Here is a 72,089-nt window from a genome sequence, read left to right as displayed (position 1 = left end):
CCTGAGTAGCAGCACCATATCAGCTCGATTCATCGAAAATGTCCACATCTTTGAAAGTCCACAGACTCTGATTCTAACAAAGGCATTTGGTTCAACATTTGCAGTCGCCATTATGAGTCTATTGTCAGTGTAAAACTTCACTGCTGTGAAACACTACAACCAGCTGTGTTCAAGGTTCAAGACTATCAGTAAATCCGGCTTCAGTCTAGAGTGTTCTGTTGCTTTTTACTTGTTAATCTCTTCGCAGTTCCATCCTACTGGCTACCTGAAGTTGTGATACTAATCCTAGGACTAATGTGCTCGATGGTCCTGTCGCAAGGGAACACAATCCTTACCACTGGGGAGATTTGTCAATTCAAACATCAGCATCACTTAAAAAGCCTCACAATAAAGTCCTCAGTCGCTGTTTGTGTTGACTCAGTCACTCCATACCTGGTCGAAACATGAAGCGAATGTTCTCCATTTCTTACCCTCATCTGTATTTACCAGCATCCTGTGTCAGTGTTGTATTTCTCCAAAGTGTCACTGGGTGCCTATTTCTGTTTTAATGTCTCTCTGAAGGTTTCAGGGTATCAGCAGCACAGATGGTTATGTAGACAGAGCTGCTGAAAGCTTTAGGCCAAGGCTGTGAGCTTTAGCGTTTGCCTTTAGATGGAATATACCCAACTAAAATGGAACAGGAAAACAGGATGAAATGTAACATGTACTAAAATCATTGAGAAATGTATTAATCTTTGTGTATTAGCATCACTACAGTGCAATTCAAAAATATACCAGTTAGGCTTAAAGAATCACATATCAATGTTATGGATTATTATAGTTATTTAGTTCCATAGTCAGCCGTCTTTATGATCCTCATGGGATGTGTGTATAATTATACCCCTTAAGCTAAATTACCAGTTAAGGTTCTTGTGTTCCAGGAATTTCCTACAAATAAGAAGGTAGTTTAAAAAAGACTGGTGGCTGCAGTTACATATTTGAAACAAACAAGTGGATTTGTGTTGAAAACATGAGATGTAAGCCCCCACATTTAATGTCACTAAAGCTTCGTCTGGACAGAACATAGAGGAGGTAGTAGTGGGTTTTAATTATCTTCTGTTCCGGGATTTGAATACACTCTGGATAACTTTTCAGTTCATTAATCAAAGCTGAAAGTACTTCTTTCACCTATATTTACAGAGGCATCAGTAGAAAGACACGCTAACAAGATATCCCCAGTTATGAACAGTTATGGACCACCACCTTTGTACTGTTCCAGTCTTTTCAAATAGAAAGCGAAACATTGTCTTTTCATTTCTGATTTGATCAAAGTATGTTAAGGTGGCTATAAGTAGCTCTCCAGCTTGGTGAAAGCTGGATGGGGTTTCTTGATTTGTCAAGCTCAGTGACATTTGTGCTGATTGGCTCCTATTATCATGAAAGTAGCTGTTGTACACAATCCAATGACTGACTGTTAGCGGAAATGGTCACATACACAACCAGTCAAAAGTTTGGACACACCTTCTCATTCAATGCTTTTTATTTATTTGTATTATTTTCTACATTGTAGATTAATACTGAAGATAAACACTTTTTTTGTTTACATCATAATTCCATATGTATTCTTTAATAGTTTTTATGTCTTCAGTATTAATCTACAATGTATAAAATTATAAAATAAAAACTATTGAATGAGAAGGTGTGTCCAGACTTTTGACTGGTAGTGTATGCACCTATGTGTGTCTGCATTGGACTGGGTGTTGCTTAAACCACAACAATGGCTAAAAGAAAACACTAAATGAAGCTGAGTATTTATGGAATGCAGATTATGATCTGTCAGATCATCACTATGCATTACACCATTCACTTTACACATCGAAATCTGATTCATTTTTGATGGTAGTCTATAGAGTATATCAGCTTTAACCAAGTCAAGAAAATAAAAATATGTAAATAAAAGGTTCATAGTGTTATTGTTTTCTTTGTGCCTGCTTTTAACAGTATCACGAGTCTTTAAAAAGTAAGGCCATGTAGTTTTTAGTTAACAGACTGTTACAATGATTCACTCCACCATTTTTTCATATTTATTGCAAGTACAACAACAATGCTTAAGTGCCACTAAACAGTCTAAAATAATCAATTTACAAGGTAAAAACTCCATTTGGTTGAGACTGGCCTTTAATTTTACAATTCATCTACATGGCTTACCCTTATAAACAAACAAAAAAAACCTCACTATTTTGACTGAAAGCATTCCAAATTCCTATATACTACTTGTTCTGTCTGAATATTTATGGTCATGTTCAGCAGCGTTTGTACATTTCTGTTTTCTGTGCAGTCGTGTTGTTTTAACACTGATGTTCACCTCCAGTCATAAGTTGACAGACCTGATGCTGCAGTGAAATAAAGCCTCCTTTGTCTCGCTGCCTCAGACCTCGTCCAGCATCATGTTTCTAATGGCCTCTACTGGAAGTCAGAGTGTGTGGTTGACGTAACAAGCGAAATTAAATGTCTCGCCAAAGCAGATGTTGGACAGAGGCTGCCCGCAAGGACGTGTGTGTGTGTGTGTGTGAGACGGGAGAGAAAATGTGTGTTTCAGGTGATGTCTGGAAGTAAAAGTTTAAACAAGGAAACGTGCTGGTAGACAGTTTGTCTGACTATCCATTCATGTACCTTTGACCGCATGGAAACCAATCGGACATATTTGTCCGCTAGCTGCAGGGCTGAGGTGATGCTAGTCAGTTGGGACAATCTTCTTTACCTAAAGGCCTGTTACAGTAGCATGTTGCCCAAGGAAGTTGTCAGCAAAATAAAGAAAGACAGCAAGCTGATTGTGGGCATCAGACACCAGGATTGAGAGTAGCTGCAATTAAGCTAAGTTCAAACTGTATTTTTTGGGGAAAAGATTTAAGGCCAAGGCTTAGGTAAGACCTACATTTTACAATACGGCAATGAAAGTCCTACAGTGTGTGTGTGTGTGTGTGTGTGTGTATGTATGTGTGTGTGTAGTTTTGATCCCACCCTTACTAATGGTAACCAAGCGCACTTCATCATATTATGCAACAACGCACTGAAAGCGACAAAATGGCGATAGTGGAAAAATCTTGCCATTTTACTGCAATTCTATTGACGTCACATGACACAAATAATATTATAGTGCATCCAAATGATCTATCAGGTCTAACTGTGATGTGGGAAAATCATCTGAGAGGGACAAGGCCAGACCCCAGGAGTGAATCAACATAATTCTCCATAAAAAAGTGCTCCACTGTTTTTGGAAGCCAAGTTTCTGCATGTGTGTGTGTGTGAGCAGTGAACACACCTTGAGCATGTGGCAGGCATTAGGTGTTAACTCCTAGATCAAAGCCGCTGGACAGCAACACATCCATCTGCATTTTGTCATTGTTTCCGTCCAGACGGCGGAGTACATAAAGCTGCAGGTTAGGCCTGTCTGAGCTGGGGACTCTTCCAAAGGCAACCAAAGGCTGGGTAATCCAGGAGGCAGGCAGCTGTTTTCCATCTTTAACGTATGGACACGGTGGAAAGCAGGGAGACTGAACTGTGGAAATACTAAATCAGACAGAATGAGAGGTGTGAGGCCAGGAAGGTAGAAAGAGTCCAAGCAGGCATCTGATGGAAACAATAAGGAATTCATGACTCTATTTACTTTTAAGCAAGATGCGAGAAAAGGAGCACAAGCAGGAAAATCAGGAGTGTCTCAAAGAGCTGCAGAGCTGTTTTAAAGCTGACTTTTAAACCAGCGTTGTGTTCAATAACTGTTCTATAATAAGAAACAGTGGTGCATTCAATGTCCTATTTGCCCAAGTGTAGGCAGCCATTTGGAACAATTTGTTATCACACTGGTGAGTTCAGAACTTCCTCTTCAAATAATTCTTGAAAGAAAACTGATAGTGGAGGTTTGGGTACATTTAGTAAAGAAAAATGCACTTTGGAATACTTACAGTAGCTGTGCAGAAATCAATTTGCACTCACAGTCTGCATGTAATTAGTGGTTGATTTATGAAGTAACAGCTCATTACACAGAGCCTGGATTCAGCCTGCAGGAATACTGCTGCCATAATGTTCCCATCCTCCTCCAAACTCATTAAATCCTGGTGAAGGGTTTATATAGCCAATGTGGTTTCTAAAGCCAAAGCTACCTGTGTTTTTCAGGTTTCTCTTCTAGCTTCAGAAAGAGAATCAGTGTACAAAGGACAACAACTAAGATTAATGTGACGTGCTGAGTGATGTGAAAAGATATTATCATTCCACAACTTCAGTGTACTAATATGTTGTTTTTGTTAGATGTCATTTAGCCCTCTGGAGATATTGTGGGTTCAGCGAAACACCAAGGATGAAGGATGCCTACCTAACAAGCTCAGTGAAGCATTTAGCCCTACTCTGACTTGAGGCCTATTTGCTTATTATAATACAGGATTTGAAAAACAACTCCTATGAGCTCAACTTAACTATCAAAAACAGCTTTTTTAATACCATAGAGAATTGTGTTAATACTGTTGATCTTAAAAACAAGGCATTTGATATTATTCATTGTGTTAATGTGCAATAGTGTAAGCACAGGTTGCTAACTTCCATAGCAGGGACTCGGGGCCGGCCTGAGGTGATGCTAATGTTTACAGGAACAGCACTGTAATCTGCTCTTTTAACCTTCCTGTTGTCATGGCGGTGTAGGATTCAAAAGTACTTTTTTCTTCCCAAACACAGACCGAAAAGAGGTTCTATCGGTGACGTTCTTGTGGTCAGAACAGGAACAATAGTTCAGACTGCCCTAACATGGCCCATTAGTTTCTGGAGAGGAAAACAACTTGTGCTTTCTTAAATGTCAAACAGGGATAGAATAAAACACTTTGATTTTCACCGCTAAAATGACACCTGTTGAGGAAGTAATGACTTTAATAAATGTAACCCCTTTTCAAGTAAAACATTACGCATATCCCCAGATTTGGAAGGAGTATTACAGAGCTGCTAATGTTAGCCAAAAATGCTAATGTAGTAACATCCAGGACCAGCAATCCCACAGTGGATATGTTACTGCTGACTAAGCGTGTTTCTAACATAAGCAATCTGTTAACTAATGATACTCTCTCTCATTGACCTTGAAAGTGAAATAATATTAGCTTTGCTACTCTAGGTGGGAAGCTAGTTAGCCAGAAATGCTAACCTTTGCAGAAAACAGAGTAGACAAACACACTCTTTAACCTACTCCTCACTTTTGCTGCTGTGTTATTAGTTTCAGAAAGGCCAAAAGAAGACTGTGCCTTCACTCTTTGTAGACTAAGACTATGTTAGTTTCTTAAAGAACATCCTTTCTGAGTGGCCCTGAAAGTTCATTAAAGATAAATGTAATTTTTTTCTGCATTCTAAAGTGTCCTCTCTAACATTTCCACCTTTAACTAAAATTCACCATATGGGCTTACAAAGCTTCTGTTGATCTATTAGCTGCATGCTCTTCCACTGGGAGTTATAGTCAGTATTTGTTGTTGTTTTGGTGCACTCAGAGTTAATGTTGCTGTCGACGTGGTTGGATTGGATTGCTATGAAAATAGATGGGCTGAAAGGACTGACTGCAAGCTGTTCCTATAAATAATCGTGCTACCTTGTGTTTGCCCAAAGTTCCTGCAGTGGAAAGCTGCCTAGTGATAACAATACCCAATATCGTTGCCTTAAAATATGACAAAATAGAAACACGCAAAGGAATAATGTTAAGATAAAGATATAAAATCAACTTTACCTCCTTCTCTTCAACTTGCTGTTCAAGAGAACCTACTCCTACAAAACCCGCACAGAAGTGTCCTGAGGAACATGGTACCCAAGGCCCATCACCTATTCAATCAAGTTGGGTCTTTTGTATTTTCAGCTAATTGTCTCTGTCTTATCTGCTGATGAACAGAGAACCTTCAGTGCCTTCAGACGCCTGAGGTTGTGGCTTCAAAAACCTGGCTCATTGTGGCTGATTATCACATTTACAGAGAGAAAATGGAAAACGTGATTAGCTGATGAATGACTAGGGATGTTAACGAGTAGCTTAGGATTGCTAGTTGTTAGCCTGGGGATGCTAGTGACCCTCCTAGGACTACTAGTCGCTATTCTAGGAACACTAGTGAACAACTTGGGAATGCTTGTCAGTAACCCAGGGGGTCCAGAGACAAGGCCAGAAATGCATAGGGATGCTAGTGATCAATGTTAGAATGACTAGGGACAGTAGTGACTGGCATAAGGACTGCTAGTTACTAACCTAAGGATGCTAGTGACTTACAAAGTCAGTTAAATTTCCAGTGGTTTGTCTAAGTAAGCACATGATTTACCTGGCTTGCTGAGACAAACTCACAGAATGGGTGGTTGGTCTTGTTTAGAAATGTAGCTAACTGTCACTGGCTTCAAAATAGACATATGCTTCTCATTAATCTTGCTTCTGCAATACACCTTGCACACCCAGCAACATGCAAAAGAACGTTTTTGTGAGGAAATCAATTCAGAAAAACTAACAACACAACACAAATGACGTCAGAGACACTGTGTAATAGTCACTTCACATGCGAAGGCAGTGATTATTAAATCACTGGATTAGGATATGGTTTGTTAAATGCTGCAAGAAACTCTTGAATAGGGGTGTGCAAAACCAAATGTTTAGAATTCTTTAAGTCCTAAATCGATTATACTTGATAATCTTAATCTGTTAAGGTTATCCAAAAATTCTATTTATATGGATATAATCTTATTCAGGCTTATAGTCCAAATAAAGCAATCCGTGTAAACACAGTTGGTGATTAAGCACAGGGCCGGTAATCTGTAAAGATAAATGCACATACACATTGTCAAAAATCTGGTAGACACACACACAGGAGTCAGAGCCAAGCTAGCAGACATTTGCTCTGTCATAGTGTCTGCAGAGGGATTATATAACCAATGTAACAAAAGATGGATGTGGCTGGCAGCAAAAAACCAAAGTCTGTCATTCCAGGAGAGGCGTAATCCAATCTCATCTCCTTTAAAAACCATTATGAGCACAAAACAGAGAGTGCGACCTCTCACTGCTGCCATGACATATCTGATCTGTGGTGGGTTTGTTACATAAGGTCAACCACATGTGGAAAAAATGGCTTTAATGTAAGATGGGAACAGGTTTGAACACTTACATGTATGTACCTAATTAAAGGAAAAACCCAACAGTAGATCCACTTAAATTGTCATATCATCAAAAGAGATGGCCTACATGCTTCGACGTACCTGTACATTATGTCCCAGTGTGTACCTTTGACCACTTCATCCCAGGAACAAAAAACCTGATCAACAGCAAAAAGGACCCACAAATGCCGAAAGCTATTTCAAGCCTCTTTGAAGTGTTTCCAGGTAGATTTCCATCCTAACATCACTTGACATCCTCAGTCTATTTCAGTTTGCAGCGGATGTCAGCAGCGCTAAGTTTGCAACTTTCTGACAAGCTGTCAAACGCCCTGTCACCGGCCTGCTTTGTAAGAATTTCACCTTTAACCTTGTGTTGCAGGGCCTGAAAGCCTCAGGACAGTGCACCGCCGCCCCCCGACACACACCTTCATTTAGAGGACAAACAATCACAGTGCCGCCAAAACATCTCGGTCAACAATTTCTTAGTGTGCAGACGAATTTCCCTGAAACTGATCTGCTTGAAGAACCCTGGAGAATTTTAACTGTCTTGTAAAATATTCATAGAGGGTTTTCCTTCAGAAAGCTGACACTCCCCAATAAACTCACAGAATGTTTCATAGTGCCAGCTGGCAAAATTTCCTCTCTCCCCTTTCTTTCTATATTCAGCCCTCTATCAGGCCACAGCTTTGCTACAGCGATACTCACCCCATCATGTGAGCATAAACATTTACACAGATGTATGTAGATTGTAGATAGTTATATTTCCTTTCTCGACACATCTGCAGACATTAGGGATGTCAAACCTTTAGCCCTTGCCATGAATATTTACACATTCAACCCATTCACGTTGGTTGTCATTTAAATATTTGTCTGCCATCAGCTCAAAAGTTTAATTAGAATTTTTCCTGGAAAAAAACATAATGACATTGCCATTACCATTTGAAGATATGAACATGTTTCAAAGCACTGCGAAGCCAAGGGCACCACCTCATAGGCCGATCGACTTTACAGAAAACTGGCGAAAGCAAACTCAGATTAATGTGCACTTCCATCTACTGCTGTTATGCAACCATCAGGAGTTTGGTGGATCAGAATAAACAGTCGGAGGCACTAAGTTGCTAGTTGGGTGCCAGTAAATCATTACACAAGATGAGGGTGAAGCAACCTACCAGGCTGAAAAATGAAGTCAAAACAGAAGTGCCAAAAGCACAGTTCCTTGAATGGCCACTTTACAGCAGAAATAAACATGTTCACAGCTTGGTACCGAAAATTGTTTGGTCTCTATAGCTAATTTCACTATTCATTACAACTATACAGGAGGTGAAATTTATATAACTCACCTGTTTAAATTGTATTAGGCTAAATGTCATGCATAATGAAGGACACTGCTTCAAGTGACAGGTGGCTGCCATCACAGGACAGTTCATGGTCCACAGACGGTCACAAGCTCCACTCACACTCCACCTCTTTGCTCATGTTTGGATTAGCTGAGGGCCTGAAGCCACCATACTGAGCTGCAAAACCTCTATTCAGGAAATCTATGGGTGATATGTGGAGGGCTTTTTCCATCTTTATGCAGAGTGTATGGAAACAGTAAAGTGGCACTGCAAGAGTGCCTGTCAATCTTCTGAATAAAAACTTCAAAAAAAGGGGGGTGACGCCAATTAATCAGTTGGACTTTAGAGATATCAGGCTCCTCTTCACTCAGCACAGAGCCGACTATTCTGTTTGATGAGAATTACCTACTACCACTGTCTGTGTCCATAAGAAGCAAGTAAATTGGTAGCTTGTCTCATGTTAATTCTGATTAATAATGTTTTCCACTGAACTTTGACATGTTTTGTTTTCATAAATACAGTAACATTTGGACTTCAGTTAAAGGCTAAAAACTGTTTTTGAAGTATTTTCATGTTGAAATTGAAAATCAGATAGTAATAGGTGGAAGTAGACAAACAGCTACTAGCATGGTCATGGACTATGAGCTAAACAAAAACAGCAACTCTGAGCTTCAGGGTTAGGGTTGGAGTGCTAATGTCTGCAGCATAATGCAAGGTGAGGAATTAAAGCAAAACAAATGCAGACAAGTCCATTTGAGGCACTGAACGGCTGAATGTTTGTGTGAAACTGATCATGCGTTATGATCTTTACAGTCATCAGTCTCAACCCAGCTGAAGATTTATAGGAGATTCTGTAGTGACATGTGAGACAAGAAATGAGGGGATATCTTTTGAAAGAATGTGTTTATCCCTGCAGTAGACTTCCACATGTTTGGAGAATCTAGAAGGAGCACTACACTCATTCAGTCTCTTATTACATACGTCTGCTTTCCGAGATTTCGGCCCCTGGTTGCAGACATTTTAGCACCCCACCTCTGATGGAAAACTGCACTCCATTCACATCATTAGTTCATATTTTGGCTGCGCCGGTCCCAATATCTTTCACCGCCGTGACAATTGCATTAGCAGACCGCCAGCGCGGAGCAGCATGGCCACAATGCAAGGAATCCAGACATTACCCAATATCCTGAAAGAGTCCGCGGGGATACGTGCTGCTCGTTTGCAGTCATGCCAATACACTGTGTGACCGCTCAACAGGTCTGCGGTTTAAAGTCACCAGGGAGATTTGTCAGCAGAGACATGAATGACACATGTAAAAGCCAAGTCGATATTTGTTTTGAAGAAAGGGGGAAAATTCCACAAGCGGTCATTTACTGTAACATGGCTTTAGTGACATTCAGCGCATGTCTAGTGCCATAGCTGCTTGCACTGTGGACTATTTCCTGCTACTGTAGGTCTAAAAACAACTAGTTTTCTGTTTGTTTTTTTAATAAAGGCCTCAAAACACAGGCCTTTCTTTTACACTAAGTGCCAAAGCCAAAGTGAACATGTAAAGTGTTTTAAAGTGTGTCTTCTTAAAGCAGCACTAATCGGTATTTTTATATAAACAGCTGATCAAATGACTGTTTGTGATGTTAAAAGGGTCACTCATAGTGACAAGCTAACACATCCTGCAGTTCTCCTGGGCTTTAGGAGACTCATGGCTTCTTTCAGGTTCACTGTTTTGGTTGATTCTCTTCGCTGTGCTCAACTGTGTTTCCAGCAGAGCAGGCAGCTGCAAAATATCTCACTGTATAGCACTTGCCCAGCAGCAAAACAGCAGACAAGCACAGTTAGTGACCAGTTGGTGACCACAGTGGAACATTTAGCTGCTAAAGGGACAGATGTTTCTTAGGACTTGGTAAAGCCCAATAACAGAGCTAGAAGAGAGTGAAATTTTAACTTTTGGACAACTATCCAGGTAAAAAAAAATAATCCTCCAAGCAAAGATAAAATCTGTACTAGCAGCTGCTTTTGAGACAGTATTTACATATAAGATGGTTCCGTTAATGCCTCCATTAAATACAACGTGAGAGAGAATCACTGTCAGACAGCTTGAAGTATAGAATGGAAAAGTCGCTGTAAGAAGTAACATTTAAAAGCCTTATTAGTGGATTTGCAGAGCTGCTGGAATCCAATGCTCTCGTGTTTCTGCTAATGCATACAAACAGTATGTGTAGAAATGTAGGAGCAGATGTCCCCCCACCGTCTCTCCTGATGTGTTATCCAGCTGCTTGACCTTCTCACTCCCTCCACCTCACACTGCTAACCTGGTGCCCTTTCACCTCCTCCACCTCTCACACACCTCACACACACTAAACACACTTCTCAGAGGATTCGTAGTACAACTGGGTCAGCAGCGCAGCAGGCGGCTGTGGTGGTGGTGGTGGCGTGGACAGTTTCCAGGAATCACACGCGTCCCCTTCCCTGCCCTCTTATCCTTCACCGATTTTCCAGTTTTCACAACGAGCCTGGAAAGTGTGAGTAAGCGTTTCCTGTGGAACACTGTATTTTCAACATAGTAATTTGGCTTCTGCAGCCGCTGCACTGCGAACAGACAGATGAGAAGCAGTGGGACAGTGGAGATGTGGGGAGAAGAAAAAGCTGAGTCAGTAGTGAGATGGTATGTCCACATTTAACTGTCCTCAGTGTGTTAATAGAAGGGGGCACGTGGAGATAGATGATGGGGGTCATGGTCTCTTCAGCTCAGGGTTAGAGGTCAATGTTTTGAGGACGCAGCACAAGGCCTGCACTATAAAAGTGATATTTATGGAGCCATTAGCCAGAGTGAGGCATTAGCTTACAACTTTGGCCCCGTTTACACAACAACGTTTCACCCGAAAACGCAAAACTATTTCCTTTGCTTTCTTGGGGTTAAACAGAGTTTAAAAACAATCTGCGTTTATATTGGAATGCTGGAAGGACTGAAAACGCTGTAGTATGCATGCCAGGCTGGTAGTCAGTGATGTAACTTTGTAGAGGCACATCCCACGTGACCACTACCTGTTCCTCCACAGACCAGGAGAAGTACAGCCTCCGATGTAGATGTGGGTTGGTTATCTGGCGTATAGAATGCGTCTTTGCTGATTGCAGTAATGGTGCAATGAATGCACACTTTGCTGAAGGAGATTCAATAAATTCAGTAGACTCAGCAGCACAAGCCCAACAAGGTAGTTCACCGTTGCTCCTGTTGTTGTCTGGTTTGCGCATGGCAACCAGAATAAAAGTGTAAAGTACATGCACAAAGCAGAGCATGATGTCAGCGATCACACTGAAAACTCTGGCTGCTCGTTCACACGGCAACGCCGGCTGATGCGTTTGAGAAAAATTCCACTGTGGAAGCTGTATTCAAAAGTTTCCGGACATCGTTTCTGTGTAAACAGGAGGCCGCAACACAACAAAACCTTTGCATTTCATCCTAAAAATGCTGTTGTGTAAATGACGCCTTAAGGTACAATAAGGGCACATAGGTAAGAACATTTGGATATCGTGAGGATGAAGGGTAAAGAACAGAACACACACATATGAACAGTGTTAACAGTTAAACCAAATCTGTAAAGACCTCGTATGTGTAGAAATTGTAGGGAATTATAATGTCCTTAAAATCCCAGTATCTAAATCTTCTAATATTCTTCAAGAATTTCTTTCGGGATTGATAGAGTTCTGTCTTTTTTTTTTGTTTTATCTTATCTTAAGTGATCTCGTCTTAGTCTTAATAGGTTGAACTGATCTAAACATATGAATCAGGTCTCTGCAAAGGGTAACTTCTGCTTGCTGTCAGTGACACACAAAACAGACTTTTAGGCTGTGTCACTGGATGTCTCTTAAAATAATACAACCTGGGAACTGACAGAGACCTTGGAGGAGTAGTGTTGGAATTCAAGGAACGCACACAAGCCCAGCCCCAACCTCCACTAAGCACTAAACCTTCAAAGACTTAGCCGACATCAAAGCTGTACTTCTTGAATGTGTGGATTCACAAGAGTGTGAAATGGTACAAAAAGTGTTTACACATTTTAAGTAAACGACCAAAAGCCAGGAGAGCCTTTAAAATTTGTAACTTCTACGCAGAGATTTTACTGAAAATACAAACAATTCCACAAACAGGTAATTATTAACTACAACAGCATGTTGACACTGGAACTTACAGATGAACTTTCCAAGTGTATTCTTTCGTTGCACCATCCATGCAAGCCTGCAGATATGCAGACTCACAAAAAGAGTGCATAATAGCATTGAAATGTCTGCATCAGAGTCCTCATGACAATATGACAGTGGGATGGTCCTGACAATCACATTTAGTGAGGATGTGACTCAACGTCTGTGTGTCTGTCAGTGTGGAGATTAGGATTCAATATAATCAAGTGCTTGTTGAAATTTAGACAGAAGGAATAACACCACTCTCGTAACTTTGTGCGAATAATTAAGCTGCAACCTGGAGATAATTGTTTAACTTAGCTTTGTATAAAGACAGGAAACAGGACAATAACTAGCCTGGAGTAGTCCAAAGGTAAAAACATACACCATAATCCATCAAAGTGTTCATCGAGGTTATGGTCTTAGGTTGCGAGAAAAGTTGCTTCCAAAACCACAGTTGTTTTTACACTTTTTTGGAGGCCCTCATAAAACACTATGCAACTTGGTATATGAGTGAATTGTAGAAGTCCTGGTAGATGGAGTTGGAGTTAGCCTAGCAGGCACCTCTTATTTACATTTGTTATGCTAAGCTAACCATCTGCTGGCTGTAGCTTTATATCAAATGAAAAGACATGAGAGCTCTCACCAGCAAAGTTTCCAAGTTTTCTTTAAGTTTCTATGTATGTATACAGTTAATACCTTTCACTTTTCATCAAGGAGTCTTATATCCTGACAGCTTTGACCTCCGACCATCCATTTTGTCCTACTTATCGAGAGTCAGGTCATGGCAGGAGCAGGCTAAGCAGGGTATTTCAGCAACACCACAAGGTGTTCCCAGGCCAGATGAGATATACAGGGTGGACCAAAAGTAGGCTTACAGTTGCATCACTATTTGTTTCATGTCGTAGATCTAATTTATCCAAACCATAATTCCAAACCACTCTTCCATATCCCTTATTCACAATTTGGAAATGATATTAAGCCATTTCTCCCAGTTTTGGTTTCGATTTTTATGTGTATTTTTTCAGGGATTGTGAGCAATGACAAGCAAATTAAATCAAGAGCAAAGAAAGTGGATCCTAAAGCAGTATTGGAAGAGTGAAAATGTCGAGCAGGTGCACAGATCATGGCAAGCAGCCTTTAACACTCCCCCACCTTCATGACAGGCAATTTATCACATAAGAAATATATCTGAAAGCACAGGTTCAGTGGTTGATAAGTGTAAGCCTACTTTTGACCCACCCTGTATAATCCATCCAGCTGGGCATCACAAAAGGAAGGTGACCAGGAAACATCCTGACTAGATGTCTAGATCACCTCAGCTGCTCCTTTCAACATGAAGGAGAAGTGACTCCCTCCAGATGTCCCAGCTCCTCTTAGGCTGAGCCCAGTCACCTTACAGAGGAAACTCATTTTGGCTGCTTGCGTCTGTCTCATTCTTTCGTCTCATCTGTCCATCTTATGCTCCATTTTACCATCATAAACAAGATCCTGAGACACTTAAATTCCTTCTCTTGAAGTAGCAAGTCTCCCCCAACCCAGAGGGATCAATCCACTAGCCTCCAGCAGAGAATCAGGGCCTCTTAAGCTCATCGTTTTAAAGACTGATTCAAAGATTTCATAATTCAAATGAACAGGACTCTCATTTATAAAGGACTGGACTCAAAAAAAACAGTAACTCCTCAGGCTAGGAAGATCAGAGGAAGGAGGAAGAGAAAGGGCATAAAATTACACCAAACACTTTAACCATTACCAGACGAATGAAGGCACACTTGACACTACAGCTGCCTGTGTGACTGCTGTTAGCTGCTGTCCAGATATTGAGATGAAAACAAGCTGCAAGAGTTTCATACTTCAGTATCTCCAGTTTCACTGCGCTGCCTCATCAGCAGCAGGTAAACACACGAGACAGTGAAATAAGCAGTCACTCTCCCCCACCAGCCCAAAATAAAGAGGCACGGGAGGTTGTAAAGCAGAGCAGGACTGCCACAGGTGTAAACTGTTTTCCTCTGCACCTCACAGGCGCCAGGCTGATATGTTCAGGCTAATCTCATCTTGCTATAAACTATTATTACAGTTTAAAGAGCAGGAGTAATTTAATACTGCAGGCAAAAACTTTGTTGAATGAACTGTGAATCTTTGTTCTATTGCTGTAGGCACATAATGCATTAAGACGTTCAGACACACCTACGGTAAATACAGCAAAACATACATATACACACACTCACGTTCAATCTTTCACCGCTGCACTATTTACCATCTATAGAAATGTTCTGAAAGCATGTTTGCTCACGTTCCTAACCTCAGTTACTCCAGTGTTCTCTTTGGTTGGTTTTTGGAACATGTTTCTATACAGGTGACACAATGTTTAGTCTGATGAATGGAGGACAAGCCAACAGTGTTGGCTCAGTTAGTATCTAAAAATCAACAAAAAACCAAGACGTTTTCCATCCTTACTGTGTGCCTTTAGAGTGTCACAGTAGTCCCTATATAAATGCAGGTCAACATCATTATCCTTGTTGTTATCATCAGCTTTAGCCACATTATATTACTCAGAGTATGTATGCTACCATATATGGATATGCAGTTTTGTCAAGCGGGTGAACCAACTCTTTATTTTACACATGCTAGGAAATCAGTTATTTTGACATCAGTGAATTTCACTACAATTTGTCTCATTCAAATTACACTACTGTTCAAAAGTTTGGGATCGCTTAGAAATGTCCTTTTTTTTAAAGAAAAGCATTTTTTTTCAATGGAGATAACATTAAATGAATGATAAATCCAGTGTAGACATTGTTAATGTGGTAAATGACTATTCTAGCTGGAAACAGCTGATTTTTAATGGAATATCTCCATAGGGGTACAGAGGAACATTTCCAGCAACCATCACTCCTGTGTTCTAATGCTACATTGTGTTAGCTAATGGTGTTGAAAGGCTAATTGATGATTAGAAAACCCTTGTGTAGTTATGTTAGTACATGAATAAATGTGTGAGTTTTCATGGAAAACATGAGATTGTCTGGGTGACCCCAAACTTTTGAACGATAGTGTACATTTAAGTACAGCTGAGCAGTTATAGCTAGTCAAGTTTAGGTGCACATAATCGCTGACTAGATTGAGAATACTTTTCATTTTTTGTTTTGTTTTGTTTTTTAACAAGTAAAGCACTACATTTATGAACTGCACCAGAGTTGGCTGGAGGTGGTCGGGGTGGATGGAGGGTGTACAAAGCACCACACTCTAATACTAGAGACTAGGTTTCATATTCTGAGGGCTTTTGGTCAAATATCAATAAATAAGTTGTGTGGCTCTGGAAGTGTTCTGCATTAAAGCAGCACCAATATCTTTTCCATACCTTCAGTGCTGTGAGTGCCTCAACATAACCACCAGGAAGTTTAATACTGCTGTAGTCATATGTGGATATTGTACTCCAAGACTTGATGCTGTGGCACAATAACTTGCAGCTGCTTCTATCAGGGATGAAAGTGAATTTAATAATACAGGGATTAAAACATTACTTACATGACAGAAGAAAAAATAAAAGATAAATGAGTAAGAAAAAATGATCAACCATTGGGCTGATTAGTTGGGATTATCCTATCAATGCACTGAGGTGAGATAGATCCAATATTTACTATATGTGTCAGAATTTTAGTAAAGGTAAAGTGTTATGTTTACGGATAGTAGATCAAGGCCAGTCACACCCTCCTTGTGAATAAAACAAATACTTATGCAAACTTTTATTTGTCACATTTACTACCGAATGAAAGATTCTGTGGAATGGGAACAAGGAATAGCATCAACTTCTACTGCATTTTGTCATGTCAGAAAGTAGGCGGCTTACAATGGGAGCCAACAAGTTAGATAACCTAATGCTTGTTTGTCAGAATCTTTTGATTAGCTGTTATTATAAGAGAATGAGGCCATCACGTGTTTTTTTTAGAACTGTTATGTAGCATTCAATAAATATCTAGCACTAATATAAAGCCATGTTTTACATAGCTCAGTGTACAACTAACCAATCACAAACAAAAACACAAGCAACATCCGAGGCCTTACACAAGTTAATGAACATGTTGTTCCTCAGCTGAAGCATTTACAGCCGATAAACTCCTCCCCCCTGGCTTTCCCACCACTAACACACTTCTCTGCTGGTATTGAGAGCAGTGTGAAAACATCCTCGACCTCAGCTACACTCCCAGTGTGTCAGTCCTGAGGTGAGAAAGGACTAATTAATAGTTGTCAGGGAGAGAGGTGCAATTTGGAAACACACCACTACCTTCGGCACATTCTGTACTTTAGCTGTGTTTTTCAGCCTGAGGAATGACCTTCATCATCCAGACAGACAGTACAACTCTGCCTTCAGAACCAGTGGAGGTCAAGAGTTAGAGTTGTGACTCAATAAATGGTAAATAGAGATGAAATACTTTTACAATTATTTTAATATACTGTGATTCCCATCCAGGTCCCATGTGGAAAGGTTGTGGAGTGTCTCAACCACTAGGTTTAAAAAAGGACACATATTGACATAGTTATGCAGGAGTAGAGGGGTTGAAATGATCTGCTTAAATGGATAAACAGTTCAAATAGGGATAAAACTGGTAACGTTTTTTCTTCTTTGTTGTTTTTTTACTCTGAGTAAAATATAAACTGATTAATTTGTTAAAAGAAAGTGAACATTTGGGCTCAAATAATGAATATACTGTTTAGATAGTCACTTAAATATACACTACGGTTCAAAAGTTTGGGATCATCCAGACAATTTCATGTTTTTCATGAAAACTCACACTTTTATTCATTTGCTATCATAATTGCGCAAGAGTTTTCTAAGCACCAAAACTGTCTTGTTTTTTTTCATCAGGCTTTAAACATGATTATTTCTGCTGTAAAGTTGGACATTTTAACATGGGGGTCTATAGAGATTCGCTTACTTTTGGAGTTAGCCTCAAGTGGACATTCAAGGAACTGCAGATGTTGGCACTTCTCAGTTAGCCTAATTTGTTGGGCTCAGAAGGACAAGGCTTGCAAGTCCACATTCTGAGGTTTGTTTATCTTTTTAGGATGAACAGAAATACAGGGTTCCACACAAATGACATGATGTTTACCAGAGGGTATTTTTGTAGGGATGTTCTTGGGCTACTTTATTGTTCAAGGTTTTTAGAAATGCATATTGCACCTAGAAACTGTTCATACCTAGTCTAGGATTAACCCTTAACCCCTAACCTTTAACTAGAACATTGCACCACATTTCAATAATAATTTTCTGGTTTTGACTGGCAGCAAGTTGTCTTTTGCATACCGTAGGTTGTATAACAGTTTCTCAGGTTGGTTATACAACAGATTTGCCTCGCCTTGACTTGCCATGTAAATACTTGGCTTTGATAGACTACAAAAGAGAGCTGCCAGTACAACAATAAATGTAAGCAGATGGATGTTATGCAGTCCGTTCAGATGCTTTGAGTTTGAATTCTCGCGGTGAGAGCATGCTGAATGATAATGAGATATAAACTTCACCTTCAGGTATTCAGTCCACACAGGTTTGACAGAAAACAGAGAGTGACAGCCAACTCATGTTTAGGAAGACTGCATTCCCTGCTGCTGCTTCCTCAGTGTTTGATGTTCCATTTAGCCAGAGGACTGAACGTCAGCTCATTCCCAGGCTTGTTTATCTGGTAAAGAATGACAGTGAGTTCAGTGAGTTTGAACTTTAGTTTAGTCATCACTTCTCCACGGAACACATTTTTATGAAGAAGTTGCCCACTAGCAGGCTGGTACTATAAGGTTGTCAGTTTGAACCCTGGACAAGTAGGTTCAATCTGGGCAGAAGAATTAAAAGGGCAGGGCTTGTCCTTCTGTCATGTTCCATTTATTCCAATTCCCGCCACCCGCTACATATTTAGGTCACGTGATTCGTTATCCGTGCATAACATACACATGCATAACACACGCCTGTGCTCAGTGCAAAGTCATTTTGTTTGTGGGTACATCTATATTAAATGGACACATTCTATGGTGCCATGATTTCTGCCACAATTTTTTACAAGATTTCATCAGTCGGAAATGAAACAACTGAGCAGCCTTGACAGAGTACTGCGCTCTCTGAGTGCTTTTCTTGTTTTTAATCTGCAGACAGTTTGATTCCTGGACAAGCAGGATAAATCTGGATAGAAAACAGCACTGATTGTTCCACTGTTGAGGCATCCTTGAGCAAGGCACTTAAACTCCTGTCGTATGCACTATCGCTGTATGGCAGGTCATTTGGGCACCAAGCATTTTACTTACTGTGTATCAACAATATTACCTTGTTTTTCGAGCTACCCTGCTCATGACTCTGGACTTAGCTGTTTGCATTGATCGTACTATCATGTGAAACTATAGCTGACTGATGAATCTCACTCCACCATGTTGCTCCAATTTCAGAGCTAAACAGTGGCCAAGCAATTAAACAGTTGGATGCTAGACACACCTTTAATGCTTCAAGAGATTTTACAGTGTGACTACCAGGTTTCTCAGCCACTATGGCTTGCTTAAGTGCCTGAATATTTTATGAGAGGTGTCCTAAATGGAACAAAGAATATATTTTAAAGGGATCACTCGTGAGAGTACACCCAGAAACATCACGGATACTGCAGGCATGATTTTCAAACAGCTATGACTCACATCTTGCTCTGCAGTGTGTTTGGGTGATATCATCACCAGTCAGACTAAGTTTAAACTATTTATGTGGAAGTTTTGGGTCAGTTTTCACAATCTAGTCATTCAAACAATATATATGAGTCATCATGAGTTCCAGAGGGAAAACTGTCAAATCTGAGATAATAATCCTGATGATGATATGACGATATCATCAGGGTCATTCTGTTATCTCCTGCTAGGCTCAGACACAAACTAAGAGCCTCCCTCACAAACTGGATGTGTGAGAATTTGATGAAAGCTGATGGAAGATCAAGCTCCATTTTGGTAAACAGCATCAGTGTTTTGGAACGTCACAACACCTCAGCTGCAGCTTTCAGTCTTAGGATTTTTTTTCAAAAAAGTCTGTCACCCACAATTTAATGGAGTTTTGAGACCAAAATCTCATCACAAGTAGTCAGAAGAGATGGATTTTACATGCAGTGTTAATCACAGACACAATCCCAGTATATAATTTCTGTGCTTTAAACAGATTGTTTAGTCTATGTTTAGACAAGTGGCTTCTTGAAGAGGAAAACTATCTTTAATATGTCCAGCGCTGCTCTAGTTGAAGCGGAGAAAGTCAAGTCATTCACTTTTCCCGTAAAGAAGACCATAGAAATGGTTCTCTAGAGACCAGCAGAAAGACGGCCAGTTCTTGTGGCTGTGAAGGCCATCTTGAACTTCTCTGGAACATGTGCTATAGGCATGCGTCAGCAGCTGAAAAACAAGGCTGAGAGGGAAAGCGTCTGGGATGGAAACTGCTGACTTCATTTGCACTGGAGCAACTACATTTGAGATTGGGCAACTGTGTGACGGGGGACTCCCTTCAGAAAATACAACCAGATGGCTCGGTCATCTCGCTGCTTTTGAAGTGTCCCTGTGAGTGTGTGTGTGAGTGAGAGTGTTCATAACCTCGGGCATTGTGATCCAGACACACGTGAATATTATTTTCTCAGACCAGAGCCGTCTGTTTGAGTCTAAGTGTGGGAGCAGACTTGAGGGTGGAGGCCAGACTGTGGAGCTGAAAACGATTACCTTCACTTTAGAAGTCTTTAATTTACCGCCGTGATCAATAAATGATTGTAATTAAAGTGTTGATCATCTAACTCTGCTTTCACCCACATCTTTGTGGGGGTTTTCTTCGCGTTATAATTTAGAAGATGTGTGTTCTCATGGCTCTGTGGGTGGTGCTGCTTCTTCTGTGGAATTTATGATGAAACAGAGTTTGGTTAGATCTCGGTGTCCACCCACAAACTCAGTCTGTGCGTAGTGTGTTCCTGATAAGAGGTCTACAAGAGGCTCAGAATTTAGCAGCAACTTTTTGAATGAGTCAGCTGTGTACAGTTTTGCTTACAGCATCGTAAAAGTTAAAACTGGGCTTCATATGAATCCTGTGGAAAACTGAATGTTCTTGACTTTTCTTTAGTTTTACAGCACTGTTTTGTTTATGTTCTAGAATGCTGAAAATGCTTTTGGGAAATGATTCATGTGGTTGGGAATTGGGAAAAACACACTTTAGGCTCACTGGTGTATTGTTCAATAAAACACTGTGTACTGTATTGTAGGCTTGTGCCAGTAACTGGACAATGGGAGATGAATTGTCATGAAAATACACCAGGATTTCATAATAAATAGGGAATAAAATCAGAAACGCTCCTCTCAACGACAAAGAGCACGTTTGCTGAAAGACAATTACTAATAGTTTTCAGAGAGCTGGAATACTTTATAATTTACCTGCTTCATCTTCGTATTTGTATTCAGAATTACATCAGAATCATCCACTGTCATTGGTTGAAATTTCAGTGGATCAGATAAAATGACTGAAATGTAGATCTAAAAGGAAATCAGGGTTTGTGGGGTGAATTCTCTTAGACGAACTGTGTAACAGATATTTAAATTAGTTCATTTTATCCTTATTATTCATCATACTTCCACATTCTTATCCTTTAAGATCTCTGTGTGAAGTGTTTCAACTGAATGCCTAAAGGTTAATGAAAAACGCTACACATAAAATATGTTGCAACCTTTTGTTATTTCAACATATTAGGAGGTTTGATAAATTAATCTTTAATTAAATATTTACAGTCAAGCCCAAAATTATTAATACCCCTAGCAAATTTTGACTTAAAGTTACTTTTTATTCAATCAACAAAATTTTTTTTTGATTGGAAATGACACAGGTGTTTCCCAAAAGATAGTAAGATGATGTGAAGAGGCATCATTGTGGAAAAAATTATTTCTCAGCTTTAATTTACATTTCAAAGTAACTTTAAGTTAAAATTGGCTCGGGGTATGAATAATTTTGGGCCTAACTGTGTATACACACACACACACACACACACACACACACACACACACACACACACACACACACACACACACACACACACACACACACACACACACACACACACACGAGATCTTGGTTAAATTTCTCCCATTAATGATACTAGAATTAGATTAGGGGCTGCAGAGGTGACCGCTGCTGCTACTCTGCTAAGCTAGGCTAGTTAGCTGTTTTTTTGTAATTGCTTGTTTTTGTTCATTATTCTGCCACTGCTTTATTTGTCTCTGAGCAGACTCGGATACTAACACAGGGGAGTGGTAAAGATGATTTTTCAAATATAAAAACCTGGAAAAAGTGGGTAAAGATCATTAGGTTTGGTACAGGCTACTTCAGCAGCTAGCTTCAGCAGCTAGCTGTAAGCAGCCAGTCATTGCTGTATTTATTACTATTTACACAAAAGAAACATTTATTTTTATGTTTTTGTGTTGACAGGAGCCAGCTGAAGTGGTTCAGGCCTTTTTTTGTAGATTTTCTGGCATGTCAAACTAGGAAGAGACCGTGGGTTCGAACCAGAACTCACTGAAGGGATAACATATCTTATCTGGCCTGGGAACGCCTTGAGATCCCAGGAGGATCAGGAAAATGCTGCTGGAGAGAATGAACGCCCTGTTTGCCCTGCTGCCACCATGACCTGACTCTGGATAAGCCGAAGAAAAAGAAAAGGAAAGGAGCAAAATATCTTCAACTCTGTACAGTTACAATCAACAACATATATGCTCCCTGTGTAGCCAAACATTACCACGAGGAAATACTGAATGTCCACACTTTGGAGTGTCCTGATGTTCATTATTTTAGTTATGAGACTTTTTGGAGTCCAGATATTATTCCTACTGTGCACTGTATTGCTAAATGATGAGTCACCCCTCAATCTCTAGAGACAGTAAAGCACGATCCGTTTTTTCTGACTACACCTAAGAAAATACTTTTGAAATGGAAACCTCCCTGTGGTTTGAAAATTGCCAACTAGTGGACGTCTTTCTTACATATTGACTACTTTTAAAAAGGCATTAAATGCTATCAAGATAGTTGCTGATTTGGTTCAGTCCTCCTATTTTGACTTACATATTGCCTTGTCCTGCATTTATATGTAAATTAGTCACATTGATATAAACTTGTATCGATCTATGTGAAGGGTGAGAAAACCAAAAAAAAGGAAATGAGTCGGTGAGTCACAGTGGATGATAAGGATGAAGACAATCTCTTTCTCTTTCTTTCTTTCCACATGGTTTCAGTTCTGCCATGGCTGTATGACAGAGCTACAACAGCTGCTGTGTCAGATACATCCGCTCATGGAGATCAGAGTCTGTCCGCTCACACTGGGGCTTTTTGTAGGAAAAGGCTGCGGAATAATCTAATCCCAGAGGTCACGGCAACAGGCTCTCTCAGCCAGGGCGTGAAAAATCAATATACAGGGAAAAAAGTCAAGATATACGACCGTATCAGTACAACCATTACATAGAAACAAAAAGGCCAGTAGACTTGCATGCTGTGTGCTTGATCTAGAAGCTTTAAGTTGATATTATGAGGTTTGGATTTAAGTCTATTTTTTGTACCCATGCTACTACTTGACTTGACTGATTCTCGTGCTGAAGGAATTTCAAAACCTAGATTTTTCTTCCCAGTTTTTTTTAAAGTTCTATGTGGTTCAGTAAAGAGGAATTCCCACTACTGATCAATAACAGAATGTCCTAATACCAATCCTGCAGACCAGCCCAGGGGAGATGATTATGACATCCAAAAACTGTTCTGTGAAATCCAGACTGATAACATGCTGCATGTTCAGTTTTATTTGAATGAATGACTCAACATGGGAATTGATTATTGGGAAATCAGTGCATTTGTTTATTTTCTGAGAGTCATATCAGAACATCAATAGCAGCCTCGTGTCAGTGAGTGAAGTTTGAACTTGGAGTCAGGTTGTAGATTGTTTAGCTAACAGCTTTGTTCAGGGCCACTTAGAGGTACGTACCCTGGAGTAGGTACTTTATTCTCCAATGAAGTGAAAGTTGTCCTAAAATGAGATCCTACAGCGGTGGTTCCTGTGGTGAGAATGCACAGAAAGGTTTGGGTTGCACGAGAACAGCTGACAAGTTCTGCAGTGAAAAACGGCCTATTGAGGTGTTGGCTGGAGTGTTTTTGAACTTTGGGTGGAGCCAGAGTACCTGTTTCAGTCTTTATGCTAAACTAGGCTAACCACAATCTCCCCAGAAAGTGTTAAGTCGTACACATAAAAAAAGGCCACAAAAACAAAGAAATAAATGAAAAAAGACACTTAAAAAGGAAGGAACACAATGCCCGATTTGTCCCTCAGCTCTACTGATCACAGTCAGATCGTCGGTTTTCAGAAAGTTCTAGATAAAGCTGACAGACACAGCATATGTGATGTCAGAAAGTGTTGGGAGGAAGGATGCTTCCAACAGTGTCAGTCTAATCTGACATGCAGTCAATCTTGCTGCAAGTACAAAACTGACAAGAGTTTGATGTCCCATTTCTCCGTAGCTGTCAATAATGGGAGTCATGGTTGACTGATATGCAATATTTAAATAAAAACAGATATGAGATCTGTGTATTACGACTCTTATCAGTCTTTCCAAGTGGTGAACCCACACAAGTTTCCACTTGTCCATCTCTTTGCAGACGTTGATCGTGTTTAAAGAACATGCTGTAGAAAACAGTTTATCAGGAACACATCTTTAAGCAGAATAAACTTGCGGTTCACTCACATATGTTTGGTTCTGTCTATCTTGTCTGTATGTACGTCTGTGGAAACCACTCTTTAAGGCAGCGTCTCACATCTGCAGCTCATTTCAGGCTGCTGATTTTCAGGCTGCACTGTGTGATTGGGAATCGTAGCACTGGACCATCACAGCATCCAGCTCTGTTTATCTCTGACTCTCAAACAAAAGCCTCCCAGTTCCTGTCTGCTTAACGCCTCAAATCCACAATCTGCTCTCCCAATCTGATTTGCTTTTCGTTATTTTCCTCTTTTGCTCTTTTACTGCCAGAATGAGATCCCCTTCTGTTTATGGCCTTATGACGAAGATCTATTTCTCAGGAAGCAGAGTGGGAGACGAGAGTAAACGAACAGGGCCGATTAATTAGCCATAAGCCGGAGAGTGAGCAGCTACAGAAGCCCTCTGTCCTGAACACATGCTGACTGGGAAAACACTGCTTGTTGTTGGCCCACCAACACTCAAGGCATCTAGCTGTCAAATGATTTCTTTATCCATAGCACAACCTAGTGGGAAATGAATGCAATTGAGCTAACTGTTGCATGTACTGTACTTTATACTTTATTTTTAAGGAAAAGCACATTCTACAGTTATGTTCATACTGTTTCTATGTATGTTTATGTTTTGAGATCATATTTTCCTACTTATGTTTCTATATTTTGTACTGTTTATGTTTCTGACTTACACTACCATTCAAAAGTTTGGGGTCACTTAGAAATGTCCGTATTTTTGAAAGAAAAGAATTTTCTTTTCAATGAAGATAACATTAAATGAATGATAAATCCAGTCTAGACATTGTTAATGTGGTAAATGACTATTCTAGCTGGAAATGTTTAATGGAATATCTACATAGGGGTACAGAGGAACATAGTGTGTGTTTATTTGTGACTTGTGAATGGGAGCAACTGTGTTATAAGATATTTCCCCCTCAAGGATCAATAAATTGATTCTGATTCTGATTACTCAGTCCTCAGTCTTTGTTTTAACTCAGCTGAAAGAACACAACTTTAGCTAAAACTACGTTTTATACATAAATTCTCACAGTGGAGTTCACTGACTTACCAATATTATTTAGTACTTAGAGTATGGCACTGAAACTTTACATGTCATGAAAGCAACAAGCTCCAGGGGCTGTCACATATTACAACCATTTATTTAGTCACTCTGAAATATTTCTGACAATATCTTGATGTTCACATTACAATATTTCAAAATGATTAAACTTAACATTAAAATTTTTTGATCCTGTTTATAAATCGGTTATAAATCTTAGTTTCCAACCTTAACTATTCTTAAATACTTCATTCACGATAAAATGCACACAATAAAAATTAAAGGCAACATTATCCTTCATATTGATCCATAAACAATCACACAACTGTCATCAGATTTTAAGTCAAATGTTGCTGAATGATGATTAACCCAAATTCTTCAAATCAGCAGAAACAAAACTACATATAAAGAATTTTCTCATGTGGAAAAAAAAAAATCTGAATTCTGCAAACTTGCAGAATATTTTGTGTCCATATATGATGTGACTGCTAATAAAAAGTTTGAATGATTTTCACGGCCTTTGGAACAGCCTTTAAGCTGTGTCAAGGTCAGGATAGAGTCGTGGGCATGCCAGTAAAATATTTCACATTAAATGTGAGTCCATTATTAATATTAGTTGTGTAGTGTGCTACTTTGTCTACCAGGACCTTAAAACCGATACAAACTGTCAATAAATACCCTAACACTAATTAGTGGAATGAAAAAAGGTGCGTAAAAAGACAGTGTAGGACCAGATTGTCCGCTTACTTTACAAAACATTAAAGCTACAACATTTTTTATATTTTTATTAACAATGTTAATATATAATTAATACATATGTATACACTACCAGTCAATAGCTTAGACACATCTTCTCATTAAATGTTTTTTTCTTTATTTTCATGACTATTTACATTGTAGATTCTCAATGAAGGCAACAAAACTATGAATGAACACATAAGGAATTATGTAGTAAACAAAAAAGTGTGAAATAAGTCAAGACATGTTTTATATTTTAGATTCTTCTAAATAGCCACCCTTTGCTTTGATTACTGCTTTGCACACTCTTGGTATTCTCTGGATGAGCTTCATGAGGTAGACAACTGAAATGGTTTTCCAACAGTCTTGAAGGAGTTCCCAGAGATGCTGAGCACTTGTTGGCTCTTTTGCCTGCATTCTGTTTCCATCTCATCCTAAACCATCTGGACTGGGTTTAGGTCAGGTGATTGTGGAGGCCAGGTCATCTGATGCAGCACTCCATCACTCTCCTTCTTGGTCAAATAGCCCTTACACAGCCTGGAGGTGTGTTTGGGTTCATTGTCCTGTAGAAAAATAAATGATGGTCCAACTAAACACAAACCAGATGGGATGTCATGTCACTGCAGGATGCTGTGGTAGCCATGCTGGTTCAGTGTTCCTTCAGTTTGGAATAAATCCCCAACAGTGTCACCAGCAAAGCACCCCCACACCATCACACCTCCTCCTCCATGCTTCACAGTGGGAACCATACATGTAGAGACCATCCGTTCATCTTTTCTACGTCACACAAAGACACAGCAGGTGGAACCAAAGATCTCAAATTTGGACTCATCAGACCAAAGCACAGATTTCCACTGGTCTAATATCCATTCCTTGTGTTTCTTGGCCCAAACAAATCTCTTCAGCTTGGTGCTTTTCCTTAGTAGTGGTTTCTTAGCAGCTATTTGACCATAAAGGCCTGATTGAGCTGCTGTTAACTTGCTATTTCTGAGGCTGGAGACTCGGATGAACTTATCCTCAGCAGCAGAGGTGACTCTTGGTCTTCCTTTCCTCATGTGAGCCAGTTTCGTCGTAGCACTGGATGGTTTTTACAGCTGCACTTGGGGATACATTCAATGTTTTTGCATTTTTCCGGACTTACTGACTTCCAGTTCTTAAAGTAATGATGGACTGTCATTTCTCTTTTCTTAGCTGATTGGCTCTTGCCGTAACATAGATTCTAACAGTTGTCAAATAGGGCTGTCAACTGTGTACCAACCTGACTTCTATACAAGTCAACTGATGGTCCCAACCCCATTAAGAAGGCAAGAAATTCCACAAATGAACCTACAAGGCACATCTGTAAAGGGAAAACCATTTCAGGTGACTACCTCATGTAGCTCGTCCAGAGAATGCTAAGAGTGTGAAAAGAAGTGATCAAAGCAAAGGGTGGCTATTTTGAAGAATCTAAAATAAATAAAAAAATGTTTTGACTTATTTCACAATTGTTTGTTTGCTACATAATTCCATATGTGTTCATTCATAGTTTTGATTTCTTCAGCTTGTAGAATGTAGAAAGTAGTAAAAAATAAAGAAAAAACATTGAATGAGAAGGTGTGTCCAAACTTTTGACTGCTGGTGAACAAAATTGTTGGTACCCTTTTGTTAGAAAAAGAGAAACCTTACTGAAATAAGTTGAAACTGAGAAAAGTGATACTAAACTTAAAAAAACCCCTCAAAGTTAATTAAAATCAGACATTGTTTTTGAATTGTGGTTCAACAGAATCATTTTAAAAAACAAACTAATGAAACTGGCCTTGACAAAAATGATGGCACCCTGGTAGTTACACTAATGACACAACACATATTGTGTCCATCTTAAATAGCTTCTTGAAACCTTGTGTAAGGGTGTAAAAAAATTAAGTTAGGGACATAAAGTAAGTTTATCCAACGATAAAATATGATTACCTTTACAGCTGATATTGAAGTTGACCATGCTGAGCAACATTAGCATTCATGTAGGGATTTTTGATGAAAGCCCTGTGATAGACTGGTGACCTGTTCAGGTGTCCCGTCTTCACCCTTTGTCAGCTGGGATAGACTCCAGCTCCCCGTGATCCTAAAGAGGATTAAGCGGTGTATAGATGATGGATGGATTTGAAATTTCCCTCAGCTCCAGAGTATTTGAGTGTCATTTCCAGTCAGTGTTTTGTTATACAGCCTGTAAATTTGTCATTTTTTTCAGTGTTACCGCTGTTATTAGTGTTGTATTTATAAATGAATACTAATGTTGCTCAGCACAGTCAACTTCAGTATCAGCCTCAAAGGTAATAATATTTTATCACTGGATAAACAAACAAAAACAACAAAAAACACTTGATGCAACTTTTAATGTGAATTTTATCTCTCTAACGTTATTTTTTGACACCTTACAAAAGGTTTGAAGAAGCTCTTTAAAGTGGACACTGTGTATTGTGTCATTAGTATAACTCCACACTATAGCAGACAAAGTTATTCAACTGACCCATGTACCATTTTATTTCAACATATTAAACTAGATTAAAATAAATATTGTTCAGATATGTGCATTTTTAAAGTTGCTGCACAATTACATGTGCCATTTTATCCGCAACTTTATATAGTTTAGTCTAAACTCATTAGATTCAGCTGTCTTTGCACAAGACCTGAAATGATCCAATAAAATTGTAGAAAATTGGAGTTAAGGTTTTAAGGGAATGGAGCTCCAAGAAAAGCTCTAACACTCTTTCTTTAGTCTGTCTCTTCTATATACCACAGTGTTACCCAGTGTTCATCTGTCACGCACTGTTCTTGGTTTGTGTTGACTAGAATCAGCCGGCAGCAGCCAGACAGACGCCACCATGACGACATGCAGACCAACAGTCACATACTGAGGTGTCAGGACTTACAGAAAACATGTGCTGAAATGCAGATTCGCATAGAAACACAGGATGATACATCAGCAGAACAGTTTACGCAATAAATCAACATATTCATCATATTCAGAGCAACACATCTGTACAGTTCAATAAGATAAATATTTATGACACATTTTTGTGGGGTGATTCCGTAGTATTTCTGTAGCACCTCGTACATGTACCAGTGTACTCTAACCCAGCATTTCAATAAGACAACAGTTAAACTGAGAGAACCGCCGGAGCTGTTTAATCTGATGGACCAGGAGGAAAGATTGAAATCAAGCCAACCACTCTGCTGTTTAACCTGAAGTTCAACACTCCTATTATGGAGCAAGGGCCATTTCTCATCTTAGATAACTGGACATTCCCTTCATGCCTGCCCTCCTCTCCTCTGCTTTTTCCAATCCTTTCGACAGACTTAAAGTGCTTTGAAACCAAGCATGTTTCGAAGTGGTTATTTTAAGCCATCAACAGAAGACCCATCTGCATCAGGGTCAGATACTTCCACTGGTCTTAAAGGGAATGCTCCATGAGATCTGTGCTTCAAGATTATTTACAAGCTGAGATTATAATGACTCAGACTGCATTTTTTGGCATGAATAATGGTCCAAATATCTTGTAATGATGGAAAGTAGGCTGGTAGAAATTTAGATTTTGATTAAACAAACTTCCACAGCTTGGCAGGTTTATGAAGCTCAGCGGACAAGCTTCACTTTCAGGCCAGCATCGTGCAGGCCGGGCACGTTTAGGGCGAGAGCCAAATGAGAGGAGCGAACTGAGATTTGGAAGAGGGTCTTAAACTATGAATTATTGGTTTTGAATGCTTGGAAAGGATCTGTCAGACCAACAGTAAACACACGGGTGCAGGGCTGACGGATGGCCTCGTGCTCTTTAAAGCTGCACAAGGCAACGGTGCCCGCTGGCAGCTCCACAGACAAGCAACAAGTCTGAAAATAGTGGACTTAAATACCAAAAATCCTCAAGAGTGATTTCATTAAACTGCACGTGGATGGTGTTTTGAGGTTTTATGTCAAAACCTGAAAAAGGGCAAAATGAGAAAAGATTGAGGGCTCAGCTGTTTGCAGACACAGCGCACTCTGTTATTAGCTCGTAAAAAACAAACCAGTTGATTAAGACTTTAAAAGGAAAAATCCACTCACTGAGTATTTTTGTAAAATTCTATAATAATCAAACACAAATAATCATTATCAAGTCTGTGCTGACGTTATGGGTTTACTTGACAAGATGTTACAAGATCTGTAACATAGTTATTCAATTTTTTGAACCCTTAAATATCAAAATGAGTGGCAGCTCAGAGAAGTTTCCAGATGCTGCAAATGGATTTACATACCAAAATAAATGGGAGTAGAACTAAAAAAAATGTTTTTTTAAAAATCACATAAATGTAAAGCAAAGAAACTGATGATATGCTGTCAAATATGACATGGAATTAAAGTGCTCCTTAAAGCTTCATTCACAGCAAGTACAGATATTTTTCTACGTATCAATTATACAAATACCACTGAAGAACATTCTGTCATTTTGTCGTTTCTGCACACTTAAAGCTAGAAAGCTTTCAGCATGTTGGTGAAGTGGTGCACAAAGTCAAATTAAGTTGCAAATGTGTACTTGCTAGTGCTAACCAAACATACACAACCATTCAAAAGTTTGGGGTCACCCAGACAATCTCATGTTTTCCATGAAAACTCACACTTTTATTCATGTGATAACATAACTGCACAAGGGTTTTCTAAGCATCAATGAGCCTTTCAGCACCATTAGTTAACACAATGTAGCATTAGAACACAGGAGTGATGGTTACTGGAAATGTTCCTCTGTACCTCTATGGAGATATTCCATTAAAAATCAACCGTTTCCAGCTAGAATAGTCATTTACCACATTAACAATGTCTACACTGGATTTATCATTCATTTCAAAGTAACCCCAAACTTTTGTATGGTAGTGTAAGGAAACTTGTATATATCTGAATTTGTTGTTGTTTCAGCTGCAAGGTTTAGCGATTTTCAATTCAATTCAATTGTATTTATAAAGCGCCAGTTACAGCTCAAATTGTCTCAAGACACTTTACAGAACCCACATGCATGAACCCCCAGAGCAAGCCCTAAGGCGACAGTGGCAAGAAAAACACCCTGATTTGAGATCAGTTGGGAGCTGTTTTATCACACAGATACAAATAAACAGAGTTTTTTTTTAACAATCTTGACTTTAGAAAGTACTTGAAACAATCTAAGTGACCAAAAATGCCATGACTGTGTGGATGAGAGGCCTTAATGTAAATGTAATGTAATGTTTGTTTTGTAAAATGTCCATCCTGATGTGGACAAGGCCTTAAACTGCTGTAGTTTAACGGGTTTCTCAGCAATATTGTCACCAGTCTCAGATAAGGAAGCACACAGCACTCATACATTACATACACAGCCGTGTGCTCTGGAAATTAAAGGTCCCATATTGTGTTTTTGTCCCAACAGTGTTGGTAAAATGACAGTACAATTTCTGGTTTTCACCCTGTTGTGCAACTGAGGTACTGATATCCCTGTCCACTTCAGGAAGAAGACTCTCTGTGTCTGTGATTGACAACATGGAGCATGTATTGGAAGGTCTCTCACACTCATTCACAGGTAGACATGAGTGAGTGAGACCTTAACCTTCCCTGTAACTTTCTCTCGGAGCAATCATTTGACCTGATAATTACAATTTCTGGCACAGCCTTTCTTTTAAAATGTATGGTGAGCTTGTGGTTATTAAATCAGTATTTTAGCAGTGCAAAAGGACTGAGGGTTAAAGCGTAGCATTTATGGGCTTTCTGTCACTATTTCATACTTGTTCTGTTGTCTGACAACATAAACAGAAAAATATGGAAATGAGAACAGGTTTGTTAAAAATCTGGCTATATTAAAGTACAGTATAGTAGTGAAGTATATTACTGAATACTGAAGTACTGCATATGTGACCACAGAAGCAGGAGCGAAGCAAAGAGATGAAAACACCGGCTGAGTTTAAAATGAATACAGTAGCCCACCCACTCACTGACTAGTGGTCTACAATTAGTTTTCAAGTGTCCATCATTGCTGAATGTTGGTCAGCTTTACAGTTTCCACAGAGCTCTGACCTGCAGTAACGTTAGCCACAATAACACACAACATGCTAACACTAAGGATCTTTCTACTGCTGTGGGGACATGACCATCAAAAATAGAATGAATCCACTGGGTTTTGGTTTCTCAGACACTTGTGTTTTACTCTTGCAGCCAACCACATGGCAGAAGTAAACGTCTTCACATCTTCACAGCTATAAGTTTTGAAGACATGCAAAATGAAAAGAAAATGAATTTTCACTGTATGGGACCTTTAAAATCTACAGTGTCTGTTGTTGTTTCTAACAGCCGCATTATAATGACTGGGATGTGTGTGTTTGGTGTGGGGAGAAACAGATCACACCTGAACTAAAATATGCTACAATGTTCTGTCCTGTGTCTTCCATAGTTCCAATGTCTGATCATAAAGTGTGTGCGTGGCCTGATTCAACCTCCAAGGATAAACAGAAGTTATGAAACCTTAAAAACAGGTCATGCCAACTTAGTAGGGAGGACTTAAAGCAATCCAGAGTACTTTGTGGAGTTCATAAACAACTTCCTGTGGCGCCTTCTAAAAATATCAAGACCTCACCGAGATCTCTGGGTCGTCTCTACAAGCTGATTTAATGGAGCAACAGGCACAAAACTATAAATAGGCAGCCAGGCTCACCGTCTCCTTCAAACTACAGCATCTGTATCAAACGGAGGCTGTCGCCGGATGTGAGTCACAAAAATCCGAGATGAAGCGAAGCAGCATCTGGGGAGCTTCAGTCTGAGTACTGCTGTGACAACAACACCGCTTGGTATTTTCTCTAGATCTTTTTTCTTTAGTTATTCAGGGAATGTAGACTGAGCGCACACACCATGTCCCGTTTCATATTTTAACTGCTACTCAGCGTTCACGGTGCGCCTCGGAGCTTAATGACTTGCTTGTATTTTCCCAGCAAACCCAGGATTTGATCCAGCAACCTTTAGCTGACAAAAATATGACTACCAAAGTTGGCTCTGCTGCCAAAAACTGCACCACTTCTTGTAATCCGTTCCCTGAGCTCTGTAATGTGTTCTCTAGTCAAAATGAATATCTATTCACAGTTATCCCTAATAATAGAAGCACATTCTGTTTATACTCATCTAAATGGCAACGGTTATTAAATGCTATTTTACTTTTATAGCTGCTATTTACAGTTAAGATTCCATGTTGGTGGCTTCATAGCCAACAACTAAACTAACCAAAAAAGTAACTGTCAAACAGGGTACCCATGTTTATAGACTGAGAGTTTATAGCAAAGGAAACCAAAGAGAGATGTGCTGAGTAAAATCTTTTCTAAAAGAAGCTGCTGTTGTAGTGCAGAAACACTTCTAAACCACTTAAGATTGACTTTGCAAATGTTTTTGAGAAGGGAAATGCAATCAACACTGCTTGTGCACAAAGTGAGTAAATGCAGATGTAACGTTAGCTTGTTTACACGTATCTCCACAGAGCAGCTTTAATCTAAATGTTGCTTCACTTCGTTTTAAAAAAAGTGCTCAATTGTTACTAAAAATACTTAGTAAGGAAACAGAAATCTTATAGCACCCCTGACAGAATTTCACAAATTTACAGGTATTCCATTTGTGGTACTTCCAAAAATATTTACTTTAATAACTACTACAGATTTTGCATGATAGTAACTCTTAAACCTAATTAAAGTCAAATTGTTTGTGTGCACATAATTTCATTTGGGCAAACACAGCATATAAACAGTGACTCCAACAGAGGAGATAAAAACACTGCTCTAATCCCAGCTTCCTCTCTGTGACTCCTGACTTTTATGTCTTGAGAAGAAAGTGTAGTCTTGACAAAAAGCATGTGAGGACATGGTGCTTGGCACTAAACCGTGTGTCAAAATTTATCACATCTAATCCAGTAATACCTTTACTGCATTGTCTGAGAATGTGCAGCAGCTGGGAGTCTCCAGTCCTTTGAGCACTGATCCAGCTCCTCCTCCAGGTGACACTCACTGATAGCAGAGGTAGCCGATGATGAGTTTTGGTACGTCCAGTTGACCAATGACCTTCAGAGCCCTGGTGCCCAGCTTGTTCCTCACAGCCAACCTGCTGAGCTGCTGCAGACTCATGGGAGTGGCTACAGACAGAGGAAAAGAGTTACATCAAGGTGTTTACGGTATATCTTATCAGTCATATCATATTTGTTCACATTACACTTAATGATATGTTTCATGGCTTATAAACAGATTACAGTATGAAACAATCCACTGGCTTCCAAACTGGATGTACGATCACACAATTCAGCAGCCACACAGTAATGAAGTACATTATAGTGCTGCCCAACATCCAGACACTGTGTGAGAAAATCAACACATCAGCTGACCTACATCTGTCTTTTCACAGGTGGGTTTGTAGCTCCAGTCGAGTGCCTTCTGTCACAGAATGAAAATTGAGCAAAGGATTAACATTGAGCTCTTGGCTAACTTCAACTCCAGCAAAAACCCTTGCCGTGCTGGATGTGGACAGGGAGCAAACAACGTCCTGAAAACGTGTCTGAGTGCCACAAGAGGTTCAGTAAGAGGTAAGAGGCGGGATAATGTGGAGGATGACCCAAAACCAGGATGTCCCCCAATAACAAGAACTGATGTCAGCATTCAGAAGGTCAAGGAACCAGTGCAGAGTTAATGCAGACTGACAATCAAAACAATGGCTGAGAAACTGAATAAGGAGTCAGGAGTCGGGGTCAGGACCATCTTACTGGATCGTTTGGGCGTGTTGAAGATTTATGAAAAGTTGGTGCTCCATCTGTTCTACGAGGGCCCAAAGACCCGTCGTGTGGATGTGTCCCTGGACGTTTTGAAGCAGTTAGAGGGCAATCCAAAGTTTCCACATAATGTCATCACTGAGGATGAGACCCGGGTCTTCCAGTACGACCCTGAGATCAAGCAACAGAGCCTCCAGTGGAAGATGCTCGAGCTGCCCAGAGTGTCTACCTGTTCAATGCCAGGTGCTCAGACATCACTCTGTTCATCAGTGCACAATAAGGGCTGAGCAGGAGAAAACTACATCCAGATTTAAATCGGGTGAAGGTTTTGGATTTTTTTTTTGGCAGTCTCTAAACTTTTCATTTAACCCTCATATCAGTATTCTAAGTTTAGTTACTAAATATAACTATGATATTAATTTTAATAACATCATATCATATCAAAGTATAATTATTTCTTTAATATGCCACTACATTCAGATTTTTAAAAATATGGTCTTTTCAGCAAACATCTGGTCAGATCTAAAGAATAAAAACTGTCCTTGTTTCACACTCTGACCCACTTTCTATATAAATCTGTGGAAGTTAACAATGTAAATCATCTCCTACGCTTCCATTTACAGTGACTCAGGCCTGGTTCACCAGTTCTATATCCCAGTATCACGGTAAACAACAGGTGTCATCCAGCCAAATCCTCCTAAACTATAAAATGATCCTTGCTTGCCATCTGCTGGTGCTGTGCTGACACTACACTCAGTACAGCGGCACAAACTGGCCCATCCAAACGGTAATATTTGTTTTCTGCGCAGCCTCAATGATATAAGTGAAAACTTACTCTCATAAAATTTCAGGCAGGCTGCAGAGGGGGAGCCTGGTGTGGTGTAGTCCACAGGTTTCTTGTCGTGGTGATCTCTGGCGTGGATGTTGGCCCCAAACTCCACCAGCATCTCAATCATATCAACTCGCATGTTTTTAGCGGCGTGGTGCAGTGGAGTCTCATGTAGCCTGGCAGCGTTCACTTTTGCACCTTCAAGGAAAATGAAAGTCACTTCTTGAAGGAGTAAGCAGGTGTTACTTTACATTTTCTTACCGCCAATAACTCTGAAATTAAAATACCCAAAACAATAATGTGTTACCTCCTCAGTCAATAATTTAACTTGCCTATCCTATCTATGTCTCTCACAACCAAGCCCACTAATTCTAACATAAGACTCACAAATGTGTAGTTGCTGAAAAAGAAAACATTTAGTGAACATTTGGAAACATTTAACCTGCCTTTCTAACATCTTATGTCACATTTAAGATTGTTGGAAACCTTTGTTTTGCACTTAGTTTAGTTTCTTCTTGGCAGCTTAATCACAGTCTATGCTCTAAAAGAAATGACACAATCTTAATAACCAATATACAAAAGTTTCTAAATATAAACATAATATATTGACATCTTACTGATAATTAAAAGAATAATCACAATAGTTCAATTCAAAGTTCTCCACTGTAAAATACAGTAGCTAAAAAACACTCCCGATTTAAAGTGAATTTTGGCTTTTACAAAAACATGCAAAAATGGCTATCATGAAAAACAAAATAATGAATTTGGTTGGTATTAGAACACTCTGTGTTTGGCAACTGATCTTCTGGAATAGGAAAGGAAAAGCTCATAAAGTCATCAATACTTAAAACTGTGTGGCTTTTCCACAAACAAAGTAAAACAAGTAGCAACCTGGAAGGGAGAAAATCAAGGTAAAAATTGCTTTATTAAATGCTCATTTATACAATATGCACTAAGGACTGACCGACTATCAGCCTCGGTGAGAAATTTTTGGTACTGATTTTTTTCTAACCAATTCCAGATAAAATCAGTTGATTTTCTTTGGTTCTACAGCAGCCGCCTCACTCGGTCTGTCTGTAGTCACCAAGCAATGTCTCACCACAGCATCATCTCACTGATGACACATCACAAAAGGTAAGTGTTAGAAATTTCCCTTTCAATTTAACAGAAGGAAAACATACATAAATAAACAAAGGCATTTCAACTAAGTTTTGCATTGGAGTTTGTATTCATCAAAAATTTGATACCAAGACTTTTATTTTTATTGCAAATGTTTATCAGTTCCAAATATCAGTCATCCAAATATCTTTGATTATTAATGATCAAAACTGACCCTAAAAAAACATTTGTGTGGACCCCTTGTATACACAGTTTGTTCCTCATAGGCTGGAAGTACCTGCTATGACCTTATGTCTGCTGGGTATCAGGCACTAGTGCCAGCTGAGGTCACAGATGTTATTATTAGAGATCAGCTAAACTGGAATTACAACATCCACACTAATGACCTGCAAAATGTGAGAGCAGCACACAAATAAACATTATGCAACATCTGTTTGGGTACATTTTCCCATCCTGTTTTAGCACAGACACTCACCTGCATTGAGCAGCACTTTAACACAGTTTGTGTGTTCATTAACACAAGCCACGTGCAGCGGGGTCCCGTAGTAAAGATCGTACGCCTCGAGACAAGCACCCATGGCTATCAACAGCTCCACACAGTCTGAGTTACCTGAAAGAAAAGCACATGGCATAGTGCCATTGAGTTTGAGTCACAAAAATTATCATTAGGCATGAAAATACTAAACTGAGGGACTCACCTCCCACGCAAGCCTCGTGGAGGGGTGAGGCTGTGCGGGAGGTGAGTGCAGGGTTGGCTTTGGCACCGTGCTCCAGCAAGATCTTCACACACTCCAGACTACCAGCTGAACAGGCATCACACAGCGGAGTGCTTCCATCCACATTCCTCGCATCCACCTGAGATCAGACACAGAAGCACATATTCAGAACCACTTCAACCTTTTAACATCTACAGTTTATTTCCTCATGCATTCAATTTATCTAAGAATTCTGGGGAAAATAATGTTCTCTGTATTTAAATAACCTGACTGCACCATAGCCAGACAGCTTTGAACTTAATGTTTAAGTATATTTAGTAAATGAAATGTAAGTGAGTGCTATTGATACAGTTTTTGGATATAACCTATAGATGAAATTTAGGTTAATATCAATTCTTTCTGGAATTTGAAGCTGCTTTCAACAAATGTAACCCATGGTATGGCAGATATTAGTCTGTCTCGCTGGTTCACCTGAGCTCCAGCGTCCAGCAGCAGCTGCACACACTGGGCCTGTCCACGGAGGCAGGCCTCATGCAGCGGTGTGATGGAATCCACAGCCACTAAGTTCACTGAAGCTCCACTCTGGATGAGGTGCTTCAGCTGGGAGGCCTGGCCGAGGGACGCTGCCTTGTGCACCTCTGTTCTCTCCACCCAGCAGCCTGCAGGGGAGCAGACCCAACTCTGAACACAAACCTCACAGTAGGTTATTTATCTCTGTTTCAGTTAGAGTTGTTCTATTAGTGGTATAAATAAATATGCATATTAACTATTTGAACCAGGGCCGAATGATTTGGGAAAGATCTAAATGCAGTTTTCTGACAGATATTATGATTTGATTTTGTGATATATTTTTTAAGGTCAAGCTTCAATTTAATTTTCACTGTGTAATAGATTTTTAGACATGTGATGAAGCAGTACCACATGAGATACCATCCAAAGTGTGACACATAAATGACAATACAAATTTATAAAATCACTGACAAGATAGTTTAAACTCTGGGTCAGATGGGCTGCAAAATGTACAAGGTGAAGCTACTAAATAATGAGACTGGGCTCATGTCAGTCATTGAATTGCATGCATAAACAACCCCTGAATATTTCTGATTTACATAAAGGCTATAGTGATTAGTTGATTTACAGGTAGACTTTACATACAGAATACACACCAAAAGAAATGACACAAACTAAGATTATAGGCTTAAAAAAAATCACTCTGCAAATTAATTTTTTGAAACATTCTGTTGATAACACCTATGTGCATTTAACCTCAGCATTAAATATAAAGCAGAACTTTAACCTAGAATGGTCTAATTCTGTGGTGTAATACTACTCACTAACTAACAGGATCGGCTTCATCTATCGCTGACGGACTGAAATCCGATTCTGGATGAATGTTAATGATGCTAATGGATGTCAAACACAATTACGCAGCTGTTAGCTGGAGTCCATTATACCGGTATAGGGTGATTATGTATAGGACGCTACCTGAGCATAATAATGTTGAGCTGAAAAAAACAGTAACATTCTAGGTTTTTAAAGAATTTAATGTAATTACGCATGAAATCTGTATTATTTACAGTATGTTGTCAGCACCGCAGGTTGCTACTGTCATATTCTGACGTTACAAGTAATCAAACATTCACACTCACCTTTAGCAGTCAGTGACAACACCTGTGTTGTTAGCAGCTAGTTACACGCTGACGCCTGCTAGCACGGTAGCTAGCCGGCTGGCAGCAGTGCCAAACACGCCGACGTCAAACGGTGTGAAGAATTGAAAAAGCTTCACTGTCACCGGCCTTGTTGTCTTTATTTCATACTCACCGATGTCCCCGAAGAAATACGGCTGCATGTGTTCAAGCTCCATCCTCTGTCTGTTTCCCCAGCCGCAGAATCAGCGACGTTCACAGCAGCAGAGATTCGACTTGTTTGTAAACAGCCGCGTCCTCGCCGTCTAACTACAGTCACGTGGCATACCCGGCCCTCCAAGAGCACGCTGGGATTTGTAGTTTTCACGACATTTATTTAACGCCTGCGAAACAAGTAATCAGTCATAATAAATAAGGCTCTATAAAGCGTAATATTACATTACAATGCAATCCTGAGTCACGTGACACACATTAAAGAAAGATGGATAATAATATAAGATGCAATACTGTGCAAAAGTTCTAGATCAGCAGTTATAACAAGTATATATTGTATTTCTCAGGCTCCGTATTAAAACACAACCAAAATATACAGGAAATATGTACACAGTATTTAAAAAATCACGTTATTATATGATTCAAGGTTATTTTTGCCATAAAACATTACTTATAGTGTAACTGTCCAAAAGTCAGTGATTTTTTAGAGATATGGTTTCAAGTTATTTATCATTTTCTGTCATTATTTCATAAACATCTTAATTCACATGACCATTAAAACTGATTAAAAGTATGATAAATAAGATGTTAAGAAAGGTAATTTTGACAATGTACACCTTCAAAACTGATGTTTGGTTTAAAATTTAATGATGTTTTAAAATGGTTATTTGATGGAGAATGAAACAAGTCACATGACCACAGGTTAATTATGGGTCACACCTGTGGGATGTGGGTCATAAAATGTGGCCTAAAAACATAACTATTCTGCACGGTGTGGGAGGCACACACAGCAGTTGTGACTTTTAACTGTTATTTGTTTCATATTTGTTGGCATCATTGGTTAAAGTGCTTTGCTTGGATGGTTTTAATACATTGTTGTTCCATATTGGACCCATCTAACGACAGAAAACTAGCTTGAAAGACTTATTTTTTGAATGCATCTAATTAGAGACATTTTTTGTGACACGTGTATATCTGAAATGTTTATATGTCCTTTATTTTCATAGTTTTCACGGCATCAGCTGATTGAGGAGAAATATAATTGTTAAAAGACATCTGTAAGATGTGTGGCCCTCATTATATCAGACCGGAGTAGCTACATATAGTTCGATTTTAACTTATTGGAAGCTTCCTTGATATATAAGATGTCTCAATTATATCATTCTATTCAAAATGCCAAAGACAAAAAAACTAAACATAAAGTCAGAATTTTGCCCCTCTCAAACTAAATCATAAAAAGAAAGGATACTCAAGATAAGGTATTCAGGCTGTTATGAGGAACCCGGAGAGGCCAAAGACAAAAAGGTAGTGTAAAGTGAAGTGAACGGTTAGTGTCTGAGGAGACGTTTATTCTTTGAGAGACCAGAAGGCGTCTAGCAAAAAACCTCTCAGCTTCTGGCAGCTTTATATGGATGCCAAGTTGGTCCTTCTGCTGTCCATGCAAATTTCATTGTGCTAGTGTACAAAAGTATGACCGTGCAACGACAGAGAAGTTTGATCAGGAATGGCCTCTGTGGAACAGTAGCAAAGAAGAAACCAAAAAACCACCTGTCAGGTGGAAAACGAGGCTAAAAGGCTGAAATATGCAAACACATTCAAAGACTAGACCCAAGACCAACAGAAAACTGTCCTCTGGAAAGATGCCGCCAAGTTTGAAATGTTCGGGTCCGCTGACAATAAGTGAGAAGTGGAGTTAGAGACGTACAAGAAAGAGTGTTCTCAGGCTTTGGTGAAACCCGATGGAGGGTGTCATAGTTTTAGGCTGCAATTCTGTCAGTATTGGGGATATTGTCAAAATGAATGGAATCATGAATGCTGAAAGGTACAGACAATTTTTGATTCAAAGACAAAGAAAAAACAATGTAGTCGCATTACAACTTTGCTAAAACAACAAACTTAGCCGTGGGCCAAGACTTCTGGACAGTAAGTATTTAAGTAGATGTGATGTCCATGACGCTTCTTTTAAGACATTTCTTATTTAAGACCATTCATGTGTCAGTCTGTAGTGATGTGGGATGATCCCAGTACTGAAGGTAGCTGTGGATGCGGTGAGATAGACCCAGCTGTCCTATGACCTCTGGAGCTCTGCTACCCAGAATCATCCTCACAGAAATCCTACACAGCTGCTGCAGGCTCAGAGGATTACCTGTCGGGAAGCAGAGGTTTTCAGAAGGTTAGTTATAAAGCTTTAAAAGCAAAGCAGAAACAGATCAACTGATTTCAAAACACTCGTGAGAACAGCTGACTTCCCTGACTGCAATTACGAAGCAATGCAGAAATTTACTTTCATAAAAACAGAGGCAGGTGTAAGAGGGAGTCGCAGCGGTTGTGTAGTCTACAGGCTTTCTTCCCAGGTTGTCGCTGGCGTACACGTTCGCTCCAAACTCCACCAAGAGCTCGATCATCTCCACCATATGAACCCGAGCAGCATGGTGCAGAGCTGTCTCATGGAACTTCACTGAATTCACGTTGGCACCTGCATGAAGTAGACAGGAGTCCTTGGATTGAGTCATTCCAACTGACAAAAGTCTGAAAGTTAAAGACAGGGCCATTTCAGTTGTCAATAAATGCTGTATGAGGAGTCATGAGTGAATTGTTGCTTTATTATAAGGTTAAGGGGCATTTTCATTGAGGGAGAGAGAGGGGGTGAGCTGGATCGCCGTATGTTTTCTTTGATTGCTTTGATTACTTTATGACTTTGTGCATGTTATCATGAGCTGATCATCCCTTTTCTTTAATAAAAGGTTACATTTATTCTTTAAAATCTCAGTGTATTCTTTTGTTTAGCGCGTCTACCAAACAGGCCCAGCCTCAGTCCCTCAGCGACTCTTGTTCGTTGAAGTCGCTACAAGTACCATGGTGTATTTTTCTCTGTGTTTTTGATAGAGTTTCTCAGAATGAATGCAATGGACTCCTTTCACAGCTGTCAGGTATTTCTGTTGTTGTGATCTGTCATCTGGGCTGCACAGTGGCTTGGTGGTTAGCACTTTCGACTTGCAGCTAGAAGATCCCTGGTTTGTGTCTCGCTCTTCCTGGGATCTTTCTGCATGGAGTTTGCATGTTCTCCCTGTCCATGCATGGGTTTCCTCCGGGTACTCCAGCTTCCTCCCACAGTCCAAAAACATGTTGAGGTTAACTGATTATTCTAAATTTTCTGTAGGTGTGAATGTGAGTGTGATTGTTTGTCTCTATGTGTAACCCTGTGATAGACTGGTGACCTGTCCAGGGTGTCCCCTGCCTTCACCCTAAGTCAGCTGGGATAGACTCCAGCCCCCTACGACCCTAATGAGGATTAAGTGGTGTATAGATAATGGATGGATCTGTCGTGTTCTTTCTGACCTGCACTGAGCAGCTCCTTGACACAATCCACATTGCCTTTAGCACATGCTATGTGAAGGGGAGGACCAAAGTGGACATCGAACGCCTCCAGCTTGGCACCGCTGGCTATCATCAGCCTCACGACTTCAGGATTACCTGAGAAGAATGTGACGTTTTACTCCCAGTGAAGGCATCTGCTAAGGTATGACTGGGCTGTCTGAACAGAGTCTTTCTGCTGCAGAAGTTTCACCTTGTATGCAGGCTTCGTGGAGTGGCGACGCAGTGAGAGCTGTGAGCGACGGGTTCACTTTGGCTCCGTATTTCAGCAGCAGCTTGGCACACTCTAGGCTGCCAGAAGCACAGGCGTGACACAGAGGAGTGCTGCCATGGATGGTGCGAACATCCACCTGGAAGAACAGAGAAACAGTTCCGGCATATTCCTTGCTGTATTTCAGCAGCACATGTCATAGCTGCCAGCATCACAAGGTGAACACATGTACAATCTATTTTATATTCAACGGTGTTAGAGAGGCACTGACTCAAATCCTTTCTAATACTGCGCGCTGCTAATATTTATTCTAGATTGCATAACATTGTATCTGTGTTTGTGATAAGTAGCCCCACTCCATTTTTTTTGAAGAACTCTACTTTTTAACTTCTACACAAGTCAGGTTTGGCTCTCCATGGAGTTTTATCTCACCTGGGCTCCAGCCTCCAGCAGCAGCCGGGCACAGTTAGGGTGAGCCTGTATGCAGGCTTCATGTAGTGGAGTGATGTTGTCCACGGTCACCATGTTGACAGAAGCTCCACTTTCTACCAGCTGCTTCAACTGTAGAGCCCTGCCGTGGGATGCTGCTTCATGCAGAGTGGTCCGGTCTGCCCAGAAGCCTTATACACACATTAACAGCACAACAGAGTCTTTACACAGCAGACATGTTCACATTTTTGCCATAGCTGTAAAAGCACAGGTGAAGCAAGTTTCAACGAGGAAGGCTCAGTTCCATCACATGTTCCAGTGAGCCATAACAATGACCCAGCATGTGCAATACCAGTCTTAATACTTCTGATGTAATTAACTGTACATTCCTGTCATGTCATGTCCAAATGTCTGCTGAGAAAATGCTATAGCACAATGCAAAACACCCCTGCATTTTTCAAATAAATACTTGCACAATTCTTTGAAAAAAGAAAAAGAAAATAAATAAATAACTAAACTTTACTCTTACAAATTTCACATACTAATTGCTATGGAATGGTTTAACCTTTTCTTGTGCAGCATCCAAGACAGTGGAGTTATTCAAATTTCAACTACCAACACATTATTCACTACAAGAAAAGCACTCAGAGAGCGCAGTACTCCACTAAGGCTGCTCAGTTGTATGATTTCTGATGGATGAAATCTTTGTTGTTGGATTTGTTGTAGGATCACAATCATGTGATCGCCAGCAGGCAGCTGATGTAGCGTTCACTTGTTGTTATAGTTGTGAGCGGTGATGCTATCTCACAATGATACAGAAATCTTTAACAAATCAGTGGATCCAGTATAAGCTGCATCATTGCTAAAATCTAATCACTTTGTCCTTGTGTCATTTCTGATCTTCCCTGGAAAGTAATGTTCCAACTGCAAGTAATCAGCTATGGAAGTTCCATGGTGATATAAGGGTCTTTCCAGAGCTGGAGGACATTTTGCGTTCCACTCATCAAATTTCAAATAATCCATGTTCAAAATACTAAAACATGCAGTTGTTTTGTAAATGTACTTGTCTTGAGCCCCAATCTAAAAAAAATGTAGAAAAAAAATGTTTAAAAATATTTTTAAAATACCAAATGAGTCAGGAGTTCTCCCTAAAATGTCATTTATCTTTTGTCCCATCCCTCTGATGACCAAATTAAACCCCAAATAAAACAGTTAAAATGAAATTTGAGTCTCCTTTTTTTGGTAGTATTTTTCATTGATGTCTCTTGTAATTGTGGGAACATTTTTTTATTCAACATCATATTTTAAATAATAATTATTATGCATGGAACATGTGTCCCACAACAACCCTGTTAGCATAACCTTTTTAGCTGGTAGAAGAAGAAGAAAAAAGTGAATCACATGAAACGCTGGAATTAACATCATCAAACTATTTCCCTAAAGAATGGGTAGAGCAAAGCTATGTCTGCTCTTCTATTTTTCATATTTTCATAACATTGTCAGCCTTGATTGAATGTCTCACTTTACCTCACATTATTAGGATCAGACTAATTCTTTGGACAGTTTGTCCTCTTGGTCAGCAGTAACAGCTAGCTAAATATCTAGCTTCTACTGCTGAGAAAAAGCTAACATTAGCATGGATTAGCAACCCTGTTACTGTGATTAGAGTAGGGTTAGCAAACAACAAATAAAACATGGAATAAAAATGGTACCATTGATGTGTAAGCTGAGCCAATCAAGTCTTTGATAGTTTATTACCTATTATTGATGAAGATGGAGCAGAAAACTGTAAAAGAGAAGGTCTATTTTTTTTTTAAATTAAGCCAAACTGTCCTGTAATTGTGAAATGACCCATATAGTAGTTCAAAAGTTTTCCATATTTAGCTGCAGCACTTTGTCTTTAAGTATATTTTAAGCCCTTGATGTGTGAAATCCATTATAAAACTATAGGTCTTGAACAAACTTATATTGTACATTTGGGACTATAAAAAATACTCAGGATTTTTAAAAAAGTATTTCATGAAATAATGTATAAAAGGGTTAATTCTTGTTGGTGACAGTAGGAGTGGATGTAGTGTATGGCTAGTAATATTAGCTTCCTCGCAATGTATACAGTACGCAGTTCTCCCTGTAAACACTGCAAAATAATATCTATTTTGGAGCAGTTAGCTTCTCGTAGCGTACCCTAACTCTCTCATTAGCCTACATGTTACAGTCATGGCTGACATTTAAGGGCTAAAATGAATATAACTGCCCCACAAGTGTCACCTCCTCATTAAAAAAGTCGTCAAGCCAACAAACCCCAGACTCACTGTGGACGCTTGGAGCTGCTAGCTAACATCTGCTGCTACGTCAGCTTGAATAATTCCCGGTGCTCACCGATATCGCAAAGAAACGAGCGCCGTGCTGCTGTCACCTCCATGTTTATTAGGAAAACACGCAGCTAAGGGAGACTCAACACGAGCAAAGACTTCCAGAGGCAGCACAGAATTATGGGAAACGTAGTCTGCAGGAGGGAGACTTCCTGCGCACATACTGGCGCTGTTTCTGTGGTCAACTGTTAGTGTGGCAGTTACGTTAATGCGTTAATATGATTCTTCTATCTCAAACTATGGGGAACCTTAGAATAGCATTGCTTTAAACAAATAAATAAGGAAAGGATGGTTTCCTTTCCTTATTTAGTTGTTACCGTTAGTTACAAGTAATGTTAGTGTAAGCAACGACAAAAGGAACATAATCCAACTATATCAGGAATCTTCTGCTTGACCATCTTGGATTAGCCTGAAAGTCTTTTTTTAAATAAACTATTGATATTTAAAATAGTATCTAAATTTTTTAAAATTTTATATACACTACCAGTCAAAATTTTGGACACAGCTTCTCATTCAAAGGTTTATATTTAATTATTTTACACATTGTAGATTAACACGGAAGACATCAAAATTATAAAAGAATACATATGGAATTGTGTTGTTAATAAAAAAGTGTTAGTCTTCACTATTAATCTACAATGTAGAAAATAATACAAATAAATAAAAAGCACTGAATGAGAAGGTGTGTTAAACTTTTGACTGCTAGTGTACTTTATAAGATATACACTTTTTAAAATTGCCCATTTCATTTTCTTTTTTTTTTTGCACATTGAAACATAAGGCTATATTTGGATGACAAACACTCATTTTAACTATTAAAGATAAAAGCCTGAAATTTTTACTGTTATTTCTAATCATGCCTTTAACATAGAATCTGCAATATTGGACTAATATATCAAATAGTCTGTGATTATAGGTGAGGGGAAATATGAAAAAAATTCGAGGTGTCATGAGTAAGTTCCATCTTGGAGCACTTAGGAACAAAAACATTGATAATGCAGAAGTCAACAAATGATATTTCCTGAGCCATATGTAGTTCCATGTCACAGTAACATGAAACAAAACATATATAATATGTTGTCAATATTAAATTCTAAGTTACAAAAAATAATAGAAAGTTGTTTTTGTTTAATTTGGTAAGTATGCAACATAATGAGCTGAAATGTTACAAATGTCTCTATAAATACCTACATTTTAAGCTGTAAACATTTTAGGCAAATCAGAGGTTGTCGAGCAGAAATTGTTGGAAACATTTGATGGTTTGAGATGGAGTTACCCTTTAATTGTCATGCTCCTTGTTTGCTGATTTCCAGTCTTCATGCTAAGCTTCTAGCTTCATATTCACATACAAAAGATCTCTACATCTACTTCCTCTCAAGCCAGTCATTTACTATGTTCACATTCTTTAGCTGCTAGTGTATGAATGATTAGAGATTGTCAGTATTGTGGAGCAAACATCATTGTGTGTGTGTGTGTATATAAGGTGGTGAGGATGGGCGTATACCTGCAGTGAGTGTCCGGTTGGGTTCATACAGAAGCGGAAGGTTTCGTTAAAGGAACGACACACTCTGGTCTTCTTCTTGATTATCCTCTTCTGGGCGGCAACATTCACCACATAGAGCTTCACGTAAAGATCTGAGGACACAGATACACATCCATGTATAGCCAGTATTGTATTGCAATGAATATTTCATTTGTTTGAGTGTGATTTTGGCACAGTACACAGGGAAAGTCTGGAAGTAGCTCATCTGCAGGGAAAGCCTTTCCTTCTATAACCATTGGTGTCAGCATGCAGTTTTCTGCATAGCAGATTGTTCATTGCTATTTTTTATCCTTTTATATTGATTATGTATTGTTACTGTCACTGCTAATTTCATAGAACATCAATAACTTTTTATTAGTAAATAAAAACATGCTGGTTTTCAATTTTGTGAAAGCAGTTTAGTTTGAGAAGCATACAAATGGACATCTGCTGCTCCATTAGAGTGAGTGGGGGGTTTTTTGTTGTTTTTTTTGAGTAAATGAGAATAATTTTGTAAAGCGCTATGTAGAACCTAAGTAGAGTTAAAAAGGCACTTTATGAATGCAGGTCATTAAATATAAATTTCAAAATCACTACATTAAGCAATGCATGTATATTTCCATACTTACAATACATACTTTTGCCCCCTCTGTCAGTATGCTCATAAACTAATATGAAACCCCTCACACAGGAACTGATACATTTATCATAAATGCAAAACACAAATTTGCAATGGCACTAAAAACTACATTTTCATCTATAGTAAAAGGTGCGTTTAAGTCGGTAACATGCAGAAAAGAAACATTCAACCATCCCAACTCTTCGAAAAGCAGCAGATGCACACAGCCAACATAATAATAAAGTGTTAATGCTATGAGTCACTGCAGAACAACCATATATTGTCTATGGAAATAAAAGCTCCGTGTGCAGGTCCCATCTGGAAGCAAATGCTGAAATCACTCAAAGACACAAGAGAAGATATTCGTGATGTGGATGAGAATTTGTGGCCCAACAGACAGGAATGTCAGACTGCACTGGAATTCCTACAGCACTGCATGGACAGTTTGCCTTCGGGAGATTGTCCTATGTTCACATTTCTACTTTTGCTTGTTTGTTTTTTCTTTGTGCTATGCAGCGCTGTTTTCCTTTCTGTATCTCAATGACGTGGTCTGTCAACAGATTATGATACGAACAGTAAAAGCGTAAATGTAAATCTTGTCCAGTCTCTTGCAATTAATCTGCCGCATACACTAAGGTGTAACGTACAATTTACAATAACTGTCATCAAAACTTTAGCCATAGTTTACATCAGAACATCCCTCCAGAGAACACTGTTAGAATGACATGACTCAACAATCTGACTGTCTGATCCACGCAATAACACAAGGGCTTATCATTCTGATGTTATACACTGTATAATGACAATAAAGCACACTCTATTCTATTCTATTCTATTCTCATTGACACAGATGTTTACTTTTGAGAGATGAACGAAGGATTTTGAGCAAGAGACTGGCTTTTGCAGATAATCCATGGTGTTGTTCTATTTGTACGAATTGTTTTGAGAAATGCACTGTTCTGCAAATGTCCAGGATGATTCGAGAAATGTACCACAGCGACTGAGAAAAACTGTAACTACCAGATTTTTCACTCCACAAATTTGCTGTGCAGGAACTCCTCACATCCTCTCCACAAACTGTCTGAACTGCTGCCATCAGGCAGGTGTTTCAGGAGCATCGGAGGAAGAACCACCAGACTGATGAACAGCTTCATACAACAGGCGACGGTCACATTAATAAACTGCTGATCTGCTCTTTGGATACTGGAGAAACACTGCTTCATGTGATATTGATGACAATAAAGACTCATTTGATTTGATTTTATTATGATTTAATTTAGTTTATTTAGTATTACGATTTGATTTAGTTTAGATGATTAGGGTCCGAGCACCGAATGGTGCGAAGACCCTATTGGAATGCAAGGAATTATTTATTATTTTTAGTATTAGGATTTAGTTTATTTTTTTTTTTTAGTTTATTTTTGTGCTCTTAGTTTTTGTTCTTTTTATAATTGTTTTAAAAAAATACAGAAAGATATTTTTAAAATTAATACTAATCATATGAATAACATTACTACTGTTGTTATTCTTACTATTACTAACTACTGTTACTATAAACCATTATTTTAACTAAACCCCTGATTATTCCCTTATCTGTGTTTCAGATAGAAACAATGAACCAGTCTTCAGTGGTTCATTTGTTTCGTCTGAAAGGTCTGGTCAAGGCTTTGCCCAGAGAGCAGAAGAAGCGGCAGATCGCTGGACGCTTCTTCTGCAGGTTATTTTTTATGGACGCAGCCATGCAGGCGGAGACCTGCGGAGCCTTTAGCTCCAGCAGAACCAGGACGTTCGACATTCCGCCAAACCACTTCAATAGATCCTTGGAGATGCTTTTGAGCAGCTCGTCAGATCTGTCCACCATCATGTTGATGTCTTTCTCCCGCAGCCGCGACCAAACATCTTCTGCCAGCCACCTGAAGTGGACCTTCAGCTCTGCATAGGAGCAGGGCATCTTAGCTTTCAGGAAAAGCCTGGCGACAATCTGATATACGGTCACAGCCACGTAGATTTTTCTCTCATCCTCCGGTGTTTCCACGACCGTCTCCGGTGTTTCCACGACCGTCTCCGGTATCAGCTCCGGACACGGAGGAAACAGCTCCTCGCTGGTGAAAGAAGAAGTCAGCGGATACAAGCCGTCCATCAGAGCACACAGCACCTGTCTGGTGTACGGCACCATCAGGGTGGTCATCCACCAGCGGACCAGCGTCAGGAACACAACCACTCGGTACTGGATGTCCGAGTAGCGACGGTCTCTGTTGCGCAGCTGCGCAGGGATCACCATCTCCGTGGACCTCTCGTAAAGCATGTCTGTCAGAGCCTGCGTGAAATGCAGCGTCCGATTTTCGGGAATGTTAAGGAAACAAATCTCCTTTGTCTCCTCGTGGACCTCTAGCAGAGATTCCACGGCTTCGACGAGGACGTCCGTCGCCTCCTTGCTGTACCTCTTCAGGTCTCTGTGGACCTTCTTCTCGAAGCGCCCCCACGTGCGGAACATCAGCGCCTTCGCAAACATTTTCGCAAGGAAGGTTTTCACCTTCCCTACGATTCCTTTTGGGGCGACTTCCTCGGCGTCCTGTTCCACACACGGAGGATTCAGCTGCGCTTCCAGGACTGAGGAGAGGTGCGAGGAGATCTTGTCCGTCTCCTCGCTGATGTGCCTCTCCATCTCCTCATAACTACATGAGATCAGGCTGGTCTGGGTGAGCGACTCCGTCATTTCATCCACCGTCTTCTGGATGATATTGTGGACCACCTTCTCGATGGTCGTATCCAGGCTGTCGGTGGATTTCAGAGAGATGAGGTCCGACTTCAGACTCCTCAAAGCCTCTAAATCTTTTGGGCTTTGTCCGCTTCCAGCAGCAGAGCTGTGGATCATTTTGATGGCTTCATCAACCATACTGCTGACCCGCTGTGGAGGCGTCAGTCTGGGGCTAGAATCTTCACTGGAGGATGAAGATCTGAGGTTGTCGATCACTTCTTCAACCAGCAGTTCCTTCAGGTTATCTGTCAGGTCACTGCTGATCGGATCTTCTAAAGCCTCCGCGAAGCTGCGAGGAAGAGCGTCAGCTACGGCAGCCGACACGTCTTCCACACACATCTGCGTCTGTGTCCTCCCTAAATGTTCCAGGGTTGACTGGACACAGATGTGAATAATGTCCAACAGCATTTCTGCTAGCAGGACTTTAGTGGGGTGGTCCGGGTTCCCTTCGACCAGCAACTGCATCTGCTGTGATCCGATTCCTTCAAAGAAGGAGCAGATCCGTGCAGTGAGGGTTTCCGTGGTGATCATTTGGGTGTGTGATTCCTGTGAGTTTCTCTGTAAGGCCATTCTTCTCGATTCTCCTCACTGTTGTTTCTCTGTCGAACAAAATGAAGTGAAGCTAGATTGTCTGACTCCTGTTTATACCTTACCAACCGTGACGTCAAACGTGTCGTCATACCGTTTGAAGGAACGGGCCTTTGTGACGTCACAACACGACTGTTGCTTGAAACACACACTGTGAATTTCATCAACAGTCAGTGTGTTGATTATAAAACATCATAACACTAAATCTTTTTTTAAAAGTATGATTTTAGTAGTTATTATCTTTAATGTAATCAAACATTTAAAATTTGTAAAATAACAACAATTTCATTGTGGAAATATAGTTTTAAAAAGTGCAATTTAATGGCCAAATGTTGTAAAAGAATAAAGCATCATTTGAAAAAGTTAAATTTTTTGTGGTGGGCGTCAAATACCTGTTTTACGATAAACATATTTTATGATTTTGCACGTTTTTATGTGTAATTTAACTGTAGAATTACACTTTATAGTCATTTACCATTTTCTAATCACTAATATGCAATATAATAAACAGTGAACATTTAAAATTAACAGTAAATTCAAGTATGTATAAAAATTTTATTAAAACTGTTTAAAAAGTATATTTTCCAGTGCACCAAAGATATATACTAATATATAATATGTGCAAACCATTTACATTAATTTCTGTTTATTAGTTCATAAAGATAGAATGTGCCTGAACCAACTTCAAAATAAATGCAAATATATCTGAGCTATAGCCACAGTAATATTTTTTTTTAATCACCAGTGTCTTTTAGTGATGCTGAGATATTTAATATAATTATTTATAATCCAGCATAATATGTCACATTTCACATATGAGACGTCCTGGAAAACATTCAAAACAATTTGTTCATGTTCTCTTTTCTGTCAGTCTGTAAACTTTGTATTTGCACCATTTTTCTACATTTGTGTTTTTAGTTGTTTTTTTTTTTTTTTTGTTTTTTTTGGATCTCTGCTTCTGTGATTCTTCAGATATTTGCAGTGAAATTTCCTCCCAGACTTGGTGCTCAGCAAGAACTTGGAGAGCTGCACAAATGAAGTCTTTTATTTCTTTTTGTGCAGAGTGAAGTTAAAATATGACAGCTTTTCCTCCTTTTACAATCATTTTTTCTTGTGTCTATGGTGAAGTACGACTGTAACTAAAGGCTCATGGGGTGGTTTCTACTAGAAATGAAAAAGAAATTTTATTAATTAACCCCTGTGTCGTCCTGCGGGTCAAAATTAACCCGTTTTAAAGCTTGAAAATGTGGGAAAAAAAATATTTTCACAGTGAAAGTTCTGATGTCCACATTTTCAACATTTTTGGGAAATCTTTGAACAATTTTTGGTGGAAAAAAAGAAATGTTAAAAATGTTTCTTACGAACATTCACAAAAAATCAACCAAAATCCAGTGAATTTCGCCTAATGCAAAGTGTTACATACTATAACATAAAATCAGTGATGCTGCTCCAAAAACACAAAGTATGCTGATTTGTATTCAAATTACAGTTAACAACATTGGTCAGTAGGCCTCCAACTAATGATTATTTTTCATTGTCAGTTTATCTGTTGGTTATTTTCTCAGTTAATCAATCAGTTGTTTGGTCTACAAAATGGCAAAACTTTTGAAAAATGTCCTTCGCTATTTCCTGCAGCCCAAGACAGTCTCAAATGTTTTGTTTTGTTCAAATCCAAAAGATATTCAGAGATATTAGACATAAACTGACTAATTAATCCTAAAAAATAATTGATCAATAGTTTTTAAGTTGACAGCTAATCAGTTGGTCGTTACAGATTTATTGCTAAGACACTTTGTCAGTGGGAACAACATGGATGTTCTAGAGAGCAGTATTCTACATGTTTTTCTGTTAATCTAACAAGGAGACATACATTTATTAGTTTCAGAGTCTTGATCCAGCAGATTTCTCATGGTCCATCTGGGGTGAAATTATGAAATTTTTATTAATTAAGGAAATCTCACATTGCTCAGTAACACCATCCAGTGATCCATGTTGAGTAGTATGATGGTACAGTAGTTCTGTTTTGAACCTCTTCAGAGATCCCATAGCGCCCTCTGGTGCTAAACTGTGTTTGGTTTTCAAAGTAGCATTGGGAAAAAAACACATCTAATAATATTCTAACTAGTACTTCTAATCAGAGTCATAGTTTTTTTTATCTGCTTCAAGTTCACAGTTGTAAGATCTCTTTGTACCTGTTCTGTATTTGCAGCACAGAGGTGTTTCTGACTGGAAGAACGCTGTGTACAGCAGCTGTGTGACTGGTGGAGCCATCGGGTTTTCAGGTATGTAACCTGCTCTATTTGCTTTGATGGTTCAAACTGAAGGACACGTGTTTCTGTTGTCCTCACATCTCTTGTGTTTCTGTTTTGCAGCTGGACTGAAGGCTGGAGTCCTGGGATGTGGAGGCTTTGCTGCTTTTTCTGCAGCAATTGAATATTATTTACAGTGAACCACTAAGAAGGGATTCTGTGGACAAGAACTTATTTGCTGCACATGTGGACAAAAGAATGAAGAGTCACGGTGTGAGAAAGTAACTTCTGTGAATATTGACCTGCACATGGAGGATTGCTGTGAAAACATACATGTTAAGTGACACCACAGTGGACTGTCTGTATTTTACAGTGTACTTTAGTTGGAGCAGAACAAAGCAGCCTCTTGTGGACAATCTCCAGAAACAGAGCAGAGTGGGTCCATTTCTATATCAGAGATACATTAATGATGGGAAAATGTGAAGTGAAATCACCTTCTGAGTCAGGACCATGTCAACTTAGACTGAGATAAACAGTTCTGGTTGCAGAGCACTGCTGTGACGTGTCAGTGTTATTTATATTAAAGATGTTTTTGTTAACTTGTTCGTTCAGAACTCTTTTTGATATAGTTAACAGAAGTCTATAACCAGAGAATCTGGCTTCATTTTCATTTCACTCAATGTAATTCTCATCTGAATCTGCAGCTGCTCTCACCCTTAAAGCTTCATTGTTTCCTTGTTGAGCCGTCAGACCTGCCACTCCTCTGTTGTGATGCTTTCAGATTTTTCAGTGTTACACGTCTCACCTCTGAAGCATTTAGCCGCTAACAAGAACTAAGAGAGAGAATGTTTGACTGGTGAACACAAACACTCCTCCAGTGTGGTGGTTTTAAGTAGCTGCTGCTGTTTGTAGAGTCATCCAGTCCATCTATGGTCTGTTCCCCAAGGAAGAACAACTTAGTTGACACACAGCGGAGATTCACAACAACGTCAGCTCAGACAGAGGTGTTTGTTAAAACAGAACATCTGGATTCTTTTTTTTTATCTTGTTCCAGTTAGTCATACAACTGAGAGTGTCCTTTCAGGAGCTGTAGTAAAGACCAGACCACAATTCATAAAGTATCTTACCACTTGGTTTGGTCTATAATTTAAATTCCAGAGAAGCTGTTAGTTTTCAAGCCTCAATCAATAATATGATGTAATGCCATGATTTGAACTGTCCGAGAATGTTTAGCAAGACATTAAAATATACACAGAATACATCATATTCTGAACTCTGTGAAGAATTTTTAACTGTGTTCACGTCAAGTCGTTTAAAAATGTCATCAAACTGCTTCTTCTTATAAAATATCTCGGTGCAGCTGATTGTTTAAACACACGTGACTCTTCTGTGTCTGGTTCAGTGTTGAAGAAGCTCCACGTTGATCCACCATCAGTGAAGATGGACGATCTCACAGAAAACACTCCAATTATCTGACTTAACAATAAACCAGTGGAGTTGTAACCAAACAGTGACAAACATGAACAACACAATTATGGAGTCACTTTGGAAACTATTCAGACCCTTCAAACAAACACTTTGTTTTTATTCTAAATGGATGCAAGTTTTCTCCATCAATCTATCATCAATAACCCAAAATGACAAAAAGTAAAACTTCTTTATAGAGATTTTTGCAGATTTATTAAACATCAAAATTGAAATATCTGAAAGTCACTTTTAACAAAAACATCATTAAAGTAAATCTTAATTTTTATGATATTTATTCAACAAGTATTAAAGTCACATTAATACAGTCAGATCAAAACAAAAATGTTACTAAAGGTGACCTTTATTTTCAATACATATTTCTTAAAAAATAGCTTTTTTACAATAAAACACATCCACTATTGACAATATTTGAAAGAAGTTCTCGTCATTAAAAACAGATGTTATATTTTTACAATATTTATATCATAAGTTTTGATGTTATACTAATAATTATGACAATATCAAAAATGTTAAAAGCACATATTTAAATTTTATTTGCAGCAAACAACAATTTTAAATACATTGTAACAATAAACAAAGTAAATATTTATCTTAAAAATTCTAATGTCATGTTCATAAGTTTTCATCATATAAAAATGGTTTGCAAAGATGAACCTAAATGTGTTAGAATAAACAATAACAGTTATTTAATTTTGACATTAAACTAAGTCAGTCTTACTTTTGACAGTATTTCTTGAACAATTATTGATGTCAGGCTAATAAATTTGGATCCTATCAAAAAATATGTTGAAACTTCATCTAAAATTTGCTACATCGGACACTTAACTTCTTCATCTTCGTCCAGGCTGCTGCATTACACTCCACAAACTAATACAAATGTAAATACACATTTTCACAATGTCCTCCACTCTCCAGTTGGTTCCTGGTCATCCATCCTTCTGGTCTGGTCGGTCCGGTCTTCTCTGTCCACCATCCAGGAGTTCTGTTCAGAGATGATGAAACAAAACAGAAAGTGCAAATGTCAGTAAAATGCTTCAATTATAAATGATCAAGAACAGATATTAAATCCTTAATAAGTGATTCATTTGAAGTAATAACTTACTTTAATTTGATGAAAGCAGCGACATTAAAGAAATAGTGTTAGTAACATGGATAATACTTGAAAATGAAAATATGTGCAATTGTAATTATACTTACCTCTGATAAAAAAAAAAGAAGAACAAACACACCTGTATTTGTCAGGTGCTCATACCTACCGTTCCTCCCACATTATCTGATGACACTAAGACATGTGAAGGAGGGTTTTTACTATTAGTTGCAGGGATCTTGATGTTTTCAATCCCTGCAGTAAGAAGTGGGAGCTGCCTGTCAGCTGGAACTTCTCTGCTCAGAGCTTCCACCAGTTTCAGGACTAATCGGAGTCACTATCATCTGGACTCCAAAAAGGCCTGAACCAGTTTCCACTGGTCACAGAGAAGTTCAGGCCTGACGTGGAGGGACCGGACGCGCTGTGGTTTGTGGCACCGGATGTAGATGGTCCTGGCTGCTGGTTGTCCTCTTCACTGGTCCGCTGCCTCTTCGTACCTACCTGTACCTCCACATCGCTCTCCTCCTGGGGCCTCTTTGGGAAGGAGATGATGTGGAGAGCAAGGTCCTCCTGTGGGGGAGCAGCGGGAGCAGCGATGACTGGAGCACCAGCAGGAGGGGGGAGCCGCTGGACCAGGGGGGAGCGAGGTCGGATGTCCTCTTCTTCGCCGTCCTCCAGGTCTTCTTCATCTTCGTCCAGGCTGCTGTAGCCGGAGTCTTCGCTGGTGCTCCAGTCGGCCGGGTCCTCTTCCGAGTCTTCTTCCTCGGAAGACTCATCCGAATCATTGAAGACCACGACGCGGTCATCATCATCAATGATCCAGATGAGCTCCGGGAGGCCGTTGGCGGGACGCTGCACGACGTAGTCCACAAACCCTGAGAGGAAATAAGGTCATGTTAGTCCTTCTAACATGGTTAGATATCAGGACCAAATCATCTACAGTCACAACTGAAGTTACAAACGCTTCACTATGACCATCCAACAACTTGTCAAAGCCACAAACACGTTCACGTTCAGTTTCGTCTCCAGTTTGACTGTGCTCACAAACTTAAGTGGAAAATGTGAGTCCTTTGCTCCAAAGTCTGTCACAGAGATTCAGCTGAACATCACAGAAACTACTGCAGCCAGTGATGACGTTTAAAACCAGAGCAGATTAAAAACTCTGTCTGCTGAGGTCACAGTCACATGATACAAGGATGCCATACGAGCAGTGACTCTCATTGGCCATCACACATCTGACAGGTCAAGTTCATTCACTGAAACCCTGACGTTCAAGTTTCATGAATGCAACACAACACAGCACTAAACAGAACAACATAGCCCTTTACGACAGAAAAACACAACACAAAACAGCGCAACAAAACGCAGCACAGCACAACATAATAGTACAACACCACAAGCTCAGCTACATTTGTTTGTCTCAGAGATTAAACCATGCAAGTCTAAGTTCACACAACCACTACAGCAGAACTGGAAATTACTCATTAAATCAGTTATGGTGATGTAAACACACACTTCAACACAACAAAGGAAACACAACACACCACAGTGCAACACATCGCAGCAGAATAAAGTACAACACAACTCAACACAACACAGCGCAACACAAAACAACAAAATACTAGACAACATACCACAAAACAACAAAGTACAATATGGGGCAACACAAAAAACTCCCCAAGACAATGATATACAACTGAAAGCAGTATAATACAACACAGCACAATGCAGCACAACCCAACGAAGTACATTAGCGGGTACAGTACCGTCACGTGGGTGTGAATAGTACCCTTACCTGCGTGTAGTAGTACTGTTGCATGCAGAGTATAAGCATTCAACATCCTGCACTGTTATACTGTTGCACAAATATATACACAAACTGTTAAAATTATACATAAATTATACATGTGTTCTGTATTTACTAATATACATGTACTCTTTGTACACTGGGATACATACGCACTCAGTGTGTGTAGTAATATACTTGTACACTCTGTGTGTGTAGTAATATGCACTCTATGTGTGTAGTAATGTAGTTGTACACTCAGTGTGTGTAGTAATATACTTGTACACTCTGTGTGTGTAGTAATGTAGTTGTACACTCTATGTGTGTAGTAATATACACTCTTTGTGTGTGTGTAGTAATATACACTCTGTGTGTGTACTAGGATACATGTACTCTGATTTATTTCCATAACTCTACTAACAGACTGTTTCCCTCCAGGAAGCTGTGGAGCATCAGAACCAGAACCAGAACTCTAGACTCCATCTGCATCTCAGTGAACATCAGCTTCTAATAGAACTCTTGTTGCATGTCAGGAATTTAACTTTTACATTTATACAATCTGACTGATATCCTCATCTTCTCCTCAGTTATACTTATTTTATCATTAACTTTCATGACTAATAATACTACTACCAGTACTATTAATACTACTACTAATACTACTACCAGTACTTTTATTCTCTACAACTAATACTACTACCAGTTCTATTAAGCCGCGATTCCACAAGCACCTACTCGGCGCGGTGCGGCTCGGCTCGTCTTTGTTTGCGAGCGTTTCCATATGGATTAGTGCATGGTATCAGGCACGATTTTCCGTACCTTCTCGGCTGAGGTTCCAACCGAGATGAAGTGAGCCGAGATGTGACGTCTACATAGTGCAGGCCACTGATTGGACAGGGAGTGACGACATACGAGAGCGACTCCAGCACGAAAACAAAACCGGCATTTAAAAAAAAAACTAAACAGGACGGTGTGCATTGCTCTTCACAGAACTCTCTGTTCTTCATAATTTTAATATGACAGCCAGACCTGTACCATGGGTGAATAAAGAGGTCGAGACTTTTCTGTCTTTGGTGGTGGACCAAAGAATACAGAGGGAGCTGGACGGAGAAAGTTTATCAGGAGGTCTCTGAGCGGATGGCCGCTCACATATACAGTAGACTGTATATAAAGAGGACAGAAGCAGTGTAGGGAGAAGCTGAAAAAGCTCAAAAATGACTATTGGTTCACCAAGGACCACAGCGGCCGGCGTGGGTCAACCAGGAGGTGTTAGAAGAGGTTTAATGGAAGCTATTTACTGGCACCGCACCGCCAGCAACAGGAGGGGGACTCAGCTGCTGCATTATTGGAGACGTTCAAGAATGGTGAGTGTTTTGTGACTTCAAGAAACTTTTACATCATTTATCCCACTGGTGGCAAGCTTCTTTTAAGCAAACAAGTATATTTAGAAAGTAACGCCGTTGTCTCCTGTAGCAGACAATAAGCTATCTAGTTAGCCATCGGCGCTAGCTAGTTAGCCATCAGCGCTAGCTCCGTGCTCTGCTTGTATTTCGTGCTGCTGTTTCTAACGTTTGGCTCTCAGAAGCTAATACATCAGTCTGCATGACGAACTAAGCTAGTGGTCGTACAGGTTTATTTTTTTCCCAAGTTACAATGTCGTATTTTTCGTGTACTTAGGGTGAATGTTTATTTCTGTTCAAGAATCCCTTTCCACATGCGAAGCCTACTCCACCTCCGTGGCGGAGCCCCCAGCTCCCCTGCCTCCTCTCCATAGTGATGGTCCTCTGACACCCGAGGCTTCGACACATGCTGTAGCTCATGAAGCAAACGTATCGAGCCACTGTGCCGAGGCGTGGTTTGGTCACGTGACTCGTGACGTTTGAATCACTTCAGTGACGTTTGAAGCACTCAACGGCTTCGAATCACCTGATTGGTTCGGTTTGTTATGTGAATCACTCAGCAGGATCGAGTGTTCCGGGATAGGAGATCCCTATTTAGTGTTGTTCATTTGAATTGTTTTTCGCAGAATAGATTGGTTTTTTTGCTGTTGTTTTTGCTTTGAGAGTTAGTAGTATGTCAGATTTCGTATTTCGTAGAGAATAGATAGATTATATATATATATATATATATATATATATATATATATATATATATATATATATATATATATATATATATATATGTATGTGTATTCCCAACTCACCACCCCCATGCTACAACACCTGGCACAGAACCTTGTCAGGTGCTTAGCTGACAGACTACAAACCAAAGAAAAGAACAGTTCACTGACTGTTGCTACACTTGTGGCTCTGCAGTTCAAAACTTTTGGATTCACCAATCAGAGTGGCAGCCAGTGTGAAAGAACGTTTAATAACAGAATGCACAACAATTAACATAAAGAATGCCAAGCAGCAGTCATCTACGTCACAAGCACCACCACAGCCTCGTCCTCCACCACCAGCAGCACCTTCCACAGGTATTTTTTTTTCTCTTCTGAATAGGGAATGACTGACATTTCTGGTGATGATGATGATGATCTTCAATATTTTTCAGTTCAACTGTGGAGCCTATTAGATGAAGACGCAAGTAGAGCCTGGCAAATGCAAAGCGCCACAGCGAATGCAATTGTAGAAAGAACGGCAGACCCACTGGCTTACTGGGCAACCCACAAAACCATTTACCCAAACTTGTACAATGGAGCCAAACATTTCCTGTGTACCTCAGCCTCATCTGTGCCGTGTGAACAGGTTTTTTTTTCTAAGGCTGGGGAGATAGTGAGTAAAAGAAGGAACTGCTTGAGTCCCAAACAATGTTCCCTGTAATTTTTCATGAGTCTGAGCAAACACACAAACTCCCTGAGCATCCCTTGGACCACTGTGAGCAACATCAGACGTGTGCACTGTGGTCACACCAGCATCACATCCATTCAAGTTACATGGTTCATTAAAAGAATCACATTACAGCATTTACATTTCTGTTAAAACACTTTGTCAACAGGAGCCAGTTGAAGGCTGCAGTGATTTTAGTGACACTACAATGTATAAGAGTGAAGTTATTGAATATTTGTCTATCTTTGTTGCAGCGGTTTTGCAAATTGCAGACGGACCCTGTTCACTCCGTAGACACCAATGTTATTCCTGTAGCTTGAAAGACAGCTACTTTTGATAAAACTGGGCTTGTAGCACATTGTCTGCCTTGCAACAATGGGAAAGAGGCACCATTTATGTTTTGACAACCTATATCTAATGAGTTATTGATGCTGGAAGCCCGAATCTGTGAATATCTTTCCAACTTTACTGAACTTGGGGCCACTACCACCTAAGGAGTGATATATTTAAATTTGAAAAAAGCATTTAGCCATACTTAAAGCTTTAAGTGCTTTATTAACACGGAACTAAAAATTTTGTATTGTTTTATTATCACAGGTTCTGTCTGAAAAGAGGTGGCATCATTTTAAACAGTGAAATCAAACTAATAAAATGTAATGACCAACCAGTGAGTAATACTGGATTCTGCAAAAACATAAACAACTTTTTAAAAAAAAATCTAAATCTTATCTGAACACAGTTAATGTATTAACTTATTTTTGTGTGTATGCATGTATTTATTGATTTATTTAGTACTGTTAACATATCAGAGTTCTGAGTGAGTTTTTCCTAAGATAGGCAAAGGCCATTTATTGATTACATATAGGCTCTTAAATGTTTATTAAAAACTAAAAAGCATTTAAAAAAAAAAAAACAACTTAGGCATTTATTGAGTCACTAAAATACTGTAGAGTACAGACCACATCAGCATGATTATAAGCATCCTCTGGTAAATGAACAACCAGATACTGATGTCTCTCACCATATGGACTTCAGGAGATGACTGGGGGATGATAAACTGTGACCTACTGGTTGGATTCTCTCTGTTCTCATGTTTCTTACATGTTTGTCCCTGACAGCCGGGTCCTAATGTTTTTTGAGCAACACACCATACTATGACGTTTTTACAATGATGGTTCTACTATGGAACCAGTTTGACATGTTCAGGTGTTCTTTGTGTGAAAACTCAGAGATTTCAGGTATCAGAAGGTGGTTTTCAACTTTCTTTGTTAACTTTCTGCTTCAACTTTAAACTAAATTTCCTTCACTAAGCCAGCCCTCTGGACTTCCAGTAAGCTGTGTTCCTATTGGCTGTCCAGGTGGCTGCTTGGTGTTATCAGGAACACCTGAGCAGCTCAGTGTCTTCCTGCTTTGTTTAGCTGCAGACAAACATTTCCTCTGCTTCTCTTCACCAGTGAACCGGGTTTGGCTCCATTGCTTTAGTTTGTTCTTTAGGCGTTGGCTTGCAGCTTCCAGCAGTAAAATCGTCTTTAATGTGTTTCTTGGTGTGTTTTAGGGCTTTGTACTGGATAGTTGTCTTGGTAAATGTGGTTCTTTAGCCACAGTTAGCACATGGTGCTAATGGGTGCAGTGATCAGTGGATTTGGTACAGTTGAGTTGTGTCTGTATCTTGGCTGTAGTGAGTCTTTAGAGGTTTTTGGTCAGACACATTCTGTATTCTTGTTTGTGAACCAGCGTTAGTTGTCCAGAAGGTAAGAGTTCCTGTCCTGATTCTCTGTTCTCAGAGGTTCTCTGGTAGGCTGCAGGAGACTTTAGCGTTTGGGTTATGCTACTTTGGTTTTTGTATGGTTTCATTTGGACAACTATCTTGAGGCTCCTCCATGTGGTTTAGTGAGGTTTTCTGGAACAGTTCTACAAAGCAACCTGCAGCAGAAGAGCCTTTGAGAGTTTTTAGGAAGTTCTGGAGACCAGACTTTAGAGCAGCAGAAACATTTGTCAGCAGTTTGAGCAGGAGAAGGTGATCTTCAGAGTAGAAATGAGACAGAAACCTTCTTGACCCATGTGGTGAGGTCCTGTACCAAGAGTTTGAGCAGGTTGTGAAGAGTCTGTAGTTCTTTGGTCTGAAAGCACAAGAAGAGTCGACTCATTAAAGGAGAAAACAGGAGATATTGTTGCTTCTTCTGTCGCTCTGCAGTTTCCTTAGACTGAATATCAAGTTTATATTTTAAATGATTTCCCATGTGAGCCCAAGAAGACTTCAATAAACTCCCTCCATCCCCTGGACACAACATATTTTATTACTATGTTAAATGTTTTTTTTTTTGTTTTTGTTTTTTTAAATGTTTTTGAGTTTTAATCATAGTTTTTTGTCTTTGCTTGTTTAGTTTTGTCATCTGTGTAAAAGGTGCTAAACAAATAAAGTTGAATTGATAAACTGAATAAATGACTAACTCATGATTGTGACAACAGAAGTATTTTCATTGTGATTTAAGGGTTTATTTCATTTTTAAGGTTGGGGTTAAAATCTTGACAGAAAAAGAAGGTTAAAGAAATAAACTACATGACAAAAAGCAATTAAATCAAACAAAAAAAATAATACAATAAAACTTTTAAAAAGTTTTATTATTAAAAAGATTTAAGAAATTTAAGATGTAATTTTCTAATTAAACATTTAATTTTTTTATTAAATGTTTTGTCTTTTTAAAGGTTTAATAATCTAATTAAATGTTGTGCATTTTTTAAAATGTTTAATATTCTTTTATTTTTTTAAATGTTTAATTATGGAAAATATTTTATCTGTAATTTTTAATATTTGTATTTTAAAAATTTTGTTTAATTTCATAATGACATGTATTGTATGTTGTTGAATTATCTAATTCAATATTTTGTCTGTTTAATAGAGTTAAACATTAAATACAATTAAATTATATATACATATACCACCTTTTAATGTTTAGTTTTCTTTTTAAATGCTTCATTGTATTTTCTGTTAAATTCCTATTTGAAGTTTTATTGTCTTTAAGATGTAATTTTCTAATTAAACATTTAATTTTTTAATTAAATGTTTTGTCTTTTTAAGGGTTTAATAATCTGATTAAATGTTTTGCATTTTTAAAAATGTTTAACATTCTTCTTGTTTAATTGTATTTTTTAAATGTTTAATGATGGAAAATACTTTATCTGTAATTTCTAATATTTGTATTTTAAAAATTTTGTTTAATTTCATAATGACATGTATTGTATGTTGTTGAATTATCTCATTCCATATTTTGTCTGTTTAATAGAGTTAAACATTAAATACAATTAAATTATATATACATATACCACCTTTTAATGTTTAGTTTTCTTTTTAAATGCTTCATTGTATTTTCTGTTAAATTCCTATTTGAAGTTTTATTGTCTTTAAGATGTAATTTTCTAATTAAACATTTAATTTTTTAATTAAATGTTTTGTCTTTTTAAGGGTTTAATAATCTGATTAAATGTTTTGCATTTTTAAAAATGTTTAACATTCTTCTTGTTTAATTGTATTTTTTAAATGTTTAATGATGGAAAATACTTTATCTGTAATTTCTAATATTTGTATTTTAAAAATTTTGTTTAATTTCATAATGACATGTATTGTATGTTGTTGAATTATCTCATTCAATATTTTGTCTGTTTAATATAATTTAATGTAATTTAATGTTTAACTCTATTAAACAGACAAAAATATTGAATGAGATAATTCAACAACATACAATACATGTCATTATGAAATTAAACAAAATTTTTAAAATACAAATATTAGAAATTACAGATAAAGTATTTTCCATCATTAAACATTTAAAAAATACAATTAAACAAGAAGAATGTTAAACATTTTTAAAAATGCAAAACATTTAATCAGATTATTAAACCCTTAAAAAGACAAAACACGGGCGCCCATATAGCTCAACGGGTTAAGCAGGTGATCCATGTACAGGGGCTGGTTCCTGACGCAGCGTCCCGGGTTCGAGTCCCGCTCGTGGCCCTTTGCTGCAAGTCTTCCCCCGATTCTTCTCCCCTGTTTGTCTCTCACTACATCTATCTAATAAAAAGACAAAGCATTTAATTAAAAAATTAAATGTTTAATTAGAAAATTATATCTTAAAGACAATAAAAGTTCAAATAGGAATTACACAGAAAATACAATGAAGGATTTAAAAAGAAAATTAAACATTAAAAGGTGGTAAAACATTTAAAAAGAAAAACCTTAAAGATTTAATCGAAACATTAACAGACTGTCTGACGGTTCAAACTAACAGAACTACTCAAGAACTTTTAAGATTTCAGTCCTCAGACTGTGTGAAGGTTCAAACTAACAGAGAACTACTCAAGAACTTTTAAGATTTCAGTCCTCAGACTGTGTGAAGGTTCAAACTAACAGAGAAGTACTCAGGAACTGAGAAGATATCAGTCCTTGGACTGTCTGGAAGTTCAATCTAACAGAGAACTACTGTGGGACTTAGAAAATTTCATTTTCTGTGCGCGGAGACCGTGTCAGCAGTGCGCAATTGCGCACGCGCGCAGCTTAGAGGGAACAGTGGTCCCAAAACTGTTGATAAATTATTTCTCAATAAAAACTCATAACCAGTTACATAAGAACACCCTCTTTACTGACCTCTTTACCAATAAACCCCAAGACATACTTTGCCAAAATCCATAATAATCCATAAAATCTTTATTTGCACCAGCCCCATGTGAAAATGACATCAGTCTGTATTTGTAGAGCATCTCATGAATGTAGCAGCACCGTTTAAATGTTTCATAACACAGAATATAAGCAAAGAGTATATAGGGATACAGACAAACATGGGAAATAAGAAACGTGCTCTTCAATAGTTATTGTCATTATTATTACTAGTAATATTATTTTTGTGTCCACTACAACCCATACAATCATCTAGTGTAGTCAAACAGGAATGTGTGCATGGCGAATCAAATCCAAAACAATCCATGAACCGACCACGTCTTGATTGCACTTCATATTATTGACCACTAGATGTCCTACTCGAGCACTGTGTGTCATTGAGGCATCGAGTAATGAACCATGTTTTGAATGAAGTGTCGAAGCTTCAACAAAGCCTCGATCAGCCATCACTACCTCTCCACCACCAGCAGCGGCTCTTCTCCAGCACCAGCTTCGACACCAGTACCAGCTCGGACACCGACCCTGTCAACATCAACATAACAGCAACGTCTTATCACCGGTAAGACACGGTAAACAGAGACCATGGTTGATTTTCGCATTATTATTATTGCTACAGGTGTAAATGCCTGCAAGCATGATCAGAACAGCGAGACCAACGACCAAGAATTCAGGCAGGTGTAAATGCAAACTGTGCAGCTGCCAGCTCAGGAACGCCTGATGAAAGCTACATGTAGCTGCAGTGACACATAAACAGAACACATGCAGCTCCATTTTTTTTTTCCATTGACTTAACAAGCAAGTCACTCTAATTTACTTTCTGGTGCAACGTAGTATTGCAACCATTCTTCTTATAGTCACTAGGTAACTGTGAAACTGAATGAAAATATACATAGAAATAAGAAAACACAGCTGTTCTTAGGAACTCCAAAATGTGCACAAGATGAAATGAAGTTCACACCACGTTGTTTTTAGTTGTGGTGGAGGAGATACTATTTGTGCTTCAGCTAAAGTAAAGAGTGCCAAAAATTTATTAAAGTAAAACAATCAAAGACATGATCATGATTGAAAATCAATGGACGGGTGGCTAAACACATCACATAATAGCTGTGGAGTCCTTCTAGCTCCTGGGGACTACAATCTCTCAGGACCTGCAGTGGGAGACAAACATCCACTCCATCCTGAAAAAGGCTCAGCAGAGGATGTATTTCTTACGACAGCTGAGGAGACATGGCCTGCCACAGGAGCTGCTGATCCAGTTGTACACTGCAGTCATCCAATCTGTCCTGTGCACCTCTGGATCAGCCACACAGCAGGACAGAAACAGACTACAGCCTATAGTACGGACTGCAGAAAACATCATCAGAGACCCCACTCACCCTGGACATAAACTGTTTCCCCCCTCCGCTCTGGCAGGTGCTACAGATCCCTGTACACAGAAATCACCAGACACAAAAACAGTTTCTTCCCACTGCCATCACTGTAATAAACAGCTGAGCCATTCCTAAACACCTGTACAATAGTCAGTATTCCTGTGGACATGTACAGCATTTTTTTTTCACCATGAACAGCATTCTCTGCTTTTTGCACTACTGTGGTTATAGCAATTATCGTTTTGCTAATGTGTTTATTCCAGTCTAGCTGTAAATTTCTGTATATATTGTTTTATTTAATTTTGCTATTTCATTTTTCTTCCTGTTCCTCTTTCTATAGTTTCTTTATTTTTTATTATTCTCTTCCATATTCCTAGTGTGACACCAACAGCCGAAACCAAATTCCTTGCATGTTGTGTACTTACTAAAGCTGATTCTGATCACTTTTCTGTCTTTGGGCTAGGCAAGAGGAAAAGGTGCAACAGAAAATTGGACCTTCCAAGCATCCTTGTGGAGATGCAGACTGAGAAGGAGCGGAACCGGCATCCAGCATGATGAGAACATCTGGTTGCTCCTCAGCGAGGCAAGAGAGAATGAAGCGGCCTTATAGTGGAGGAGATGGCCCAGAATGCTGCCTTCAACCAGTCATTCCTGGGTGTACTGGGGCAGCTGGGGCAGGTAGTCCTGGGTGTACTGGGGCAGCTGGGGCAGGCAGTGGGCAGCCAGCGAGTCCACCTCCCAGAGACTTGAGATTTAGTTGTATATAGTTTTACTTTTAGCCCTCCACTGTAGGAGAGGCCCACCACAGTTTGTACTTTGCACATTGTAAATAGTTTTGATTTTGCTGCTGACTAATAAACTATTTTGTGACTTATGTGATTGCATCATAACTTTTCATTTTGTCTGTTAAGACACTGGTAGGAAAAGAGTCAACAGTCTGAACCAAACAATTCTGTATTCCCTAATAATGCATTTTTGTTTAATGGGATTTAACATGTTTTAACACAAACTCCTTTATGGTTCATAATTCCGTTGACTGAATTACACCAAAGCAATACTGGTTTATCAAACTGGAATATTCTTAAAACAGCTGTTTTAATGTTTTGGTGTTTAATTTGTCATGTAATCTTGCTAACCTTCACAAATAAAACAATAGCATAGACACATCTGCAAAAGGTACAAAAGTTTATTGTCAGAATTGCATTAAAGAAAACAATAGTGGTCCGGGGACCAAAAAACAGAAGTATAACGAGAAGAATAACTTTTAACCTCTGCATGACACGTAGTGCATCAGTGCATCCTGTACATCTCTGTCCTCCTCCTCTACAGCTTGTGCCACTGTAGGCTCATGTGCTGCTGCTTCAGGTAAATCCCATGAAGTCTCATAAGAGAGCATCTGAAACACATACACAGCATACATATTTTAATACCTAATAGCGACAAACTGCAGCCATTACAGGGTCGTTCACAGGACTGATACACGATAGCTAGCGAACTAGCATTAGCTTACCCTCATATCATAGTTCATATCTTCTTGTCTTCGGCTTGATGCTGCTGTATCGCCTCCCAAACTCTCCTGTGTGTCTCCTGAGTGTTTTGACTCGCCGCTCTCAGCTTTCTCCGACTCTTCTATTACTTTGAATCTGACAGAAAGCCACAGACCGAGCAGCAGGTGAACCATCGTCTCCGTTATGTTGCGTTTGTGTCGCACGCAAATGACGTTAAGGGACTTTCGGCTCGCCGTGCTATGACGACTCCACCCACGATGAGGCTATATGGAAAAACAACTAAACCAAGACGAGCCGAGTCAGATACAATAGTGGCGAACCGTACTGCGCCGAGTAGGTGCTTGTGGAATCGCGGCTTTAATACTACTTTAAATGTACCACTCCTCCCTCAGTAACCCACTTTACACACACGCTGTAAATGCTGCTGTTTATGTGTGTTTCTATTGTTCCAGTTTATTTCTTTACTTTTAGTTCTTAGTTTCTTTCCCTGATTACTGCACTCAGAGCTGAGACTCACCGCAGTCACATTTCTCATTTATATGTAAAAACTGGGCCAATAAAGTTGATTCTGATTCTGGTTTGATTAATTTCTTTCTTCTGTTGTTTTGCTTCATGCTGTTTTTGATTTATTCCTGCTGGAACCAGAACTAGGACCTGTCCAACATGTTCTACACTGACCTTCAGACCTCATGTTCCAGCTGATAGATCCTGATGATCAGGTTGACCTTTCACCCCTGTGTTAATGTGTTTTACTGAGCTGCTGAGTGATGCAGATAAACCAACACGAACACTGAAGATGCAGTTTTCTTTTATTCATGATAATATCAGACAGAAGAACCAAACAACAAACTGTCATAAATCAGTCGGTCTTCAGCTGGTCAGTAGTCTCCAGGTTTTCAGCTGGTCTTTAGTCTCCAGGTCTTCAGCTGGTCTTCAGTCTCCAGGTCTTCAGCTGGTCTTCAGTCTCCAGGTCTTCAGCTGGTCTTCAGTCTCCAGGTCTTCAGCAGGTCAGTAGTCTCCAGATCTTCAGCTGGTCTTCAGTCTCCAGGTCTTCAGCTGGTCAGTAGTCTCCAGGTCTTCAGCTGGTCTTCAGTCTCCAGATCTTCAGCTGGTCTTCAGTCTCCAGGTCTTCAGCTGGTCTTCAGTCTCCAGGTCTTCAGCTGGTCTTCAGTCTCCAGATCTTCAGCTGGTCAGCAGTCTCCAGGTCTTCAGCTGGTCTTCAGTCTCCAGGTCTTCAGCAGGTCAGTAGTCTCCATGTCTTCAGCTGGTCAGCAGCCTCCAGGTTTCAGGCCTCCAACATCTGAACTGAAAGACCAACAGGCTGGTTTTAGTCCAGAAGGTTCCAGCAGCTTCATGGAGATCTTTATACTGTGACACAGCCAGAAGGAATGCAGTGATATAAAAAATAATTCAACTACTGGATGCATCAGTGATTTCTGGATGTTCTGATGGTTCTGATGGACCCAGCAGAACATCTGCTTTAAGTGCTTCATAATAAATACACATAAAATCAGTCATAATAATAAAGTGCAGCATATTTTTTTTACACCAGCAGGTTAATTAAAGCAGAAGAAGGCAGATGTATTGATCAGTGATCTGGTTTTTAACTGCACATGAACTGATCCTGATCAGAAAGTCTGTAATTATTAATATTAATAATAATATTAATGTCATGTGGTGCATTAACATGTAATTAGAAGCTGAATTAAAGCATTTAACAACTTTCATCCATCTGGTTTAAACAATGCAGTGTGTATGTATACTGTTATACGTTGATACATTAATAAAACTGTATTTAATATTAATTTATTAACTCCACGGTTATTCTCGACATTATTTTACATCTTTACAAAATTAATTTACCACAGCGGGTTAAAAACACACAACAGTAAAGTCAGTCTGACTGTTGTCTGTCAGAAACTTTAATTCCGCGCAGTTATTTCCCTAAAATGAGAGAAATAAATGAGTTCGAACACTTGCAGCGGCAGCAGCGGGCCGATTTGAACTGCCGCAATGGTGCTAGGGAAGTCCCGTGGTCACGTGACCTAGTTGGAACAACCGGGCTATCCTATTGGACGTCAAAAACTCGACAGAGGAGATTGGAACAAGCGAGCGATGTGATTGGCCGAGCGTTCGTGGAATTCGGAACAAGCAGGAAGCGATGCAAACGGCACCATGACAGAGGGGTCAAGTCCGGCGGGCCAAGAGGAAATAGGAACAGTGGACTTGATAGATGCAAATTACGCAGCGTGAAAATTTGGAGGAAGAGAAACACCGACAGATCTCAAGTCTGAGGTAGCCGGTGTTTTTCCTCAAGTTTCCATTGAGGTAGGCTTAGAAAATATACGAAAAGATGATCGTTGTGCAATTGCTGATAGAGAAACATCAGGCAGAGCTGGAAAAGCTCAGACGAGCACTGTACTGCATGATCTCCGTAAGAAGGAGGTCTTTCTGTGCGAGCAGAACAGTCGGCTTGCCGATGAGTTGTCCAAAGTTGTAAGCCAGAGACAATCAGAACGAAGAAAATCGACGTTTGAAGATGGCTGTTGAAAATCTTCAGCTCCAAGTGACAGAAGCTAAGCATGTCATTTGGACTCTTGAAGAAACTACAACTGAAAAAACAGCCAAGTTGTTTACAAACAAGAGCTGATTGATGAGCTGTATGCGAAAAGGATGACACGCAATCTTCTCGGTGAGGGCGGGGGGGCGGTCACCGGATCGATTCCCGGCCACGGCAAAGGTTCGAAACGGCTGGTTCGGCGGCTCGGACGCGGCGGGACAAATGAAACGGTGAAAACAAAGTACATGAACGCGTACAGAACCGTTACATGCGTGTAGTTGTACTGTTACATGCAGAGTATAAGCATTCAAAATACTGCACTGTTATACTACAGTATAAATATGCACACAAACTGCTAAAATTGAATTAAAATTATACATAAATTATACATGTACTCTTTGTACACTGGGATACACATGTACTCTATGTGTGTGTAGTAATATACATATGTACTCTGTGTGTGTGTAGTAATATACATATGTATGTGTGTGTGTGTGTAGTAATATACATATGTACTCTGTGTGTGTGTAGTAATATACATATGTACTCTGTATACAGTAATCTACATGTACTCTGATTTATTTCCATAACTCTACTAACAGACTGTTTCCCTCTAGGAAGCTGTGGAGCATCAGAACCAGAAACAGAACCAGAACCTCTAGACTCCATCTGCATCTCAGTGAAGATCAGCTTCTTTTAGAATTGGTATTCCATGTCAGGAATTTAACTTTTACATCTATACAGTCTGACTGATGTCCTCACCTTCTCCTCAGTTATACATCGCGTTCCAAATTATTATGCAAATGATAGTTTTCTCTGATTTTCCGAAATAGTCGATGCAAATGACAGTCAGCATAAATTTCCAGTCATCAGCTGTTGAAGTTTAATTCAAATGTTATTGAACAAACCTCCCAATGACAACAGTATTTTTTTCAAAAATAAAAAACTTAAAATGCACTGTTCCAAATTATTCTGTACAACAGAGTTTCAAGACATTTTCTAGGTTGTAAAGAACTGAAAATACTCATTTGTTGAATGCAGCAGCATTAGGAGGTCATATTTACTGAAGTCAAAAGCTATTTCAATCAAAAACATCTTAACAGGTCAAGTTACATTTTAACATAGGACCCCTTATTTGATAGCTGCTTGTGAGTTTTTGGAGAGTTTCTGCTTGAATTTCTTTGCAGGATGTCAGA

The 72,089-nt window shown here is 39.2% G+C and overlaps 3 protein-coding genes across 5 annotated transcripts; all 3 read right to left on the bottom strand.

Moving 5' to 3' along the window:
* Positions 1–25,532: 25,532 nt before the first annotated feature.
* On the bottom strand, positions 25,533–39,581 carry asb13a.2 (ankyrin repeat and SOCS box containing 13a, tandem duplicate 2). The gene is made up of 6 exons (XM_023299772.3): positions 39,434–39,581; positions 38,084–38,271; positions 37,595–37,751; positions 37,372–37,506; positions 35,784–35,975; positions 25,533–34,321 (listed from the first exon to the last, which is right to left on the bottom strand). The coding sequence occupies exons 1-6, from the start codon at positions 39,474–39,476 to the stop codon at positions 34,194–34,196; spliced, it is 843 nt and encodes a 280-aa protein (XP_023155540.3). The 5' UTR covers positions 39,477–39,581; the 3' UTR covers positions 25,533–34,193.
* Positions 39,582–40,443: 862 nt separating this feature from the next.
* Positions 40,444–47,491, bottom strand: asb13a.1 (ankyrin repeat and SOCS box containing 13a, tandem duplicate 1). 3 transcript variants are annotated; one of them, XM_055006527.1, is made up of 6 exons: positions 47,363–47,491; positions 43,490–43,677; positions 43,040–43,196; positions 42,811–42,945; positions 41,756–41,947; positions 40,444–41,617 (listed from the first exon to the last, which is right to left on the bottom strand). In XM_055006527.1, the coding sequence occupies exons 2-6, from the start codon at positions 43,580–43,582 to the stop codon at positions 41,460–41,462; spliced, it is 735 nt and encodes a 244-aa protein (XP_054862502.1). In that variant the 5' UTR covers positions 43,583–43,677; positions 47,363–47,491; the 3' UTR covers positions 40,444–41,459. The 3 variants fall into 3 exon arrangements, with proteins under 3 accessions (XP_054862502.1, XP_023155548.2, XP_023155549.1); XM_023299780.3 differs by lacking the exon at positions 47,363–47,491 and adding an exon at positions 45,866–46,024; XM_023299781.3 differs by lacking the exon at positions 47,363–47,491 and adding an exon at positions 45,799–45,955.
* On the bottom strand, positions 47,365–51,389 carry LOC129347885 (uncharacterized). The gene is made up of 2 exons (XM_055006526.1): positions 50,155–51,389; positions 47,365–47,493 (listed from the first exon to the last, which is right to left on the bottom strand). Exons 1-2 carry the CDS (start codon positions 51,325–51,327, stop codon positions 47,482–47,484), a joined length of 1,185 nt encoding a protein of 394 aa, XP_054862501.1. The 5' UTR covers positions 51,328–51,389; the 3' UTR covers positions 47,365–47,481.
* Positions 51,390–72,089: the final 20,700 nt, after the last annotated feature.

This window comes from Amphiprion ocellaris, chromosome 21, assembly GCF_022539595.1.
Source record: "Amphiprion ocellaris isolate individual 3 ecotype Okinawa chromosome 21, ASM2253959v1, whole genome shotgun sequence".
NCBI classification, from domain to species: domain Eukaryota; kingdom Metazoa; phylum Chordata; class Actinopteri; family Pomacentridae; genus Amphiprion; species Amphiprion ocellaris.
This window is presented reverse-complemented; position numbering and strand designations above follow the sequence as displayed.

Bases quoted from the DNA above. Each gene is read 5' to 3' on its own strand.
- asb13a.2 (XM_023299772.3), bottom strand. From the start codon at position 39,476: ATGGAGCTTGAACACATGCAGCCGTATTTCTTCGGGGACATCG. The intron at 37,752-38,083 runs GTGAACCAGCGA...GTCTGATCTCAG, and splicing joins TGCTGGACGCTGGAGCTCAG to GTGGATGCGAGGAATGTGGA. The intron at 35,976-37,371 runs GTGAGTGTCTGT...TTTTCCTTGAAG, and splicing joins TAAAGTGCTGCTCAATGCAG to GTGCAAAAGTGAACGCTGCC.
- asb13a.1 (XM_023299780.3), bottom strand. From the start codon at position 45,908: ATGGAGGTGACAGCAGCACGGCGCTCGTTTCTTTGCGATATCG. The intron at 42,946-43,039 runs GTGAAACTTCTG...CATTCTTCTCAG, and splicing joins CCACGAAGCCTGCATACAAG to GTAATCCTGAAGTCGTGAGG. The intron at 41,948-42,810 runs GTCAGAAAGAAC...TACTTCATGCAG, and splicing joins CAAGGAGCTGCTCAGTGCAG to GTGCCAACGTGAATTCAGTG.
- LOC129347885 (XM_055006526.1), bottom strand. From the start codon at position 51,327: ATGGCCTTACAGAGAAACTCACAGGAATCACACACCCAAATGATCACC.